The 52921-nt window shown below is 32.1% G+C and overlaps 6 protein-coding genes and 1 long non-coding RNA gene across 8 annotated transcripts; 3 read left to right on the forward strand and 4 right to left on the reverse strand.

Annotated features, from left to right (window-relative positions):
- Window positions 1-4076: 4076 nt before the first annotated feature.
- Window positions 4077-6829, reverse strand: LOC123218349. 2 transcript variants are annotated; one of them, XR_006502677.1, is made up of 4 exons: window positions 6615-6829; window positions 5461-5658; window positions 5236-5334; window positions 4077-5102 (listed from the first exon to the last, which is right to left on the reverse strand). It is a non-coding gene; the product is annotated as an uncharacterized LOC123218349 (long non-coding RNA). The 2 variants fall into 2 exon arrangements; XR_006502676.1 differs by lacking the exon at window positions 6615-6829 and having other exon boundaries at window positions 5461-6587.
- Window positions 6830-9093: 2264 nt separating this feature from the next.
- LOC123219620 (IQ domain-containing protein IQM1-like) lies at window positions 9094-10849 on the reverse strand. The gene is made up of 7 exons (XM_044641625.1): window positions 10662-10849; window positions 10426-10543; window positions 10242-10307; window positions 10027-10115; window positions 9850-9937; window positions 9375-9707; window positions 9094-9288 (listed from the first exon to the last, which is right to left on the reverse strand). The coding sequence occupies exons 1-7, from the start codon at window positions 10847-10849 to the stop codon at window positions 9094-9096; spliced, it is 1077 nt and encodes a 358-aa protein (XP_044497560.1).
- Window positions 10850-21813: 10964 nt separating this feature from the next.
- LOC123217870 (EPIDERMAL PATTERNING FACTOR-like protein 5) lies at window positions 21814-22720 on the forward strand. Its single transcript, XM_044638948.1, has 3 exons — window positions 21814-22112; window positions 22249-22292; window positions 22396-22720. Exons 1-3 carry the CDS (start codon window positions 21992-21994, stop codon window positions 22603-22605), a joined length of 375 nt encoding a protein of 124 aa, XP_044494883.1. The 5' UTR covers window positions 21814-21991; the 3' UTR covers window positions 22606-22720.
- Window positions 22721-31630: 8910 nt separating this feature from the next.
- On the forward strand, window positions 31631-37787 carry LOC123219120 (probable phospholipid-transporting ATPase 4). The gene is made up of 11 exons (XM_044640872.1): window positions 31631-31882; window positions 32300-34231; window positions 34342-34452; window positions 34629-34905; window positions 34988-35076; window positions 35200-35287; window positions 35386-35595; window positions 35745-35870; window positions 36282-36380; window positions 36530-36721; window positions 36799-37787. The coding sequence occupies exons 2-11, from the start codon at window positions 32445-32447 to the stop codon at window positions 37480-37482; spliced, it is 3663 nt and encodes a 1220-aa protein (XP_044496807.1). The 5' UTR covers window positions 31631-31882; window positions 32300-32444; the 3' UTR covers window positions 37483-37787.
- A 1120-nt stretch (window positions 37788-38907) lies between these two features.
- Window positions 38908-43486, forward strand: LOC123219128 (casein kinase 1-like protein 2). The gene is made up of 14 exons (XM_044640879.1): window positions 38908-39277; window positions 39359-39399; window positions 40070-40139; window positions 40258-40406; window positions 40496-40591; window positions 40674-40744; window positions 41237-41298; window positions 41381-41444; window positions 41529-41613; window positions 41706-41832; window positions 41920-42002; window positions 42101-42164; window positions 42521-42663; window positions 42830-43486. The coding sequence occupies exons 1-14, from the start codon at window positions 39202-39204 to the stop codon at window positions 43112-43114; spliced, it is 1416 nt and encodes a 471-aa protein (XP_044496814.1). The 5' UTR covers window positions 38908-39201; the 3' UTR covers window positions 43115-43486.
- Window positions 43487-44491: 1005 nt separating this feature from the next.
- On the reverse strand, window positions 44492-44975 carry LOC123219621. Its single transcript, XM_044641626.1, has 2 exons — window positions 44649-44975; window positions 44492-44548 (listed from the first exon to the last, which is right to left on the reverse strand). The coding sequence occupies exons 1-2, from the start codon at window positions 44973-44975 to the stop codon at window positions 44492-44494; spliced, it is 384 nt and encodes a 127-aa protein (XP_044497561.1).
- A 2906-nt stretch (window positions 44976-47881) lies between these two features.
- LOC123217874 (eukaryotic initiation factor 4A-2) lies at window positions 47882-51232 on the reverse strand. Its single transcript, XM_044638952.1, has 5 exons — window positions 51054-51232; window positions 49647-49716; window positions 49394-49500; window positions 48784-49214; window positions 47882-48679 (listed from the first exon to the last, which is right to left on the reverse strand). Exons 2-5 carry the CDS (start codon window positions 49712-49714, stop codon window positions 48044-48046), a joined length of 1242 nt encoding a protein of 413 aa, XP_044494887.1. The 5' UTR covers window positions 49715-49716; window positions 51054-51232; the 3' UTR covers window positions 47882-48043.
- Window positions 51233-52921: the final 1689 nt, after the last annotated feature.

The raw sequence follows: 52921 nt of genomic DNA on the forward strand, positions 1-52921 counted from the left end.
TTTGAAAAGATGTGGATAAAAAGGGCGGGGCGGTGGGAATTTGGGTGGTGGGGGGGTGTTGTGGGGTTGGTGGTCCAATTTGCAGTTCGGGGTACAAATTAAAAAAAATATATATTTCCAATCCAATGGAGAAAGTGATGTTCAATTATACTGGGAAACACCAAGACACATTATCATCACCATCTTTTAGCCTTGACAATTGCAAAGGAATCTTAATAATTCTGACTAAACACATAAAAGTTAGAGATTCCCATGATTTTCATATCAATGCACAATTTCACATAAAGAAGATGTGGAAAAAGAATGAGTTGATGATACCAACTTTTACAATATATATATATATACAAAATAAGGCTATTACACCCTTTTTTTCAGAGAATAAAAAACGTGAAGAACAGTTTACAATTAATCAAGAGAAAAGAGGATGTTAAGGACGCCGTTGTTAAGAATATGATTCTTTATAGTCTAATTTTTTTACTTTTCTCTCGACAGTATTTGTCCATGAGTACATACCTTACCTTTTACTTTTTCCCAGCGATGTTTTGAGCTACAACAAAACGTCGGTAACCCTACAAAGTCCCCACAATGGCTTTAACTTCTCGTCATGGCAACCCCTCAAAGAAAGAAATTTAAGCCCACTTGCTCCAAGTTGAAGAACCCTTATCATACTTTTTACTTTTCCTTTCCTCTCACCTCAAAATCACATCAAACTTTGACATACCCAAGAAAATTTTACAGCTTTTGATGGGAAATTTTTTGTTTGTTTTGTTTTTTTGGCTAGCTTCTCCACGTGGGAAGTTGATGAAATTTGATCATCTTGTTCTGTCGTGTACATGTAATCCATGCAATGTATAGAAGTCAAAACTTTAAAGACATGAAGATACTGTCTAAAGCTTCTCCATATATCAAACTTTAATAGTGAAATCGACCTGTTAACCATTTCACGTACTGTTTTTATGGTTAAAGATGTTCTCTTTTCCATTTCTTTCTATTGCTTTTTTATTTAGAAAGATAAATCATTTACAGTATACGTCCGGTGGGGATGATTTTGATGCCCCGTGGTCCTCGTTGTGACCGTGAATATCGGGACCATAATATATATACATGTTACTTCAACCACCATGATTTTTAATTCTTGGCCAAGGACTTATTTCCACCCAAAGTTTACTCTTTTCTCAAGTTTTCACTTATTATTTTTCAAAAACCCAAATACCCACTCATGAACTATTAAAATTAACCAAATCCGTTAATTTTAAAATTTGATCTTATTTTTCTCCCTAAACCCTAAAATCTAATAACTTTTTTTAAGTTTAAGTTTTGAAAAGTTACATATTCCCTCTTAGGATTTCAATTTTTTAGTGAATTTTTTGACAAATGGCGGCTTCTCCGACGCTCTCTAGACAATGTCTCTCCCTCTTTGGCACTGTCTCTCCTTCTTGGTCATTTCTCCCAATGTAGCTCATTCATTTGGATAACGAACTAGACTAATCATTTGTTCGAACAATGAATGATTCATCCAAATGAATTGTCTTCATATGGATGATTTGTCATTATCTAGATGAAGATAAAGTCAATTACGACTTTATCTTCGTCTGGACGACAACAAATTTTTCAAATGAGGACAATTCATCTCGTCTAATTTGTCATCTAAACAAATAAGCAACACCAAGAGAGATGGTCAGGATGGAAAGACAATGCCAGAGAGGAAGAGACATCATTGAGAGAGCATCGAAGAAGCCGTTATTTGCCAAAAAATTCACTGAAAAATTGAAACCCTAGGGGAGAATATATTACTTTTCAAAACTTAAGTTTGAGGAGAAATTGTTAGTTTATAGGATTTAGGGAATAAAATAAGATAAAGCTTTATTTTTTTTAATATCATTGGCTAAATAACAATTTTACTCCTAAAACCAATGGATTTAATTAACTTTAATAACTCATAGATGGATATTTAGGTTTTTAAAAGATAATGGGTGAAAACTTAGGAAAAGAGTAAACTTAGGGTGGGAATATGTCCTTTGGCCTTTATTTTTCTATTCATTTCATCCTCTAGGTACTATTCCAAGAAAGGAACGTTAACCCAAGTTTCATAGTTCCAAATTTTATAACAATACATCATATTTAGGATGCGTTTAATTTGGGTAACATTTTATATATTATAAAGATAAATTACCAAAAAGATTACTTAGTATAAGTTATTATTGTATTTGGTTTTTTATAATAAAAGAATAATAAGATATTATTTTACTTAAATGTTCTAAAAATCATTAGGCATAATTATTTTAAAATGTAATTTTCATGCTATTTATTATATTAATTGAAAATAAAGATATTTTTGTCATAAAAATAAGTAAAGATAAAATAGCAACAAAATTAAAATTACCTTATGATATTTTAATATGTAAGTTTTATATGATAATCAGATTATATTTTATATTATTCGTCATCTCATCATTGATAATAGAAAATTATCAAATTCTTTTATTTATAAAAAATACAGTAATATTAGTAATAAAAAATAAATTCTCATATTAATCTTTTAATACTGTGAAGTAAACACCCCATATAAAATGAAAGGTTATTTCTCTAACTTTCTTAAATGGTGCTTATGTTGCCCTCGAAGAAATCCCATTATCATATCAATTTCAAATCTTTTGTAAATATTATAAGTAGGTGTTTTATGTTACAAGATTGGCAATAATCAACCTCAATTTGTAGTCTCATATCCCTTGACTAATGAAGAAATCCACTAGTCTATACAAAGATAGTGTTATCCTAATAATTAATGCTACGTGCATACACTTCTAATATATAATTTGAATATATAGATGATGTGTTATCATATGATTAGATTTTATTTTATTTTTTATTTAAAATCATCTAATCACATGATAACACATCATTTACGTACCTAAATTATAAATTAAAAATATATAAGTATAGTTTTATTGTATTCTAATAATATCATATCGCTTTCCTTTGTATATATTAAGAGAATGATGACTATCAAAGAAATGCAATGCTTGGCAACAACATGGCATTATTCCAACATCATATTAGTTTCTTTCCTATACACTATAATTACATTGTTTTATGTACAAGAATTGCATATTGAACTTCAGTTTTCTGACACCTTATCCTAGATGGTAACAAATTCCCAGTTGGATTTTTCTCTCTGTTAATTAAATGTACAAGTGCAAGAATCTTGGCAATGATTTAGGTTGACCAAAGTCTAATAAAGCTTAATTATTGCTAATCACACGATTAGAATTTGAAACTCTTCATGTAAATAATGATTCAGAAGTTAGCTTGATGGATTTCCTTTGAAAATGGGAATTCAATTCAATTCTTTTAGCAGAAGCCTGTTCTTCACGCTGTTTCTGAGATGTGTTAGCCATTCCATTTCTGTGTATGATTGAGCTGCAACAGCTATTATTAGTGGTAGATGGCCAGCTCCAGTCAGTCTGGGACCAGACCAAAAAGTGTTGAAAACTAAATCAAATTCTTAATGTTTTCTTTTCTTTTTGGGTAATCAAACTATCAAGAAACAAAATATCATGGCTATTAACCCCACAATTTTGTTTGTGCTTGATTCTTCCTAAAATTATTAGTGTTTTTTGTATGTGGGAAACAGCTGATGAGATCCCATGGATCTCAGTGTCTGCTAAAAAGGCTTTGACAAATTTTATCGTAACGTGTTGTGCCATCCTGATTGCAAACTCTCAATAGGAACAAGAGAGTCCTTGCGTTAAAAGTCAAACTTCACTATAAAAACGGGCAGGTCAAGACACTCAGGTCATTTCCATATCCGAGCAACTGGTTGTGTTTTATGTGCATCGTCAGAGTGTTGAGGTTCTACATAAAATCAAACATGACTATAACTAACTGAAGCGGGCGATGCTTTCTTATTATGTAAGCATCTGTTTCAGACAGACTATGATAGGTTCTATCTTTAATGTTGGGCACCACTATGCCAAATCAAGAATTTGCAATGAAAAAGATGCCAGAAGTCTATTTTTCACTGCATATACAACCAAGGTGGATAGCATTCTTGAACAAATTATTATGAACTATCGTTAATCACAAAACAACAATTTCAACCTTTCATTTAATGAAGAAGATCCTACATGGATTAGTCAAAAGTTTCATCTCTCTTGAACAAAGCAAACCCAGAAGGTTGACTTTAATGCCTTCCACAACTTACCTGAAACCTTTTCAGATGAAGTCCTAGACTAAAAGAAAAGACTGGTATTATGGAAGCAACAGATTTCAAAATAATATGAACACAAGCAGTCCAAAATTCTATATAATACATGTATATGTATCTCAACCAGGATTCTAGTACTAGTTTCCACGCCTCAACATCAAGCCTTTGATGCAAAAGTAAAGACTGGTATCACAATTTGCAATGGGCAACAAGCTGTTGTGCTAAGCAAATTTTATCTCCCATGGCATCATTGATTCTTGAACCAGTCAAATTGACCCAAAGGCATTGGTGGGTACAAATTCTTGGACCAATTGGATGAAGGATCACAATTAGCACAGATTCTGTTATTATCTCCTTCAGAAAATGCCAATGGATTCCTATAAGAAGAGAACCTTGTAGTCTTTCTGCTTCGCTTTAGTTGATTCTGTGAGACTCATGTAGCTTGGTTTATGGTAATATCTATCTTCTGCTCCTTCCACCGTAAGAATATTGTCTGACACTGGAGTTAAAGATGCAGATGAAGATGAAGTTGAGGGTGAGGCCTCACCATATGGAGATTCAGAACTTGAGGAGAAGGATGAGTGAGTAATTTGACGTTCGGCACAGGTTTTAGCAGTGGCATTAACCCTTTCTCCTTTTACAGGGTAACGTTCAGAAGAACTGGAATATATATAACCCTGCAATATTATCTTCACTTTTTCGAGAAAAAAGAGTTGTCATCATCTCTGACAGGTCCATATGAATCTCTTCCAACAGCCGCTTTTTACCAAGGCTTGGTTGCCGTCCAACTGTCTAGCCAACTCCACTCCTGGTTGTTCTTGTCTAGCCTATGATGCTTGAGGGGCATTGCTGGCTTGTTTGCTCTTGAATTAGGACTAGCACATGATCTTGATCGCTGACAGCATCAAAATTATACAAATTCAAACTAAACATATCATAGTTATAAATAAGAATCTCTCTTTCTTCATCATGCAGAATTAACTAGAAATTCAGTTGACTAACTAGCTAATAATATAAAGAAAAAGAACCTGAGCATTTGCTCTCTCCCTCTTGATTGCTCCTTATTGCCTCAGTTTTAGTTTCACTCTAACTTCAGCTGCCATTCCAAGAATATTACACCATCCTTGCTGCGAAAAAATCAATAAGTCCATTCATGAGAACTGAGAATATCATCAAAATTTGTTACTTAGCATATATAACACACAAAGCAGAATCGTATAAAACCAAATCAACTGTTCCTTGTGTGACATTACCTCAGCCAGCTTAGTTGGCTTAACCTGATCAGCAGCTCTTCAGAAGATACTTTCACAGTCCTTGCCTGTACATGACACTGAACTCAAAGAAGAGATTGCATGCACCTCTGTGCCACAGCAGCTTGCTTCCGCACCTGCCTCCCATGAAAATAGCTTGAAGCCTCACCACTGCTTTCAAGACCTCAAAGCTTGTCTTCCCTGCAATTATTTCATAATAACTTAAAATTCTACACGCAAAAGAATAAAATCATTATGCCAGTTCAATTAGATTGGAAATTTTGAACCCAACATCAGATGGTACAAAGTGGCATATCACAAATGAATGAAATACTCTCCAATCCATAATCAAACAATGCTAAGATTATTTGAAGATCACAGTCAAATATAATTGGTAAAGCGACTTGCACATCCTTCTTCTTAAGACCAGAAAAGCTACTTTTTAGGCCAAACGTTCGAATGGTTGGTACTTGAAGGTAAAACTGTTTAGGTCAGGCGTTGGCTGGTCGCTTAGAAATAGAGGAAATATATATACAAAACAAAACATAAGCGCAAACCAACATTTCCTTTTGGTTTTCCTTCCAGATGTACCCCAAAGACAATTAAGCGAAATAAACTATCAAATACCTAAGGATAGAGTTTCTTTTTACCATTTCTAAACTATTATTTGGCAACAAAACAATCTCACACTATGAAACCTTCTGCAAGAGATACCAAGCACATAAAAATAACAATGAAGCAACTCAATGGTAGACAAAAGTTCCCCCTCACCGAGGCAGAAGCCAACATTAGGAAATCTCTGTCTTCTCAGTTAAACTCTCATCTAGAATTTACAATCAAAGCTCTAACCACTATGAAAACAGACAGCTCGAATGATATGTTAATTGATGCTAACATCACTCATCAAGCACTAAAAATTTTTGGTATTGTTACCCAATCAACAGGCTTTTAGTAATACCACACAATATCATTTTACTTATGCACAATATCACATTACTTACATTCAACATAAAAATTAAAAAATCTAAATTTTACACATTGTGATATTAATAGAATACAACGCGTGAATCATAAGTATTATCATTCTCATTTTTTTTAATTAATTTAGTTAACTGCAAAAATAATAATAATAATAATAAAAAAAAAAATTTAACAACAAGCCTCGAAATGCTGTGTGGATGCGAATTGAAACCCCTTTTGCCTAGCCATCTTGAAATTTTTGGGGGCAGCTCTAACCACAGCCGCAAATGCATAATCAAAATCAGACCGCTCTGAGGCTGCCACATGGCCTCTCTTTGATGAAGGTCCAAACCCTTCTGATGGACTACTCCATGGCCTCCACTTCTTCCTGGTGTTGCTGTCATACACTTTATCCTGGAAAAAAAAAGGATGATCAAAATAAAAACAGCGAAAACATAGAAAAGCAGAAACAAAAATACTTCTTTTTGCCTTGCCTGGTCTGAAGTTTGAACCTTTTTGTAAGTGATTAGTGATCTCAGCCACTTTCCAGAAACACCCTGAAAAGTTCGATTCTTTAAGAGAAGAAGAAACAGAAGGGTTTCAAAAAACAGTTTTTTGGCAAAAGAAAACTACTTGTACGAGTGGGAAAAAAAAAACGAAGATTTGGCAAGCAACCTGTGTTTTTAGAAAAGGGGATTTGTTCTTTAGTAACGGAAAAATTACAGTATAAGTTAAGAGAGGACGTGTTTCAAAAACTATTTTTGAAAACAGAACTTGATATAAAAAGCTCCAGTAGAGTAGAGTACTTGCACTGAAAGATCAGAGTAAGAGTTAAATTGAGATTGTTTGAGATAGCTGTATTTAGGAATGAGAAGTTAACAACAGAAGCTGGAGGAGATTGGCTGATTGACAGGGGAAGTACTACAGAATTTGACAACAAAAGCTGGAGACTGCAGTGTTTGTGATAAAGTATCAGAGTAGTTTTAGAAATGAGAAGTGTTTTGAAAAACTGTTTTCTGAAAACAGAATTTGACTGTAGAAGCTGGAGAGTGGCAAATTGTAGTAGTGGAGAGGGGAAGTGTTTCGAAAAATCAGAGTGCACAAACGAAGAGAAGTGTTAAAAAAAAAAAAAAATTAACAGAAACTGGAGAGTGTGTTGTTTGAGAAGGGGAGTGGAAAGAAGAAAGTTTTTGGGTAAAACAGAAGTGTTTTCTGGCAGTAAAAAGGGGCAGCAAAAGCTGAAGAGACCCTTGGATACAGAAGTGTAAATTTTGAAATTCGAATTTAATAATAATAATAATAATAATGATATATTTTTTTAAGTATATGATTTGACGTAATAATAGATAATTTGACCACCAAAGCTAAAGAAAACAACAAATGGAAGAAGAAACTGAAGCAATAATAATAAGCACAAGCCAAGCAGGGCCACACGGAAAGAAGCCCCAGCTCTGCCACAAAAAGATGAAGACTAAAAACAAGGAGCCAAAAGCTATGGAGAGAGACAAAAATATTGATCCAATCTTTTACTTCATCTAAAATAGACCTAAAAATTCATCATTTCAAGAGATAAAAATTATTATGTCTGAGAAATGGAAAACTATACAAGCGAAAGAATTATGGAAATCCCTAGTAATAAAAAAATCCTTAAAGAGATAGAAAATAATAAATAAATTTGATTTAAACAAGATTCCGTATTTAACAATGGTCAGTTGTCTCCCCCACAGTCTCAAATTCCATAACCATTTCAAAAACTCAAAAATCTCTTTTCCACAAGAAACTTCACCCACCTTGAGTTACATTCATTTTGTCGACCAGCCAACATTGCAAATTTCTCCTGAACTCTATCATGATGGGAACCATGATAGACCTTCAAGAAGAGATATTGTTGTTTTGTTGGTTTTCTTGTTGTATTGGCCTTTTTAACTTTATATAGATTATGTGATATCTTTCTTGCCAGAAGGGGGGAGCAATGATTGTTTCTGGGTTATTTTTCATAGGCCATTTCGTTCTTCTTGTTTATATATACACTAAAAAAAAAAATCAACATTGCAAATTTCTTCTTAAAATATTTATATATATAATTAACAAACATATACTGATTTCAGCTGGTTTGGGGGAGGTTTCGACTCTTGAAATTGCTCTCAATATGAGCTACAACCAGCTTTCTTTATGGCTATGCTGATTTGGGCAATAACGGGAGAAAGAAGTTCAAAAGGCAAAAGAGATGTGAGATTAGGCTTTGCGGGAAGAAAGGAGAAAGAAAGAGAGAGCAAGATCGGAATTAGTGAAGGAGAAGAGAGCAGTAGTACGTGCCGATTAAATTACCTTGTTGTCTTTGTACATTTAAGCCTAACAAACGAAATTGATTGATAGATGAGAAAATAAAATTTTCAAATTCCAATCATTTCATACAAGATAGGATGAGAAATATCCATTTAAATGGATCTTTCTTGATGTGTATACTAAAAAATGTAAAAAAAAAAAAAAAGACATTTTCACTGACAATTCTCAAAAGCACAACAACCTGTGTTGATTTGGCTCTTTTATTTTGTATTTGTTCGACACACATTAACATAATCTTATTAATCAGAGCCTAATTCCTTAGAATTAGAAAGATGAATTGGTTTAGTTAGTCCTAAGCATGCAAGTGTAGTAGGAGAGGAATTTAGTTTTTTAACAATGGCAATCCTCTGAGCCTGCTGCTGATTCTTCCAGGACTTTCATGGATTCTTCATCTTTGTTCATCTCATTTGCATGAGCTTTTGCCTCATCGATGGATTCATGAGTTAATACTACAGACTCTTCTGATTTGCTAGGCTCCTTGATTTCTATAACTTTAGGGGCGATATCTTCGTCAATATCAAATTTCTGCATATACCAACAAAAACCAGAACCATTAATATTAAAATTATCCTATTCGATTAGAAAGGAAATATCAAGTGCAATTTAATTACCTTGACATTCGTCAAGTCTATGTGATGATCCTCTAAGAAGCTGCAAAATTCCTTGAAATGTTCTTCTGTTGGACGATAATGACCACTTAATGGCCATATAGCCTGGAGGATGCCATTGTGCGCAACCAATCTCCCAGATGCCATTGTGGCAGCCCCAGCAAGAAAACTTGAGTGCTGAAAGAAGCCTTTCTTCTTCTCCCCAACATAAAAGTCCTTTGAGGTACCCAGCACAAAAATCCACTGAGAACTTTTGGGCGTATCCACCAAAACCCTAGATTGTTTGTAAACAAGCTTTCCCTTCTCCATAATCACTTCATATGCCTCCCTCTCTTTCTGCATTATCCCCATCATCAACAAAAACAGTTTAACTGAATTTTACCCTTTTAATGGTAATTAAACTAAGAGGTTGCCAATATATATAAAGTTTATAAGAGAGTATGTATGTATGTATGTATGGATGCATGGATGTGCTTACAGGTCCAAGATATTTGATGCATTGAAGCTGTAAATTAGCTCTTGAACACTTCTCAAGGCTGACGTCTTTGCCATCTCCAATGTCCAACCTTATTTTCACAACGTAAATAATGATATCTAAAAGAACTAAACGGTGAAATACTTAAAATTATAGGAAGTAATTTTCTTGTTTGATTACCAGTAGAAGAAAGGCTGATTGCTCTCACTTTGTCGCCAGACATCATAATAAGGGTAGAGATTGCCGCCATAACGATGCAGTGGATCAATCTGTAATGTTAACATATATAAATTAACGTTAATTAATAATGTAAGGTGAATGAAGATCATCAAAATATTATGTTAATCAATTGGAATTATATAATAAAATAGGGAATGTTTTGTTTGTGAACTCACAGCTTCAAGCCAGTGCAATAAAACTAATTTCTGAGCCTTCTCATCCTTGGATGAACCTTTTCCAATCTGCAAAATATTCAGCAGACAATATAATTTAACTGTAATTTTCTCAATAAGATATCTGTTCTATTCAAGACTTCTTTTGTGAATTCAAATTTGTAATCTATAATTAATTAATTTCTACCTTGGCTGCCCTAATGCTAGCCCTTTCCCATTTGGAAACAGCAGTTTCTGATGTATGCTCAGCTGTAAAGAATGACAGAGAACTTCGTCTGAGAGCTACACACTCCATTTGTTTCCACCTGCAACAACAAAAAATCCAAAACCAAACTCATAATAGTCAGCAATTTATCATTAGAATTAATCAGCATTAATTTTTCTATGAGATTATTAAAGAGAGAAACTAAATTAATTACAGACCATAGCGCCCCATTAATAACCACAGCAATATCAGTTTTAGCTTTGTCATCCCTAATGAGGGTGTCATTCTTGAAGGCTGAAACCTCAGTTGTTTGTAGCTTTAGTTTTGCGAGATTAATGGTTATGTTTTCTAGCGCAGGTAATTCATTAGCCAACTCTCTTTTCTTAAAGCTTATGATAGCTCTCATCTCTGTCTCCCTTTGATGATGCCGATCGCTTGGCTCCAAGTTGACAGGTTTCACACTATTTATCTGTTAAAGAAAAAGCATATATATTTTGCCACTTGGAATTTCGTTGGATGATGAGAAATAGAGAGAAGAAAACATGTATAATGATCAATACTAAGATCAATATTTTTATTAATCTTTGCTCTTAGAATGCACATAGAATAAGAGTATTCTCACTTTTTTTTTTATTATATTGATAAGATCAATGTATATCCTCGTTTTTTAGTATACAATCGGATACTTAAATGATTTGTTATTATATAATTGAATATTATTTTATTCTTATTTTAAAATCATCAATGACACATTATTTATCATTTAAATATCAGACTGGATTATCAAAACTGAGCTCACATAATTATATATATATATATATATATATATATATATATATATATATATATATTACACAAATGAATTATATAAATTTTCTAACCTGCTATATGCGGAATCAATCGATTCAATGAAAATTATTATACCTCGAAGCTCTTCTGTAGTATGCTTGAGAAATGAAGTTAGCTAGCTAGTTTTCAACACCCTTTCTGCACCAATATCTTTATCTATATATACTACAAACCACATAACCTCGAAGAGACTTTTATCTAGGAAGGTTTAATTTTCTGTGTAATTTTCACCGTCAAATACGCAAGACGGCAAGTTCTTACTAATTTTGTAGAAAACCCTAAACCCATTGTGACTTTGCCCCTTGAATTCAGCTGTTTGAACGGAGAAAAGAAATCAGACTGACCCTGAAAATACCTCGAAGCCGCATGCATGTAAGCATGAGAGTTTGAGAACTTTTAACGGTTCAAAGTTTCACACATTTTATTATTAATTATATGAGGAAAAAAGGAAAAGGGGTTTGATTAAAAGGTTTGATTTAATTAATTAATCAATAACATATTAATATATTGATTTGGAAGAGAAAAAGGAGGAAAGTTTGACACAAACTTCACGAATACGAGAAAACAAAAGTAAAATGTCTTGACCTCAAGAGGTATTGACACAAACTTGACCCCAATCTAGTATAAAAATAAATAAATAAATAACCAACAAGGACTAGGTCAGCTTTTCTGAAACCTACGAAAGATTATTGCAAATACACTGGAGTTAAAAAGAAAAGCTTATTATACTCTTTGTATTACAGATCCACCAAATTATTGACTGTAGTGTACTTCAGATTACAAAGGCAACTGTGTCACAATCAATCTCGTTTCAAAACTTTGACATGGGCGACGTGAATTAGGTATTATTAGTAGTATGAAGAGTTCAATGAAAATTTAGGTCAACAAAAGGATTCAATCTTGATCCCTTACCAAAGACTTCAAATGCCAAAATCAAGGGTACATGTGTGGCAGATTAATTCTCTTTGATAGATTGCGAAAAAGGTGATGCCCATTTTTCACCTTTTTTTTTTTTTGCCGGATTGACAAGTTTTCACCCATGAATTTTAAAAATAATATTTCTCAATTTTTTTTGGAGTTTATCCAAAATTTTCTATTATATTATGTAATAACACATATAAATATATATTTATTTATATAATCAAAATAAGTCTATATAGTATTATTTTTAGCTATACAATAAAACTATACATATTTACTTTAAGTATATAAATAAATACATATTTATATGTGTTATCTTTTGATTAGGTGATTTTAAATTAAAGATAAAGTAATTTTCAATCATGTGATGACATATATAAATATGTATCTATTTGTATACTCAAAATGAGTACAAATAATATTACTCTTAACTATAAGGAAACATTTGGTTTAATTAATGTTTTATTACTAAAAATTACAAAAATTGTCTTAAAGATAGATTATTTAAAAGAGTATTGGGTATAAGTTATTACTATATTTGATAAAATTTAATAGATATAAATAATTATTATATTTGATTAGAGATAATTAAAAAATATTAAGATATTATTTTACTTAAATACCCTTAATATAATTATTCTAAAATATTTTTCATGTTATTTATTATATTAAATAAATATAAAATTATTTTGTCTTAAAAAATTAATAAATTATAATAAAATCAAAATTATCTGGATAATTTTTTATATCTAAGATAAAGATAGTAATCAAATTATCGCTTATATTATATATTATATCATTATTAGTAATAAAATATTATCAAAATTTTTTATTACTTGTCTACCTATTATTTCATAATTAATAATAAAAAATTATTAAAAAAATTTATTAATATAAATAATAAAAAATATAATTTTAGAGTGATATTTTCACCACTATAAACAAACGCCTCTAAAGGGTTTTAAGATAATTTTAAAAAGATAAAACTAAAAAAAAAATTATTTAATCTCATTCATCATTTTTCCTTCCTTTCTTCCTTTGTTTCCTCTTCTTCTTTCTTTTCGGTGAGTTTTCTTCTTCTTCTTCTTTTTTCTTTCTTTCTTCCATTTTTCTTTCTTTCTTCTTCCGATTTTTCTTTCTCTCCCCCTCTCCTTCCTCGGAACCACCCTATTAACCCCCTCCTATACTTGACGTCGCCTCCTGGACATCTTGTTCAATTTTGACTAGTCCTTAACGTGAATGTCATCATTTTCCAACTCTCTCTATCTCTCCCTCTATTTCTCGTAATCAGTTCAACTCTCCCTTGATCAACGCAATTAGTAAAAAACATGGGCATAGACAAAATGATTCCGTTCAAAATATTCCATCTCGAATCAGCTAGCTGTCACCTCAATCTAATTTAACATTCCCCAAACTCGATGTCTCTCATTCTCCTTCGACCGAACCTCCATTTCCATTATTTTCTTTGTCCCTTTTTTTCGACTTGAATCAATTGATTTGTGTTAGTTGATTATGACTTAGATATTTTTTCTGTATTCAAATTTTATAATCCCTTTTTTCACAAATATATTTTTTACTATTTATAATCTTATAACCATATAATTCTTGTACTAGTTTTTTTCATTTCCATGTTTACTAACTTAAGGGATCAGGGGTTGAAGGTGTTAGAGAATTTTTTGTTTCTTTCATTTTGGGAAAATCAAAAATTCAAAGTTCTCTGTTTTTTCTTTCATTTTCTACTTATTATACAAATTCAGGATTTGTTTCTTACGGGGCGTGAATTATAAGTATTACATGACAAAAAATAATCAAATTCTTATAATGAAAATTATAAATTTATGTACTTTTACTATATGAATTGGCACCATTTATAAGAAAGAGAATGTTAATTAAACATCGAAAACAACTAGAAAAACTCATAGAAGAGACGATGTTATTGGAAGGAAAACAAAGCTAACAATAAATGTGAAATTATTTTTCATAATAACAATCAATTTTATAATCATCATGTAAATTTTTATACCATTTTTTTAATAAGATAAAATGTTATGTTGTATATTTTATTAATAATAGGTTGAGGTAATTTGATAAAGAAATTAAAATGATGAAAACACATTAAAAAGTGAAAATAATAGATAATTTTGAGTCAAATTGGATCCGATCGGGTTAACTCGAATATTAAATAGTTGAGTTAAAGTTAAAAAATTTCAATATGATTTTAATTCAGATTTAGTTAGAATTGAAGGCTTTTGACACAAAATTCAAACTAACATGACCTAATAACACAAATTGTCAGTTCCAATCATCTACTAATTTTCTTTCAATATTTTTAAATTTTACCAAAATAACAAAGACCAAATGACTATTTCCCACCAATGTTTGATGAAACAACAAATTTTAATTCTTTAAATTTCAAAAAGTTAAATTTTCACTCGTTCTCTACTTATATTAGTGAATCTGTTAAATATTTTTTTGAAATAACCATATTTCCCTTCTATTGAAATTATAAAATCGTCATTGCCACCTAATATGACTATCAAGTTACCAAAATATCCTTACTAATTTAAAATTTTATCACTTAAACTCCTAAAAAAAATTAAAACTCTGAGCAATTTTAATTAAAATATTATATTTTGATTTATTTTTTGTAGAGGCATGCAAAAAAACCAAACCAAAGCCGAAACCTCATACACTTGGCTTTTGGTTCCGATTCTAACCTAGAACCAATCTACTATAAGAAAGTTCTGATTCCAATTTTATGAACCCAGTCAGTTCTAGTTCCACCTTAGGAAAAATCCAAAACCAATCACAAAGTAGAATCTCTATGAATTGCGAATCTTAAATCATAATAGATCAAATGAAAAATCTAATTCATGTATTTGGATTCAGAAAAAAATACAAATACAAAAGCAGTGTGTAATGAAAATCAAGATATAAGAAGCATATCTACTCTGCTTTTTTTTAATCTACTTAAATTTCTTGGCTGGCTCAGCCAGTTCATCCATCCAATTCCATTTCTCTTCAAACTATAGATAGCTACCATCTCATTCCTAACTTAACTCTCTCATCAACCAATCTCATATTTTCTGTGTTTTTAATTATAAGAACCCAATAGATAAGGGAGAAGTACCTTCCATGAGTTAGATCAAGCTAATTTTATTTTTGAGATATTGAATTTTTTGCCCTAAAATGGACTCATTTATACATTTATACTATATTTTTTATCGTTTAAACATTTTTACCATTTTATGTATTAGAATACCTAAACTGTTCTTGTCTTTAACTTTATAAAAATTTATCTTTATAATTTCATGTAAAATATAATTTATTATTGTTTAATATTATAATTTCATATTGTTATATTGTTTCAGATGAAAAAAGGAGGTCGTCGATATGGGAGATGGTGGCCGGAAGGATGAAGAAAAAATTTGGAGAGGGAATATGACTTTTTAAAGTTAAAAAACTTTAGATAAAGATGAAATTATTAGTTTTTAAAATTTGAAAAGAAAAATATAATAAATTTTATATTTTTGTAATATTATTAATAAAATAATGATATTTTCTCTATTTTTAATAAAAATTTTAATAATAATTACTCATAAATAAAACTTTAAATTTTTTAAACTCGGTGAATATGATTTTAAGAATATCTGCCCAACTTATGAGACAGATAAATTTGTGAGATAGAGGAAGCCAAATCATGGAGCTAGCATGGTACCACATTTGTTCACAGGAAAGTGATAAATTACGCCAAAATTTAAGGAGGAATCTACCATCAAGTACTAAAATTCTTCTTGGCTGGAGCCGGACATAAACACAGTCTAGCTGACTTTTGTAAACATATTCCTTTCTGTAATTTTTCCTACATTTGTTCTGTTGTTGCCCAGCACAGAATTTACTTGCAGAAGAAATCAATGCTCTGGATTTATTGTTCCGGTCACGTTATTTAAATTTAAAGAGGTAAAAAAATTTTAGTATTTTAAATTATAGAATTTGAAATATAATACAGGTTCTGGGTAGGTTTCATTTTCTGTGGGGTCAATTTTAGGTAAAAACTAATTTTATAGGTTCTAGATTTCGGTTCTTATTTTTAAGAGCCAATCAATTCTGGTTTTGGTTACATAAATTTTCATAGGATACTCAAACTTATTCATCCTTAATTTTTTGTTATTGTAACTTTTAATTTTTGAAACTATTAATGGTATATTAAAAAATTTTAAATTTTTAAAATACCCCTACACATTTTTGAATTTCCAAAACCCCCTAATATATTTTAAAAACTGTATTTTTTCCTTAAAGTTTTGAAAAGAAAATTTTTCTTAAAAACAGGAAAAGGAGAAAATTGAGAGAAAAAAAGAAAAATCTTTAGCATAATTCACTAATATAAATAAATGACCAATGAAAATTTGGTTTTTTAAAACTTAGTGGGTAAGAATTATTATCACAACAAACCTTGGCAGGGGAAAGTCTTTGGGCCAATAAGAAATGTAAATTGCCTGCATTGAATGCCTAAGTTGGAAGACCAACAAAATACGTTTGGTCAGCATCTCAATATTTCAACTAAGAATTTGCTTACTCAATAAAAATGAAGACAAAATTCCATAATTCCCATTAAAAAAACATGCATCATTTTGAAAAAGAAGAAAATTTACAAAACAATATGGCTTTTTTTTCTAACCCAAAAAGAAGAATTGAAGTCAAGAATTAGACTTGTACTCACTCGAAATTCTATGATCTCATTACTCCAAAAAAAGCATGAAACGTGTAGGTATATCTTTTCTTGCTCATTTGGGGCTAGGCATGAATAATTTAGATTAATTCAAAGCATAGATTGGCCAATTTGGAAATCTTTATTTTAAAGTAGTATGTTATTTTGGAACCAGACCAAAGATAGTACACATCTTTGTAAATGGGACATATGATCAAAGATTGTTACTCACTCTATTATTCCTTAAATCTTTTTGATTAAAATAGTGACATATTTTATCTATTTTCTAAAGAATAGTATTATGTTTATAATTTTATATATAAATAATAATGTGTTATTACGTGATTAAATAGATAAAATAGTATTTAATCATGTAATAACGTATTATTGTTTTTATATATAATTTTATTGTTTATTGATTGATCAAGTTTTGACGAGTCTCCGCACATATTTTATTGGGTTCAAAATTTTCGGCCTTCTCAGAAGCCCCACTGTGCTTCCTCCTCCTTCATGAAACAAAATTTTCTTGAAGAAACTTCAGCGGCAGAACAAAAACCAGCCTATCATTCGTACACTTCAGGTCCACGTATACTTCCTTTGTGTTTCATTTTAAGCTCTAAAGTTAGCTCCTTCTGAGATATTGATCATTTTAACTCCGAACAAGACTGTTTTTTTTCCCCCTAGTTGTTTCTTGCACCATGATCCCCATTCAAAAAATCTTTTTAGTGGGTATTTTTCATATTATTCTGATTCGTTTGCTCTGAATTTTGTTGAGGTATTGAAAATGCAATCTTAGTGAAGACAAAAGTCAAAATTCCCATCTTCTGATCGATGAAAATGTGAAAGAAAAATTGCAAAATCACCAAACATATTAGAAAGAGCCAAGGAAGAGACTAAAGCTATATAAGTCAACATGATAAATAACCACGCCACACCAAGGAAACTCATGGGATAAGTGATGTGTGATGACATTGATGAGAAGTCCAGGGGTGTCTCAAAGCGTCAGAGAGAGATTGAGGCCCTCTTTGAAGTGGTTCATCCTAAGAAATGATCTAGTAGTCATGAGTCTTCTTCAATGTAAGTCACAGATTATGTGGCTTCTGTATTCTTGATGATGCTTCATTTATCCGATGTGCATCTTTGATGAAAATGTAATCTAGATTATGTTTCAATTGTTCCCTTTAAGAATTTACTGTATAATGCTCTTTGTTTATATGTGCTACTTTCCTTACTGCATCGAATCCTGAATTTAAAATTTATCGATAATATATCAAATTCATAACTTTTATTTATTTAATGTAGTAACTTGTACTATTAATTACTGAAACCAAATTTTCACTTATTTAAGTTGATAGTTGAAGAGTTTCTCAAATAATAATAATAAAAAAATTATTAATATCTTGAATGGAATCAATCTAGTAGTTTGCCAGACGTTGGCTTTGTTATTTACTTGCGTAAGCGTGACTAGCTTGCCAAGTCAACTATTCTATTCGAGCTGCCTTCCATTTCCAATTTCTAATGTCCTTGATTGATGCAAATAACTATTTTGTCATGAGATAGCTTGCAATCTTGCTTAGAGCCACTACATAAGCTTAGATTCCTTTTAAACTACCTCCATTCTTATCATTCCCTTTTTCCCATTCAAGTTTTAATCTAATTTCAAAAATATATATATGACAATTCAAAAACTCAAACATCCGTCCATCCTTAAATTTATGTTAAAATTGTCATTAAATATAAGGATAAACTTATCATTTTAATAATAATATTAAAAAATATATAATTTTATCTCATTTTCTCTCCCTTTTCCCTTCTCCCTTCAAAATCCATTGGTTTTCTTGTCTCCGCTGATGGCCACCATCTTCGTCCTCCCTTTTCCCTCTGTCACCGTCGACGCTTCTAATGACAGGTGAAGAAGCTTTAGCTGATGATGAATCGAAGAAGCTCCAGATCCATCTTATTTCTATAGAATCAACCGCAGTCCATCGTGTTTTTGTCATCTTCTATCATTGGCTTGCCCATTGTTTCAATCTTCTAGATGTGGTCGTCAATTTCAACCGATGAAGTTGAATCAACAGCCTTGTCAATTCTATGGACGAAGACGATTCTTCGTTGTCCAGATGAAGATGAGTCTAAAAGAAGAGAAAGAGATAGTCGGATGATGTTGATTGTCAGAGAGGGAGCGGTTTCATTGAAAAATCAAAACCCTAGGGGGAAAAGTGAATTTTTTAAACCTTAATTCTAGAAAAATTTTGTTAGTTTTTCAAACCAAAAGGGGGAATAAAATATAATTTTAATTATTTTAAAAATACTAATAAAATAACAATTTTACCCTTAATCTTAATAGAATAATAGACTAAACTTTGGATGAATATTTAAGCTTTTAAATCATCACAGATATATATTTGTCTTTTCATCAAAACTTAAGCCTTTGGCCTTACAAAATAGCTAAAGGGGAACTACACCAATCATTCTGAATCCATATCTGTCAAATTTCATTCAAGCATGTTGGCGTTTTTCAAAGGAGTTTATTGGTGTGGAATTCTTTCATAAATTCCTAAAGCAAGTGATGTTTATTAAACTTTTATGACTTGCTTTAGCATTCACTGACATGGAAAAAAGAATATATATAATAGCAGATCTGCCTCAAGTGCCCTTGGTTTATCCAATCCAACTGTTATTGTAAATCTGCATGCACAAAGTGGTGCTTGGATGAAGAATGTCTTTCAATAAGCCAAAATGCTCAAAGTGCATATTCTGTTTTGTCCTACACTTCTGTAATAACTAAGTAATGAAGCACTGATCACTCTCTTTCTCTTTTCAGTTTCAAGAAATGACTGACTGAGATGTCATATCACAGTGCAGAAACAGTACATTGAATGATCAAATCATTCTACCTGGCACAATTATCAATGAAAAATTTGCAGAACAAAAACCAGTATATTTTCAAACTTGTCATCCCCATCTTCCAAAAACTCCTAAATTTGCCAGTCAGAGACAGACTAACTGAATGGCGCCATCAAATTTCCTGATTTCATCCTTTGCTTCCATGCTTCACTTTCTTGGCTCACACCTAAAAATGTGTAAGTAATAGAATGATTCTCTTAGCTTCTTCATTTTTTAAACCTGCAGCCAGTTTATGATGCAACCTGATAATCAAAAGGAGTGACTAGTTATTAAGGATGCACAATCTGGACCACATTTTTAATGGTTATCTTGTTTGATTTCCAAACGAGTGGATGAGATTTGATAACCAAGCTTAGAGTGTTCCTCACTTAGCAACCTGCAGAAGCTGCTTATGGATGTTATTCCCTTCTTGAATAAAACAAAGGCCAAAGGACTAATTCGAATTCGCACCCAAGGTATAATGAAATTCCGAAATCTCATTTTGTAATTTTTTAAAATTTAAATATCCACTTATAAACTAAAATTTGTTAAAATTTTTAGTTAAATAAAAAATAATGTCGTTATTTAATAATATTATTTAAAAAATAAAGGTTTATATCATTTTATTCTCTTAATTTAGAAAACTAACAATTTTTCTCTAAAATTAAGTTTTGAAAAGTCACATTCTCTCCCCTGTCTAGTAGGGATGGCAACGGGAAGGGGCGGGGAAGGGATCTCAATCCCCGTCCCCATAAAGGATATCAATCATCGTCTCCTCTACGAGGATGAAAATGATTTTCCGTCCCCTCTCCACAAAGAAAAAAACCCCTCCTCATCCCCTCCCCATCCCTGCGGGGAAAAATCCCCTTCCCGTAGCCAAAAAAAAAATCATTTTTTTTACCTTCTAAACACAATATAAATATATTAAATAATATAATTAAATAAAATTAACATTAATCCATTATTTCAAATATCACAAATATAAAAGGATGGAAATGGGGGCGGGGAGGGGACACATGTATCCCCATCCCCGGCCCGTCCCCGATTATAGGGATTTTTTTCATCCCCCTCCCCGTCCCCTTCCCCGTTTCTATCGGAGAATCCTCTTCCCGCTAGGGTCGGGAAGAGTCAGAGCCCCTAACGTCAGACCCAAATTGTCATCCCTACTACCTAAAGTTTCAAATTTCGCTAGTGAATTTTCAATGAAAGACTACCAATCTCTCTCTCTCCCAATGACTTCTCTCTCTCCGACATTTTCCCTCTAACTAACGACATCTGAATTATGTCATAGATTGGACAAAAAAGTGCTAGAGGGAGAGAAGTCACAAAAAAGGAGAGAGATCAATCATCGTTCACTGAAAATTTGTCAATGAAGTTTGAAACCCTAGATAAAAAGAAAATATTACTTTTTAAAATTTAATTTTTTTTTAGAGAAATTATTGACTTTCTAAATTAAATGGGTAAAATAATATAAACTTTTATTAATATTATTATTAAATAATAATTTTATTTTGATTTTAATTAAAAATTTTAATAAATTTTATCTGGTGGATAAATATTTTGAGTTTTAAAAATTAAAAAGAGGGGGAAGGGCCAAAAAGTCTTTTGGCCTAGAATAAATGGAAAGCCTGCTATGGAGTTTTTCTTCCTTTTAAGCAATGAAACTAACAGAGGAAAAAAAAAAGATGCACTGCAGTCTAGGCAAGATTTCTTCATATATTAGTGGTGTTGCAGGTTTTGCAAACCCCAAAAAGGATGCTGTCATTAAGCCTAAAGGACCACCACATTCAGTAGGATAATACATTGACTTGAGATAGAGAGAAAGCTGAGAAGAGAAAGAAGACTCGTGTTTAGGGGAGAAAACAGATATGCATGAGGTGATCTCTTAGGGATTTTATCTATTTGACAAGATAACTTGAATGTCTTGTCTTGAAATCCAAGAAACATTTAGAGGTTCTGGGCTAGTTTTTGGGAAAAGAGACTCCGGTTGTGTTTTTTTTTTTTTTTTCAATTTTTACTTCTTAGATTTGATCTAACAATCATGCATGGCGGTATATAACTCACCAAGAGAGTGTGTTTGTGTGTGCTTCAACTTTCAAGTTCTCTCAATCTCCTCTCTCTCTCTGCCATCATCAGTAGAAAAATTACCATCATCATCATATCATATCTTGAAGTTTTGAGGAAATGAAGGGAAGATTATTTTTTAGTTTTATATTACTAACTTCTCAAATGGTGATCTGGGTTTCTGCTAGCAGCAGGCCTCTTGCACCTAGTGATGCTCTTGCTGCAGCTGCTCATCAACCAGGTTAGCTTCTTATACCCCAAAACTTCAACACTTTGTCCTCTCCTCCAAAAGGGTTATTTGTTTGGCTTTAACTTGAAAACTTCTCCATGAAAAGAAAATTTTCGTTTTCTTACTTTGAATGCTTGATCAATCACAGGCCAGAGTCCACTCAACTCTGATACAAAGATGAACTCAGAAGAGGTTTATTAGTTTACATATCCCTTCTCTTCATCTCTCCATTTGTGCCATTAATTACACCTTGCTAACAGCAAAAGTACTCACTCATTCAATCTTTAATTGAAAGGGCACCAAGACCACAAATGAAGAAGCATATTCTGGAATCGGGTCTAGTCCTCCAAGCTGTGAACACAAGTGTTACGGTTGCATTCCGTGTGAGGCTGTTCAAGTTCCCACCACCACTCACCACAAGAAATCCCATTTGGGGATTCTGTATGCAAATTATGAACCTGAGGGCTGGAAATGCAAGTGTGGTCCTTCCTTCTACGGCCCTTAGGTTTTGCCATCACATGTAATATTTTCCTCAAAATGCATCTTCCTCTTATTGTCATCTCATTGTACAATGCATCAACTTTGGAATAAATTAGCTCTCTGAAGTTTTCTTTTCTAAAGATCATAATGTCACTTAATTGAATATAAGATTTTGTTTGCAAGGCCCAAAAATATCATAAAGACAAGCTTATAAATTACACAGACAGTAGTTTCTCGTTTCCGGGGAAGGTCTGGCTGAGCGGGATTCCTTCTGTTGTATAAATTAATGTCTTTAAAGAGAAATACTATGTTAATACACTTTTACTACATAATTTACCTACACAAATGATACATCATTATATGGGTGAATGTTATTTTATTATTAATTCAAAATTATTCAATCACATGATAGTATATCATATATGTACTTAAATTGTATACCAAAAGTGTGTACACATAGTTTTATTAATATTTAAAATATATGTTTTAGTAGCAATAAAACTATCTGCATAATTTTTATGCACAAACAATGACGTGTCATAATATAAGTGGGTGTTATTTTATCTTTAATTTTCAACTGTCTAATCATATGATGATATATTATTATTTGTGTACATAGGACTACTCTCTTAGTAACTTATGCATATCAATGAGTATATTTTTTATTTAAATAAAACTATACATACAAATAAATAGTGTAAACTTTTATGTATAACCCAATGAGATAATTTATGATTAAATGATATAATTGTTTATTCTTTTTTTCTCATTTTAAAATTATTCATTCAGATTTTATTATATCAAATTATACATAAAACTTTATATAATTTATTTGTACACGAAATATTACTATTTAGTAGCCGCAAAAATATAAGTTGATTGATGTATGTAAATATATATTCATGACAAAAGTGATTGATAGATAGCCTATAGACATGGATCAATTGACTTGACTTTCATCCCATAATTTTGGTGAGTGTGATGGTCACCTGTGGAGAGTGTAATGGTCTGAGAAGAAGACTCAAAAGGAATTATGATTAGTGGTGAACCATGTCAGGATATGATGTTTTTACTATCCCAGTTTTCTAAACAATCAACAAAAACATTGGCGGTTGCTTCCATCCTTTTAACTGAGGCTTTTGTTTTGTGTTCACTGACAATAAACCAGAGTTTCATTCCTCTGAGAAAACAAGGCATGGAAGGGAGTTTGAACCATAAAAAGGGCCAAAAGACTTATTCCCACCCATGGGTTGATGAAAACCCCATCTTTTAACTATTAACTTTTAAAATCATAAATATTTGTTCTACTATTAAAATTTATTATTAAAATTAAGATAAAAATATTATTTAACTAAAAATATTAAAAAAATAAAAAATTTACCATATTTTCTTTATCCTTAATTTAAAAATTTTACAATTTTTTTCTATCCAAAGTTTGAAAAATAATGATAAATTTCACTAGAAATGATAACAGTTTTAAAACACTTTATGAAAATGGTTATTTTTCAAACTTTGAGTAGATAAAAATTGTTAGATTATCAAACTAAAGAGGGAAATGTGTAAATTTTTTTATGTTTTTAATATTTTTAGTTAAATAATATTTTTACCTTTAATTTTAACAAAATAATAGATATTAGAGCTTTTAAAAGTCAAGGAACAAGTGACAAGATTTTCATCAAATAAGTCTTTTGGCCCATAAAAAATGATTGAGGTGGGCTTCTCATTTTGAGTGCCTAACATGTCAGAACTTACATAATATGACCTTTGAACTAGGGGTGGATTTGAAGCGAGTTTGTTCAAGCATGAAACAAGCTTTGCTCGAATGAGCCTGAGCCTGAGCTTGCCTTGAACAAGCCCGAGCCTGAATTTTAAAACCAAAATGAATACGACCCTGAATAAGAACACCGGTTAAGCGAGCTGAACACTCAAATAAAAAAACATTTAACTTAGAACAAACGACACCGTTTGCTCTTTGAAATACGAGCCCAAAGCGAACCCGAGCCCGAACACATGAACCCAAGCTAAGTGCGAGTTGAGCCTGAACACAAAAATTATGAAACGAGCCAAACACGAACATGTGTTTAGCGAGCTCGGCAAGCTCGAGCCCGAGCTTGGGCTCACTGAAAACGAGCCGAAAACGAGTTGGGCCCTGTTTGGGCTCGACTCGGCTTGTATCCAGCCTTACTTTTAACACTTACAGATGACAATTAACAACTAAAACAGAAACAAACCAATTCCCTGAGACTTCAGTCTTTTGTAAATTTCGCTAGCCTGGAAATCGAAATGTTTAGATATATTATCATATGCAGCTGTGATTGCTATGTTTCAGAACAATGTTGTTGTCTTTAAGTTTGTCCAAGACCTGCACTTGGTGGTGGTGGTGGTGGTGGTGGCGGAGGAGGAGCACTCCTGGTAATGCAATTGTCTGCCTATTTGCAGCTTAATTGTAAGTTAATTTTTGTCATCATTTGGCCAAATCAAATCCTTGAAATTAATCATTGGTGGAAGCCACTAATAGGTTGGAGTCGGCCAATTAAATACTGGTTGTTGGTATCTTTCATTTTCTAACTCGAATTAAACCGTTTTCATTTGAATCAAACTCAAACCACTTTTAATGTTAGCTCGACAAATTTGAATCTCGTTATTTTTATTCGAGTCAAATTCAAACAAAAGAGTATTTGACCTTAGCTCACTCTGTATCCACCCTTATATGTCCCCCTTTCCAAGCTAGCTATTGTGATCTCATTCACAAAAATAAATTGTATTGATATTATTTAATAATGCAAAAAATAAATGAGAATTATAATATTGCAAGCATTTCTTTAAAAGGTGAAATTTTTATTGAACATGAATTGGATGGATGAAAGTAAACGCAATAATAATATAACTACTAATTTAGCTATAAATAAGAATCTTAATTAATTACAAATTCTAAAAAATTAAGACTTTATAAAATAATTTTAATATATTTTAATTTTAACTAAAATTGAGTTACCCTATAACAAAATAATCTTTAAAATTCTTAATTATATTTATCAATACAAAATAGTTTCTTAACAATTTTAATTAAATATTAAATTCTAAACATAATATAAAACCAATTTAAAATTAAAAACTCACACACACACACACACACACACACACACACACACGTATACTATCTTAACATGTCTGGTGACAAGGTATTCCACCATGGCACTTGCCACATCATCATGCTCCCACATCTCGGTTGCTTTCTTGTGTATTGGGTTTATTTCACAATTTTTGTCCAACCACTACCTTGCCCCCCTTTTCAAGTTTTTATGCATTTTGTATCTTTTTCTATCCAATGTCTCTCTTGCATTATATCTTTCTTTGATATCTTTTTTGTTCATGTCTTAGTCTTTGTTTTCCCATAATGGATTGAAAATCTTGATCTCCCTCCAAGGAAAATAATTATAAAGAAAATCCAACACTTGTAGCTAGAGTTGAATTCGAATCGAGCTGAGTTCAACTTGGTTTATATATAGTTGTGCTCAAGCTTGTCAAGCTCATGAAAACCAAGCTTGAATTCGGTTCGACTCATTTTTCATTATTAAAACAACGTCATTTTAATATATATTAGTCAAAACGACGTCGTTTTATATCAAAATTTTTAATTGAAAATTTTGACGAGTAACTCAAACTCGACCAAACTCGTATAGGACTAACTCGTTTTGGACTCGTTCGAATCGAATTCAAATGAACTTAGTTCGAATCTAGCCCTACTTGTAGCAAGTCCGTAGTGAGAGTGAGTTTACTAATCTCATAACATCAAACAAGAAGCAGAAAAAACAGTAGATGAATAAAAAAAAATATTCTAGCGAAAATAATCAACTAAAATTCAAAATCATCCAAAAAAAACAGTTTATGATTTGGAACCGTTTTAAAACCACTTAAATTATAAACATTTTATAGTTTTTTTTAACCCAATCGAAACAATTAATCGTACACGGTTTAATCCAACTTAATAGGTCAAATCATTTTTTGCACACCCAAAAAAATCTCATTAATGAGCTAGGGCTTTCATTGTTAAAGGCATATAGTTGGAGAGAATAAAGATCAAATTGAAGATAGATGATAGATGATGATGACATTGGTAACCATCGAGCAAAATGATTTTTATGTTTTTTATGTAACAATTTTTATTAAAGAAAATAAATTAGAGATGAGCAAATAAACTTGGAAGATGATACATGTTCTTTTATCCAAGTTTGTGTAAGACATAGTCATTTGGCCTAAAGGAAAATACCCATTTTAGGTCTCCGATATGTACTTTATTGATCATATTATTATTACTCAGTGTATCGATAAAATAGATGAAAATAATGATAATTAAATTTTATATTATATCATATATTAAAAATTTATTTTTATGTATTGTGCATTAAATATCATATTGTATTATATAATATAACTTTTAAAAAATAAATAATTAATAAAATAATAAAAAACATAATAATATATAATTATTTTAAAAAATATTATAAACATTTTTAAAATTTTAAAATTATATATATCTCTCTATTATATTATCATTTTCTCTCATATTAATAATAAGTATTATATATATATTTTTAATATGATATATTTTATAATAAGTATATTTTTTATTTATATTATATTATATACAGTAAAATAATGATAAATAAAAATAATAGCAATATGTGTCGGTCATACAGAATCAGAATGTCTCTGCGTGTACATATGGTTGGTGTAAAACCAACATGGGGCTGTGGACAAATTCAAAAGACTGAAAATAAAAAGTCAACAAATCAGACGGTGCTAGAGACGCGTTGTTTTGATCTAAAGATTCCTAGTCAATTCAAAGTGGGCCACCGCTACTCGCTGTTATCCATTTCTGATTGACTGGCCTGTCCCACAAGATTGGAATATACAAAAATAATATTATAATAAAAAATATATATAAAATTTTAAATTTTTATAAATATTTATGATATTTTTAAAATAATAATATATTAATTAGATTTTTATATTATTTTATTTTTTAAAAATTTTATCATATGATATAATATAATATATGATATATAATATAAAAAATTAAATTTTTTATATATGATACAATATAAAATTTAATTATTATGATGATTATAGGTTATTATTATAAAAAAATAAAAAATATATTAAAATTATCGTTGAAAAAGGTTTTTTAAAATAAATTATTTGGATGATTTATTTACTTAATATTTCTCCTTTTTGGTAAAAGGCACTAAATTAAAGCCTCAAATCGTGGCGGCACATTTGCATGAAATTTCCAAAATGAAGTACAGCGCACGTGCAAGTCGGCAAAGACACTCCTATGGAGTTTGCACATAAAAGCAGATATAATTACGTGCATAAATAATATTTATAATTTTATATATAAATAATAATATAAAATTATATAATTAAATAATATCTTATTTTTTATTTTTAATTATTTAATTATATAATAATATATTATTATATATATTATTTATGTATATAATACTGTTGAAAAAAAATTAAAATTTGTGACAGCCAATCCAATCCATTGTGTAGTATAAAGATAATTAATAAGTGAATTTAGAACATGGTAGACCAGGCCACAGTTCGTGAACCGTCAGTTTCGATTCGAAACTATCGGTTCACGGTTCGAAAACATAAGGACCCTGAACTGAAACCGTAATAGGACTGTTCATCCACGGTTCGGAACCGACAGTTCCAGTTCATAGCCCTGGTTCGGAACCGATGATTTCGATTCGAAACCGATATTGAACCGTCAATTTTAATACATGATCTTGATTTAATTTTTAAATTATTAATTACAATAATTAAAAATTAAAAAAAAAAAACTTAGACTTAATTTTTCAATTCAGCTTCCTACGTATCTTCTTAGGGTCTATAACTTGATTTTCATTCACATTTGATATATATAAATATTGACCAAATATCTTATTACTAGAAGAATTTTCACTACTTATCATTTTTTGATAATAAATAAAATTAATTATATAAATAAATTATTTGATTAATTATAAAAGATAATAAAAAAGTAAATAAAATTAATTATATAATTAATTATGAAAGATAATACAAAAATAATAAATAAAATTAATTATAGAAATAAATTCTATAATTAATTATGAATTGTATAATAAAAATAGAAATTAGAATTAATAAAAAATTAAGAAAGAATTTAATTAAATTTAAGAGAATTTGATTGAATTGAAAGATTGAGAGAGTATTAAGAGTTGAAAGAATGAGAATGAGAGTTTGAAGGATTGAGAATGAGAGTAGTAGTGCGATTGAAATTTAAGAGAATAAAATTTGAATTGGTAAATATATAGAAAAAAAAAATTGAAAAAATTAAAAAATAGGGGGGTAAAATAATTTAAGAAATTGCAGGGGACCTATGAAAAATTTGCAGGGGACTTGGTCCCTGCAATTTCGCTGAAAATTGCAGGGGACCGGTCCCCTGCAAGTTTTCTTCAAACTTCAGCAAGCCAACGGTCCAAGGGGACCGTTGGCTGGTTAAATAAAATTAAAAAAAATTCAAAAAATTTAAAAAAAATTCAAATTTTTTTCGTCTCAGTACAGTAAACTACCGGTTTATAAACCGGTGTGAATCAATGGTTTCACGGTTCTAATTTATGTAAACCGAAACTGAACCACAGAACCTCGGTTTCAATTTTGGTTCAATCTGGTTCCGAGTTTATCGGTTCTAATTTTGGTTTTATCCAGGCTAATTTATATCCGGTTCACAGGCCAAACCGCCCGTGGCCAGTTCTAGAACGTGGAGTAAATTTTATAAGCACGTGGAGTTGTAGATCTAATTTGCCACCAGTCTAATTATGAATACTTGAAGACAAACAAAGATGCAGTTGAGTTGGATTGCATGAATCCTTCATTTTTAATGGAGGGTAGTGGGACACCTCACCCACTTTTATTTATTTCCCTGTTTTCTCAAAGAGGGCCAAAAGGCTTACTCCCACTAAAGGCAGTACGTTTTAAAAATTTAAATATTAATCTTTTTAATTTTAAAAATTAATAAAATTTATTAAATTTAAGATTGTAATTATTATTTAATTAATAGTATTAAAATATATATTATCTTATTTTTAAAAATTCATAATTTCCTCTTATTTTTAATTTTGAAATTTTTTTTTAAGGTTTCAATTTTTTTTGATAAACAGAATTTGACTGACAACTCATCTTTTTCGTTGATGATCTCTCTCTTTAAATCTGACCAAATTATAAAGATGATTGGATGTCATTTTGTTATTGATTTAACAAATTCAACCATCATTTTATCCAATATTATGGTTTTATATATCTTTTAAAAATGTCTAGTTAGTTCAAGAGGGCTAGTTTATTTATTTATTTATTTGTTTATTATTATTTTTTAAACAAGAAATCCTACTCGAATTAAACCACTTTTTTGAAGTTAAACCAACCACAACGAATAAATAAAACTCAGAATCTAGTAAGTAAATAAAATTTTATATTTAGTGACGATCTCATAATTACTAAATTAGATCAGTCAAAAATATAATTTTGATATACCATCATAAAAACTTAAACCCAAACTCTTATCTTCGATGTCGTAAAAACTTAAATACAAGCTTTTATATTTAATATTACACTTTTTTGCCACTTTAACTACTTTTAGAGTTAACTCAGACTTATTTATATGTAGTGTTATTGTCTCTTTTGTTATGTGATGTATTGTTGTACGAATAAAAACATGTTATATTTTGTAATTTAATGTTAAACATGGTGGACAATATAAGATTTGGGATCAAATTTATAAATTATAAAATCTCTTAAGACATCAACTAAAATTTTTGTTATGAATCCAATCCACTTGTCCAAACCTAACAAAAAAGAAACAGTTCTTATAAGTAAATATGAGTTACTTGCCAACTAGGATCGGTAGGTCCCACTCTATTATTTCCTAATTCTGTTATTTTAATTAAAATTACTATTTTACCCTTATTTTAGGGTTTTATATTATTCAAAATTTTATCTTTAGTCACCCCCAAAGTTTAGAAACATTATATTTGCACCCTTGTTGCCACCATTTTCATAAACAACACTAGTGATATCTCCGCTCCTCTCCGATCAATTAAGGAATCCAAAGAACTTCGATGACTACTTCATTCATGAACAATCGATGAACAAACCCTAATTGACAAGAAAATTGATAGTGCTGTAAGCAAATTAGATTGATGGGGAAAACCTAAGAACCATGACGTTCCTCTGTACGAAAGCAAGCGTTGAGGAACCAACCTAAATCTCACAAGCACAGATGGTCGTTGTCAGTCGAAAATGAGCGTCGAGCATGATAACGAGTGTTTGACCTAGATCTCTCACTCTTTTTTTGATTGAAAATCCATGATTAAAGCATTAAAAATACCATCGGGGAGAAAGAGACTCTCGTCTCCAAAGGGAGAAAACATTAGAAGAATTTCGTAGGAGAAATGGAACCCTAGCAAGGGGAAAATGTAATTTTTTTTAAAATTTAATATTAGGAAAAATTATAAGTTTTTTAAACTAAGAGAGAAAATGAGATAAAGTTTTATGATTTTTAATATATTATTAATTATATAAAACTTTACCCTTAAAATTAATTGATTCTGTTATAAATAAGAATTTGAATTTTTCAAAAATTAATGAATACTAGTTTAGAGATCCAACCGTCCTTAGATGGAAATAAGTCCATTCACCTCGAGGTTTATAATAACAATTTTTATATTAATTACGTAAATCTTTTTATCACTACTTTTTTGTGGTAAAATAAAAATAACACACTGTTATAAATTTTAATGACATTTATATTATTATTTAATTTAAAAAAAATTGCCTTCGGAATAAACTCCATTAAATATGAGCTAAGATAGTTACGCTTAAACTCATGCCATGTAGGATTTTATTCCTTTTTATTTTATTTTATTTTTTAAGATCTTTAATTTTCTTTTTCAGAAATTCAAACTAATAAAGTAATTAAATGTAAAAATAAGAAATATAAATATAGAAAGAGAAGGCTCCCCGAAAATTCCTGGTTTGGTTTGGTTTGGTTTGGTTTTGTTTTCCAGAGGGAGAGAGAAATGGTGTAAACCAGTGTCCTCTTTCTCTCTCTCCCTTTTCAAAACAAAAATTAAGAAACAAACTATTTTTTTATTGAAATTTCACAACTTGTCTTGATCTACAATTCGCTCGTTTCAATTCTGGCACTTTTCGCCAAGTGGGTATTTTTCATTTTGCATTTTGGCGATAGAACCACCCCACTCCAGAATTTTCAGGTACCACTTTTTGGCCTTTCTTTTTCAATGTTTTCGTGTTGAGTGTTGAGTTGGGTATTTGAGTTTTCTGAATTTGATGCTTGTAGGATGAAGAATCTAGAGCTGTAATGATGCTTTGTTATTTATGTTTTAGCTGCACATTGTTTCATTTTGTTTTTTTTTTTTTATGGTTGCGGAGAATGGGCAATTGGGTTTGCGATTTCAGCTATCAAGTTTTTGTTTTGATGGCTCGTTGGATGATATTATCAATGTGGGTTTGTTAAATTAAGCTTTGTTATAAAATTTTGTAATTTTGTTCTTTGGATAGAGGGCGATTTATTTGAGGTTGTCATTTGATTATGTTTTTATGCAATGTTATATTAATGTGGGCTGCAATTTTTCGAAGGCATTGATTTTTGTGATACGGTTATTGTTCAGGCCTGAGAATAAGGAATTATGCTCCTGGGCACCTTCAGAATTGATAAAGAACACAAGATTGGAGTGGTTTTTTTTTTTTTGTTTTGATGGCTGTCTGGCTGTTGTAAAATTTTCTTTCCTTTACTGAGCTTAAATATTCTGAGACATGGCACGAGGTAGGATAAGGGTAAAGGCAAAGCTCCGGCTGAGCCAGCTCTATACATTTGCATGCATCAGGCCAGAACTAGGGGGAGTTCAGGGGTCAGCTTCTGAGCACACTCGACTTGTATATTGCAATCAACCTCGTATGCACCATAAAAAACCTTTGAAATATCGGGACAATTCTATATCAACCACAAAGTATAATTTTTTCTCATTCTTGCCCAAAGCACTCTTTGAGCAATTTAATCGAGTTGCCAATATTTACTTCCTTATTGCTGCACTTCTCTCTGTAACACCACTCTCCCCATTCTCCCCTGTAAGTATGCTTCTTCCATTGGCAATTGTTGTCGGGGTCAGTATGGCAAAAGAAGCTTTAGAAGATTGGAGGAGGTTTATGCAAGACAAAGAGGTTAATGCTCGGAAGGTATGTATTCATAAAGGGGATGGTGTTTTTGACTATAGGCCCTGGGAAAAGATTCGAGTTGGGGATGTGGTGAAAGTGGAGAAGAATGATTTTTTTCCAGCTGATTTGCTTTTCTTGTCTTCAAGTTATGAGGATGGGATTTGCTATGTGGAGACAATGAACTTAGATGGTGAGACAAACTTGAAGGTCAAAAGATCTTTGGAGGCTACTTCATCTTTGGATGATGATGAGTGTTTCAAGAATTTCAACGGAATTATAAGATGTGAAGACCCAAACCCCAGTCTTTACACCTTTGTCGGTAATATTGAATATGATCGTCAGGTTTTTGCTATTGATCCTAGTCAGATCCTCCTTAGAGACTCAAAACTCCGGAATACAACTTTTGTTTATGGGGTGGTGATATTCACGGGTCATGATAGTAAAGTCATGCAGAATTCAACAACCTCTCCTTCAAAAAGGAGTAGAATAGAGAAAAAGATGGACAAGATAATATTTTTCCTTTTTGCTATTCTTCTGACAATATCAGTGATGAGTTCAATAGGCTTTGCTGTGAAGATAAAGTTCCAAGTACCAGACTGGTGGTACTTAAAACCTGATGACACCGATGCATACTTTAATCCTAGCAAGCCCCTCCTGCCTGGGCTCGCTCATCTGGTCACTGCTCTCATTCTTTATGGGTATTTAATACCAATTTCTCTCTATCTTTCAATTGAGGTTGTGAAGTTTCTGCAAGCAGTTTTCATTAACCAAGACATGCACATGTATGATGAAGAAAGTGGGATTCCTGCTCAAGCACGGACATCAAATCTTAATGAGGAATTGGGTCAGGTAGATACTATCCTCTCTGATAAAACTGGGACTTTGACCTGCAACCAGATGGATTTTCTTAAGTGTTCCATTGCTGGTACGGCATATGGTGTGCGTTCTAGTGAAGTTGAACTTGCTTGCGCTAAACAGATGGCTATGGACCTTGAGGATGAAAATGAAGACATCTTAAGTTGCCCAAAGCATATTAATATTACATCAGAATTTGAACTGGAGACTGTCATCACTTCTAATGATGAAAAGGACAGTAAACGTGTCATAAAGGGCTTTAGCTTTGAGGACAGCCGCCTAATGGAAGGAAACTGGTTACAAGAACCTAATGTAGATGTCATTGCATTGTTTTTCCGAATATTAGCGGTTTGTCACACTGCTATTCCTGAGCTGAATGAAGAGACTGGCGATGTCACATATGAAGCAGAATCACCTGACGAAGGGGCTTTTCTTGTTGCTGCTAGGGAGTTTGGTTTTGAGTTTTGTAGAAGAACTCAATCCAGTGTGTTTATCCGTGAAATATATCATTCTTCAGGACAGCCAACTGAAAGGTGAGGATTTAAATGACTAATTTTCCCTGTGTAGCTTTTTTTGTTCAATACCTGATTTCCTTTAATATTCAGTGTTGTAGCATCTTCATTGTATTTTCTGAATTTTGCAGAGAGTACAAAATTCTCAATTTGTTGGATTTCACTAGCAAAAGAAAGCGAATGAGTGTAATTGTTCAGGATGAGGATGGGGAGATTATTCTCTTCTGCAAAGGCGCTGACAGGTTATCATCACAACTTTTTTTTATATTGATATGACTTCATCTACTGTTTGGGTTGTTACTGGTTTCATTTGAGTTTTGCTAATGGGCAAATGGTCAATATTAGCTATACTTTTTAAACTTTTGCAATCATCTCATTGTATGCCACTATGCATAAGTTCTTTGCTTGGAATATGCAGCATTATTTTTGATCGGCTATCAAATAATGGAAGACTGTATTTGGAAGCCACTACTAGGCACTTGAATGAATATGGAGAAGCTGGATTGCGTACATTGGCACTTGCTTACAGAAAACTTGATGAGTCTGAGTATACTTCTTGGAACAATGAGTTTCTAAAAGCCAAAACTTCTATTGCGGCTGATAGAGAGGTTACACTCGAGCGGATTTCAGATATGATGGAAAAGGATCTGATCCTTGTTGGTGCTACTGCTGTGGAGGACAGATTGCAAAAAGGGGTAAACATAATCATTGCCGTATAGCTATTTATATAATTTTCTCTTGATTTACTTAAGGGTGATTTGTTTATTTTTTCTTTAGGTGCCCCAATGCATAGATAAACTTGCACAAGCTGGTCTCAAGATCTGGGTGTTGACAGGAGACAAGATGGAAACTGCAATCAACATAGGGTTTGTATCTTAATTAAATTAGAAGGCTCTTCTTAACACTTATTACTTAAATGTTGTAATCCAAAACAAGAATTATTTTTGCTTGTCAAGCCAACATACTGGAAATTTTCTTGCATGATGCAGGTTTGCCTGTAGTTTGCTTCGACAAGGTATGAAGCAGATCTTTATAGCAGCACTGAACTCTGATGCAATAGCCCAAGATGCCAAACAGGTATATATATGTATAACTTTGAAATGAGTATGGGTTTTATTATCCAGAAAGTTCATTCCATTTCATGTTAGACTCTCTTGTCCTTTGCTACCAACCAGGCTATTAAAGAGGACATTTTGAGCCAAATCACTAATGCCTCACAAATGATCAAGCTCGAAAAAGACCCACATGCTGCGTTTGCATTAATTATTGATGGAAAATCACTAACCTATGCTTTGGAGGATGACTTGAAGCTTCATTTTTTGGGACTAGCAGTTGATTGTGCATCTGTTATATGCTGTCGTGTCTCTCCCAAGCAGAAAGCGCTGGTACAATTTTCTCAGCAGTTGCTTCAGTCTTGCAACATTATCTGTTCTGCATTTTAATCATCAATCAGTGGCATTCCTGCAAGTGACCAATCCCAATACGCCTTCCTTTGTTAGGTCATGTACTCAACTTTTTTTTTTTTTGGAACCAGGTAACTAGGTTAGTGAAAGAAGGAACTGGGAAAACCACCTTGGCAATTGGTGATGGTGCAAATGATGTTGGAATGATTCAAGAAGCTGACATTGGTGTTGGTATCAGTGGGGTGGAGGGTATGCAGGTAGGCAACACATCCATCTTGCTCCTAAAGTATGACATATTCATAGAACAGTGTAAATTTTCTCTTTTAACTTTTGAAATCTGCCTTTCATAGTGTAAATATCATCTGTTTCTAGTGTGGAATATCTTTCCAAGTATATGTTTACTATCAGTTATGCCCCAAAATTTTAGGACCCATGGAAATTTAATCTTTGGTGGATGGAGTATATCGTGCTTCTGTTGCTTTTTTCTAGCTATTTTTGTGGCTCGATGTGTTACTTTTTGGAAAGGGATATCAAACCTGATTGTTTCTTTCTATTTGGATGATGTACTTGATTTTGTCTATTTTATATTATGATGAATCTAGGGCTCTTTTGATATATGTTATTTCTAAATTTCGATATGAAGTTTTCCAACTTGTAACTATTTGCAGGCTGTGATGGCTAGTGACTTCTCTATCGCCCAATTTCGATTTTTGGAAAGACTTCTGGTTGTGCATGGACACTGGTGCTACAAAAGGATTGCTCAGATGGTAACAATCAACCTTTCCCACCTTAGTTTCTTCTTTTCACACCTATTTTTTTAGTAAGCTAGCTGCATGCACGACAAGTTGCTTGTATATGTATGGAAGTTATTTATTTGTAATTCATAGTCATTTTAACTATTTTGTTTCGCATACAGATTTGCTATTTCTTCTACAAAAATATAGCATTTGGTCTCACGCTCTTCTACTTCGAGGCATTTGCGGGCTTTTCTGGACAGTCAATGTACGATGACTGGTATATGCTATCCTTCAATGTCGTTCTTACTGCACTGCCAGTCATTTCATTGGGAGTTTTTGAACAAGATGTTTCTTCTGAGATCTGTTTACAGGTTTGTGCCACTTACAAGATTTTGCTAGCGAATCCTTTTCTGTATTAGCTTTGTCATAATATTTACTTATTTTGCAGTTCCCTGCACTGTATCAGCAAGGACCCAAAAATTTGTTTTTCGATTGGTTTAGGATATTTGGTTGGATTGGAAATGGTGTCTATGCCTCGATCATCATTTTTATCCTCAATATTATCATTTTCTACGACCAAGCTTTCCGTCCCGAAGGCCAGACTGCTGACATGGCTGTTGTTGGTGCTACAATGTTCACTTGTATTATCTGGGTTGTCAATGTTCAGATTGCTCTTACTATCTGCCACTTCACATGGATCCAACACTTGTTTATCTGGGGCAGCATAGCTACTTGGTATTTGTTTCTCTTACTTTATGGCATGGCACCTCCCACAATTTCTGGGAATTCTTATCAAATTCTAGTTGAAGCTCTTGCTCCCGCACCAATCTTCTGGACAACCACCTTACTGGTAACTGTTTCATGTAATATTGTTTACTTCACCCACATATCTTACCAAAGATGTATCACACCCATGGATCATCATGTTATCCAAGAAATCAAGTACTATAAGAAGGACGTGGAGGATCAACACATGTGGACCAGAGAACGGTCCAAGGCAAGACAAAAAACCAAGATCGGTTTCACAGCAAGAGTAGAGGCTAAGATGAGGCAGTTAAAAGGGAAGTTGAATAAGAAGGCCTCAATTTTGGCTGAAAAACCTGTAGCAACTGCATTAGGTCGAAGTCCATGATTTTTCTTTGTTTTCTTTTCGAAATTCTTTAGGCTTTCGGCTGTCTATGGTTTTGCTCCCTTGGCCCTTCTCTGATTCATTTCTAGATTAATTTTTTTCCCTTCTTTTATGTGCTTAGATGGGATTGATTGCTTGAAGATCATTCATTCTTTGCACAAAGGAGCCATGGGGCACTCCTGTATTTGTATGTATAGTATTGCTAAGGACTGATGAGACAGTTTACAGATTGTGAAGATGTTAAAAATCTACATTCTATTAAATATCTAGTGAAAGGTCAAAACAACCCGTATACAATTTTGCTTCAATCATCATCTCTGGCCTTTTTTTATCTACATTTTGAATTGACAGTTCTGAGTCTTCCAAAATGTTAAGCTGCAGAAGACCCTGTCAACCACAAATTTCAAATAAATTTAAGTCACTTTCAATCCAAGCTTGAATGTTTTAATATGGTTCTTCTCTTTGCATCAAAGTATATTCTTCCTCTTCTTTCATGTAAACGGACAATTCGGTTAGGTGAAACCAACCACTTAGCTGAATTCTATGCTCCTCATGCCCACCGGCTAACAAATCAAACCATTTGCGTCTCTATTTGACTAGAATAAAATTATGCGTAGTTTGTGGTTGGATAATGTCTCACTTCAAAATTACTTAATTAAATACTACCACCTTAATTTGTAAATGTAACTTTGAATAATTTATTTATACATATAATATTACTCATATGATGATTGAAAACAGGTGCACATATAACAAGATTAGTGACATATATAAATAACTTTATCTTTTCCATGAATTCATCTTGTCCTTGCCCTAGTGGAGAACGAGTGGACAAAGGATAAAATTTAGGAAACAAGTAGAATTTTTTTCTTACTTCTTACATGTATGATTATTGTCATTAACTTATGTTTCCATTTGAAGCTCTTTCATACACACTCAAAGTTTGCCTTTTTTTTTTTTTATGGGAAACATGCTTTGAAGTTACCTTTATCCTTGTAGAGCTAAGATTAGTGAAATTGTGAAGAAAACTTGGAAAAAACCAACCTTGTTCCTTAAGGCTTCAATAAGTACAAATCAAACAATCCAAAGTTTGGGTTGTACATAAAATGCCTTAGAAACCAAAGTATGCATTATGAGTGACCCCATGACAACCAAACTTAGTATCACCACCATCAAAGTGGCACAAAGACATCATCTTAATTGTAAGATTATTACAAAAATGGAATTAAAACAAAAACTAAAAAACAAATCAAACAGAGAAGAGCCAATCTCTTAGCCAACCCAACACAAACCAAACTGTGTCGTTTTATTAACTCTCGTTTTGATTTTTGAATCAAAGACAAAGACAAACCCAAACCCGCGGCTTTCGATTGGATCAAAGCCGAAGCCCATCATTCAAATGTCTATAAACGCTATCATTCTCAATCAACAACCGTGCTTACCGTTTCTCTGCCTCTCTCTCTCTCTCTCTCTAAGACTCTAGAGAGAGAAAGTTTCGACTTTAATTCCACCCATGTTCCCAAACTTTGTTAACTTCCGATCGTAACTGGAGGGCTTTCAATGTTGTGCGACCAAGATTGATCGCAACCAAGTCTTGTTTTCGACGGTTTGATTTTACTGGGGGACTTTTTGTGATATTTTTGTATCTGGGTATCTTTAAATTTTCAAGGTTTAGCGCTCTTTGTTGTGGTGGTTTAAAAACTAGGGTTTTGAATTCTGATTATGGAGCCACGGGTTGGAAAAAAGTTTCGGTTGGGGAGAAAGATCGGTAGCGGTTCTTTTGGGGAGATCTATCTGGGTTTGTTTTTTTATCAACGGCACTCTGTTTTAAGCTATTAATTGATTTTCTCTTTTTCTGATTTGGCTTTTTTTTTGTCAGGTACTAATATTCAGACTAATGAAGAAGTTGCAATTAAGCTTGTGAGTGTATTTAAATTGTGGGTTTCTTAAATTCTATTTTTTATTGATTGGTTGGCTTTATTTATTATTATTTTTTTAAGTCTTTTTTGTGTTTATGATGTTTGCGATTTTTACTTTTATAGGTATGAGTTTCTTGTGTGAAATATTCATTGTTACTGATTTTTGGACTTGGCATGTGTGAGTGAGAGAGGACGAGAGAAAGAGAGAGCTGATGAATAATTACATGGGGAAAATTCCAGCGTTTCTGGAAATTGTGGATGAAATGTTCATTGAAAGGAAACAATTTAAGTTTTTTTTTTTTTAACCTGCTTTGACAGTGTGTAAATGAAAGTACCTTGGCTGTCTCCGTTTGATTCTCATTTCTTTTGCTTTAGCGTGGATATTCCTAATGTTTCTAGAATTTCTGAATGTCATGTTGGCTCGATTAGTTTATTATCTTTTATCTTTGGGTTTAAATGTTGTAGAATTGGCTCATCAAAGGAATTGATTGATGCTATTTGCATATTACAAATATTTAGTGCCAGAAAATTCTGTGAATAAGTCAGTAGTTCCCCCCATTGTATCTTGTTGCCTTTCAAAATTAATTTATTATTGTGATATGTATTGTTTCTTTCGTTGATGGTACTATCAGTAGCTAATACAAATATTCTGATGATGTTTCCATTACTAGGAAAATATCAAGACGAAGCATCCTCAGCTACAGTATGAATCAAAGTTGTATAAAATATTACAAGGAGGAAGTAATGGCCTTAACTTTTTTCTTGATTATATTTCCTATAATGTATGTTAAAGTTGCATCCTTTGCTGATAATTTAGTTGAATTTGTTGTTGATTGCCTGCTCTTTCCATAATTGGTAGCTGGTATTCCCAATGTGAAATGGTTCGGTGTTGAAGGAGACTATAACGTCCTCGTGATGGATTTATTGGGGCCAAGCCTTGAAGATTTATTTAACTTCTGCAGTAGGAAGCTGTCTCTCAAAACTGTTCTTATGCTTGCAGATCAAATGGTAAGATGTGTTTTTACTGTATATAATATTATTCTGGTAAATTTACCTTCCAATTACGTACAGCCTGACAGTAATTATGTTTGTATCAGATTAATCGAGTTGAATTTGTTCATTCCAAATCATTTCTGCATCGAGATATTAAGCCTGATAATTTCCTTATGGGTTTGGGGAGACGTGCTAATCAGGTCTTGCTATAAAACTTCTTTCATAATTATGCACACTTTCATGTCCTATTTCAATCCCTTATTTGATTTTACTTACCAATAGGTTTATATCATTGACTTTGGTCTGGCTAAGAGGTATAGAGACACTGCAACACATCAGCATATCCCTTACAGGTTAGTCTTAAAACTAAAAATTATTTTTAGGATAGCTCTGTTAATTTTTTTGATTGAGTGGTTTCCTCTTTACTGGTTTCAATCAGAGTTAAACATTTAGATTTATGCACCTATTTTATAATTTAATTTTACATGTCCAATCTCTGATTTATTTTTCTTTTACTTTGATGTTATGGCTTCTGTGGCTGTTTTCTGTAAGCAATGGTCATAGTTCCTGTTTAGGCTTCTTAATTTGATGTAATATTTGTAAATGTTGTTGGTGCAATATAAGTTATTCTGGACTTTTGATTTAAACTGAGTCTAACCTTGTTGAAAGGATGCCAAAGGGGACACTTGGAATTTTTATGAACTGAGAGTATTTAGAAAAAGATATTGGATGTAACCTGGTGGTTAAGCCCCAAATTACTATTATTTAATTTTCTGTGGTTATTATTTAGTCTGCCATCAAATTGTGTTCCTTTTTTAAACCTGACATGCTTGTGTGAATTACAGAGAAAATAAGAATTTGACTGGAACTGCAAGATATGCAAGCATGAACACTCACCTTGGCATCGGTATGCCTACTGCATCTTGTTGTCCTTTCCACCTTTGTTTTGTATGTCAAATCAATTAATTAGCAGGTATGTGTGTTCACAGAGCAAAGTCGCAGGGATGACTTAGAATCACTTGGATATGTTCTAATTTATTTTTTAAGAGGAAGGTGATATTCTTCTCATTCAAGTCATCTCAAAGTTTTCATATATCGCATAGTAGTTTGATTGGATTTGAACCCATATCCTTGTAGTCTTCCATGGCAAGGATTGAAAGCTGGCACTAAGAAGCAGAAGTATGAGAAGATCAGTGAGAAGAAAGTGTCAACTTCTATTGAGGTAATTTTTTTAGTCTCAGTATCCCATTATGATTCCAAGTTTATATATTTAGCTTTCAAAGTTGATTAGGGAGCTCACTGCTTCCTCCTCAGGCCTTATGCCGGGGTTATCCTACAGAATTCGCTTCCTACTTCCACTACTGCCGGTCACTTCGATTTGATGATAAACCAGATTATCCTTATTTGAAGAGAATCTTTCGTGACCTTTTCATCCGTGAAGGTTTGAATTTCACTATTTGATTTGTTGTTTGAATATCTTAGATAAATAAATGGTTTTACCTTTCCACTGTGTATGGTTTTTCTTCAGGTTTCCAGTTTGACTATGTATTTGATTGGACGATTTTGAAGTATCAACAATCACAGAGTGCCAATCCTCCTGCTCGTGCTCTCGTAAGTTAGCATAGGGCAAGTTTTATATTTTTTTTCTTGGACTTCTAGCCCCTTGATTGATAATCAATTAACTTATTATTTTTATTACTTTCCTTAAGGGACCTGGTGCTGGACCGAGTTCTGGCATGCCTCTTGGTGCTGACAACATTGCTAGGCAAGCAGGTAGTTCTGTTTCTCCCTTCTTCCTTTTAATTTTGGCCAACTGCATTGATCGGAGGTATATTTTTAGTTAATGGTTTTTTTTTTTCTTATGCACTTCATAGTTAGAAAACACATGATACCTTGGATAATGCTGTGCAAATTACCTGTCTACCTGCAACTTGCTTTTTATTTTCTTTTTTCAAGATATCATGTATTTTCTTATTGGATTATGGAGTAACTTGTTGCATACATGCCTGTCACTTTCCCTTTGGATCTGTGTTTTCTAAGTATTATGATATTGAGGAGGTGATATGACATTGTGTATGGAAGTGTTTAACACAATTGAATCTCCTTGAACCAATAAATTTATATTACAGCTGGGGAAGAAAGTAGACATACTGGTTGGTCTGCATCAGATCCCACTTGCAGGAGGAACTCTGGACTGCTTGTGAGTTCTGCAAACTTAACAAAACAAAAAAGTCCAGCTTTAAATGATCCTTCTCATTCTAGAGAAGCTATGGTAAGTAATTCTGATTCTAAAATTTGTTTTCCCATGTTTCTATCTCTTGTTGGTTTGTTTCAGTTCAAGAATTATGAATAGCATATGTTGCCTGTGCTTAAACAATGGTTTTTCATTCTTCTACTATTTTAATTGCTTGACTATTGTCATGCTTGGACTGGTACAGGCTTCCAGTTATAGTTTCTTGAGGTCAGGTGGTTCATCAAGGAGGGCTGCAATCTATAGTCGTGATGCAGCTGCATTTGGAAGTGAAGCTGACCATCGTATCACAGATGCCAACCATGGAACGTTTCAAAAGATTTCTGGTGGGCAAAGAAGCTCACCTGCTGTATCATCAGAAAACCGCCGCACAAGTTCTGGCAAAAACACTTCAAACATTCGGAACTTTGATTCCACTCTAAGAGGCATTGAAAGCCTGAGTTTCGGTAATGATGAGAGGGTACACTATTAGTGGACGAACTACCAGAATCTATACCTTGTAAATGTTAAAACGGTATACTTTGTCACAAAATATGGAGTGGCATGTGTTATTTGTGGAAATTGTTTAAGTTTAAAGTTGAAATGTGAGGATGAGAATCGGCACTGTAAGTACTAAATAAAGAAGAGATAATCCAAGTGGAATCCTTGTGAAAAACAAACTGGGTGAAATGGTTTTCTGAATACCCAGTTTAAAGGCTTCCGTCAGATTACAGTTTTACTTGTGTGACAAGTTCTCACTGCCTTATTGTCTGTTAAATTTCATTATACGTATATGTCAAATCACAGACAATACTTGTGGGGAAATTAAGTATAAGCAATGTAAATGTTAGCATCTTTCTGTGCATATTTTTGCTCATGTAATTGCTTTCTAAAATTTTCATAAACTGCCAGCTAAGTAAATTAGGTGTCTTGCTCGGATTCGACGTTTTAAAAGTTCAAGCCTTTAAAGACAACGGTTTGGGAGATTGGGTTGAGCCAGACTACTTTAGTAGTCTATTATCGAGCTGAATGAAGTACTGAGGACTGAAAAAATTCGAGAGCAAGGCAACACATGAGGCATTGTAAAGGTGATTGAGAAATTGTGTCCAATTGAGGACAGATTTTACAAATGAGAGATGTCCCATGTCCCATCTGGTTAAGCTTATAATCAATATTCTTGGGATTTCATTAAGAGACTACTATATACTCACAAGTACTTAAGCCTCACTTTGGTGCCCAATGTTTGTATCTCTCTCTCTCTCTTTACTTTTTTTTTTTGTTTTACAATGACGAGCTCTTCTCAAGCTGGATCATCTCTTCTTGATTGAATTAACTACATCAAACAGGTAAAACTCTAAGTCCAATGATTGATCATACAACAATGTACTAAATAAACCGTCACCAAGTTTCGAACCTAAACCCCTCCACTTAAGATTTCACATGCTTAACCACTTAACCTATCACTTGGAGCAGCATAAATCCATTTTGGTTTCCATGTTTCAAACTGGCTGGAAAAAGGAGATGAGATTCGCCATTTTTCTGGCAACTGTTAATTTATCAAACAAACCAGTCTTATTTTAAGTCCAGAAACTAATAGAATAGTTTTAGTTTGTGAAGCTGATTCTTTTGATTACAACTGGCTACAATCTCAATAAAAATAACTCAATAATCAATAAATCATATATCATATAGTTAGAAAGTCAGAAAACAACTCTGAAACCTTTAAGATACTCAAACAGTCAAATCAAATCAAACCAAATCATCTTCTCCTTCCTTCAGAGATATTCTTAATATTTTTAGGGATCAGTATAGCCACGTAGTTAAAAACAGGCCAAAACAATAATAAATCTTCAAGCACAACATATATTAATTATGCAAATACCTCTTCAGATCCCAAAAGAACAAACACAGTCTCACAACTATGAACCTAAACATTGAGATTGAACATAATTCACACAACAAAACATTAAAATGAAAAAAAAAAAAAAATACCCTTTGGACTTTGGTTATTGCCAGCCATGGACAACTTGGCTATAAGTATTCTTGATCCACTTCAAGCTCTTCCTGAAAGAGCCTTTTAATTTGCCTTCAACAGTATACACCTTATAGCTGGCAACCCTTTTCTTCCTTTGAAGCTCAGGGTCACTAAAGCTCCAGCTTCTTGAAGAAGAAGACCCAAAAGTGCTTTTGCTTTTCTTCATCTTAATCTCCTTATTGCTGTTATTATAATTATAATTACTGTTAGAAGTATAATTGGCACTGTAACTTCTGAAGTCTTGTATGCTTGTTGGTGCTGTTTTGCCTCCTCCATAGAACCCCCCCATCCTGCATGACTTGGATCTAAAATCCCCCATTTATTTCCACAAAAAAGATGATGGAAAAGCTTCAAGAATGAGAGATAGAGTCTAGAAGAAGGAAGATGAAATTTTGATGAGGAAATGGTATTGCTTTTGCTTTGTAATGTGGAGTTGTGTTATTTATTATTGTAAAATGTACCACTTTTTTTGTTTGTTTGTTTTCTAAATAAATTTAATTTGGTACAAGGTGATGTAAAGGCCATCCTAAGCTACTTTTTCTTCTTCTTTGATGAGATTTTGACATTTTCTACTTCACTCTGTGTGGTGAGTTGCATGAGGTTGCTGCAATCTTTGAACAGTGTCATGTGGGCTTTTGCCACGTGGCATTAATAGTTGGAACAGAATAAGCAAACAAATAGGTTAAGGGTGCGGTAAGACTACTCTAGTGTGTTTTTATTTATTTTTTTTTTTTTTTTTTAGAACCAACCACATCTCATACGTCTACTGAATCAAAAAATACTTAAATTTATATTTTTTTACATATAGAATTTTCTCTTTCGTTATTCAAACTACTCTTCGAAAACAATTATTTTAAAGTATTTTTCGAAGTAATTAAAGTTTAAAAAATACACGGTGGTGATGAATTTAAAGTTCTTTTGGTGGGTGAAATTATGATAACTTTTCGCTTAAGATTGATAGTACTGTCTTGTTCAAAAAGATTATCAAGATCAACCCTTCCTTCCACTATAATTAAAGGTTAACACATGATTGACATTTTTACCATTTCAAACGAAAAGCAACAAAATAAAAAATGAAGTTCACATTGTAAAACACTTTTCATGTTTTTTTCTCAATGAGAAAAATTAATTAGATAAATAAAAAAATGTAACTATTAAAGTCTTAAGTATTCATGTGAATACAAAGAAATACATATTTATGTACACATTATATTTTCTCTTTGTCTGTTGTAGCTTTACGACTTCCCAATGAAGATGCTTTGATCTTGCCCAAGGTTCCATTCATTCACAGGTGGAAACATGGAGACATGGGCTGGATCACATCCATCAGTGACAACAATTAGGTTGGTTTTTATTAAGATCATTTAAAACACAATTCCCAATTGGAATACGAAAAACACGTATAATACACGAATTTATTAATTAAACCCTAATTATAAAATATGAAAAAGTGATAAGTTTTTTATCTTGATTAGGGTATCAATGTGAACTATCGTTCCCAAATATTAATAAATTGAAGGATAAAATAATGAATTAATGGTAAGAAAAAAAATAAAAATCAAATATATAAGATTGTAAGATATTTTTTTATTTTAAAAGAAAAATAACACAATTTGTTATTGTTCAAATTGGGTTTTATATACTTAATATAAAACAATGTCGTTTATTACTTGTTAAAGAAAAAATTTAAGAATACGACAATATATAATATGGATTTAATACGGCAAACATAAAATATATTTATTTTATACATTTTAAGTTTAAAGATATGATTAAACATGTTTAAAATGATAAAATATGATAAACACGTATAATACACGAATTTACTAATTAGAATCTAGAGTTCTAGTCAGTATCCGACTAAATTTGCTTAAACCTAATAGACCTCACATCCTCGCGGCATGTTTCACAAAGTTTACTAGCATCAGCCAGCACAACAATACTGCCCCACCCCATTTGGGAAAAAATTTACAGGCTAGTCATTGTTCTATGGATTGACCAAAAATGCATAAAATACACAAGGTCCCACATAGGGTTTCCATATAGGCCGAAAGACTTATTCTCCCCCGAGGTTTGGTGTATATCCAAATTCTCATTCGTAAAATTTTAAAAACCTAAATATTCACTCGTCATCCAATTTTTATTAGAAATTTATATTTAAGTTAAAATTAAAATCATCATTTTATTAATGATATTAAATAATATATATTATTTTATTTTATTTTCTTTTTCAGGTTTTAAAACTAACAATTTCATCTTAACCTCAACTTTTTCAGTTTTAAGAAGTGGCTTTTTTCCTCCGCATCCCTAAAGTTTTATTCTTCCCTCTTCTATCACCATCTCTACCCTTTCTCTCCCTTTGGCCATCTCTCTCTTCAACAGACAAATCACGTCTTTGTTTCCGTTGTTGAAAACGTATATCTTCATCTTCTCGTCTTTGTTTGCGAAGAGGGAGACAATCAAGAAAGGAAAAAGATAAAGATGGTGATCATCCTCATCGCTGAAGAAGAAAAAAAAATACCCAAAGATGCATAAGAGGCACTTTTCAAAACTATAAAAGTTGAAAATAAGACGAAATTATCAATTTTCAAAACTTAGAAAAAAAATTAAAAAAACCATATTTTTTTAATATTATTAATAAAGTGACAGTTTTATCCTTAACCTTAATAAAAAATTAGATATCGAATGAATATTTGAGTTTTTAAAATCTTACAAATAAAAGCTTGAGAATACACCAAACCTTGGGTGGGAATAAGTCTTTTGGCCTTGAATATGACTTAATCATTTGTACATGAATGGCTCATTTCCAGATTTGTAAACACTCCAGCATCTGCAATACCCATGACATCCCAGAAAAAAGAACACACGATAGACTTCTCAAACCACACAGCTCAAACAAACTCTGCAGCCTCTCATTCCAGGGTTTGTTTTTCACTTTGCAAAATGAAATGTTTATCTTATTGTCAAATTTCCCACCATATGTCATGTTTCCCACCCCAAATAATGTAATATCGATTCAGTCATTCGCATAACACATACATAATTACATAATCCACATAATAATTTTCAGATAAGAAACATGGCATTGTGGGAAATTTGTAATGGACAACAAAAAATGAGCTCTATGACTAAAATAGAAATAGAATTAATGGCATAAAATACAAAGACCTACATCAACAAAACTTGCAATAAGATAAACCGACCAATGCAACTCGACAATCTTCATCTTGCAAATGTGCATGAACCCATATGATTAAATGGTCAGATATGTTTGAGAACATTGATTTAAGACACTAGAAGGCAAAAGAAAAACAAGTTAAAATAGCACTTGCAAAATCAGAGAAACTCCTCCGCCTCAACAAACTTACAAAAAGAAAAAGAACCTCATCAAAGGAGATCAGCAACATTTGATGGCAGCTCCTCAATCACCACATTATAGAATTTCTGGATATCAAAAAGCATTCGGTCATCATCCTTTGTCACAAAGTTAATGGCAACACCTTTTCTTCCAAAACGGCCACTTCGTCCAATACGATGAAGGTAGTTTTCCGGTTGAGTTGGCAGATCATAGTTTATGACAAGAGAGACTTGCTGCACATCAATACCACGAGCCAATAGATCAGTAGTGATGAGAACACGAGAAGAGCCCGAACGGAATTCCCGCATAATGATATCACGAGTGTTCTGGTCCATGTCTCCATGGGTAGCAGAAACAGTGTGGTCACGGCTTCTCATCTTGTCAGTAAGCCAATCGACCTTGCGCCGAGTATTCACAAAGATGACACTCTGGGTGATGGCCAAAGTCTCATACAGATCACAGAGTGTTTCCAGTTTCCACTCTTCCTTCTCAACATTAACATGAAACTGCTTGATACCCTCAAGGGTGAGCTCATCACGTTTAACCAATATTCTTACAGGCTTGTTCATGAACTTCCTTGTAATTTCAAGAGCTTCTGGTGGCATTGTGGCAGAAAAAACCCCAACCTGAACTTTTGGGGGTAGCAGCTGGAAGATATCATAGATCTGAAAAGCAAACCGCCATGAATAGAAAACATATGATCAAACCACTTCAAGGTTTTGAATAATAAATAATCAGTAAAACAAAAGAAAAATATAAATGTAAAAACCTGATCTTTAAAACCACGGGAAAGCATCTCATCAGCCTCATCCAGTACAAACATCCTAATATAATCTGGGCGAAGAGACTGCCTCCGCAGCATATCAAACACACGACCAGGAGTACCAACAACAACATGGACACCAGCTTGAAGAATGCGTTGATCCTCACGGACGCTTGTCCCACCAACACAAGCATGAACCTTAACACCAAGATAATCACCCAGAGCCCGCATGACCTTCTCAATCTGTTGAGCAAGTTCCCTAGTGGGCGCCAAAACCAGAGCCTGACATTGGATAAGACCATAATCAAGTTGCTGCAAAATGCCAGAGCAAAAAGTAGCTGTCTTTCCCGTTCCAGACTGAGCCTGTTGAATCACATCAAGCCCCTTGCAGAATGGAACAATTCCCCTCTGTTGAATTGCAGAAGGCTTCTCAAACCCTTCAAATAAAAATAGGATCTTAATTTAGGTTTCTGATTCATCATAACTTCTAAAATAAATCATTTTTTACCACCCAATTATAATACATAACAATGTACAATTACATAAGGGAACAGAAGTAATAAAAGAATAAGAGAATGAGAGAGTTAAGAAAATAATTAAGCCCCTTTATACCTACCATAAGCATAGATACCCCTCAAAAGGTTTTCCTGCAACCCCATTGCATCAAAACTGTCATATGACTCATCATATGAGGTGAAAAAGTCTTGTCCATCAGACTGGAGCCTAAATTAACAAAATCAATGAAATACATGTTACTCCTAACTACAAATTACAATGGATAAGTGTTTTGTGAATGTCCAGTGCCACTCTTCATTAGTATACAATGAAAAACAACCATATAGCCAAATGATAAAAAATAAGAATCTTACAACTCAGACATCTTGGCGTCATATTGACGAGCATCAAATTGAGATCCTTCTGGTGCCGAAGCTGCCATAACTGTACATAGAAAACAATAGCAAATATGAGAATAAGAAAAATAAAATGTCTCTGCAAATTAAATTACATGAAAATACATACATACATATATTAAGATACAAGAAAAATATCAAGCAAATATTATCAAGAGTAATGCCAAAGAATTCAAATATTATTATAAGTCAGTGAAAAATGAGTTAAGCGTCTAGTTTTAAGGATTTAGTTATAGCACTCCCTCACTAAGTCCCAACAGACCCTAATTCGAAAGTCAAATGCAATCAACACACTTTGTTGCGGAAAACAATGTAACAGAAAAGCCAAACTTGCAAGCCAAACAAACAGCAGTACAAGCATTAAACTTCTGTTTTAGTATATGGAGAAGATGTGCTAAGAGGCACACAGCCATCTGATATCATCACCAGACACTGCTTCACCCACTCCTCCAAAGTCTCAATCTCTTATATCCAGCGTATACAAAATTTCAGAAACAAAGCGAGCAAATACATCACCTAAACTTACCTGATCACAAAAATCCAAGGAAACTAGAAACTAATATTCACCTATGGAACTACATAAAAACATCCTGAGTACATAAAACACATGAAAAACAACAAAGCTCAAACAGTCATATATTTTTAGGGAAACAAGCAAACAACACAGCAATAGAGACATGCCAGTCATCAAACTATGTTAAATGTCAATAAACTTACTGAGGGTAACTGAAGTAGCTAATTTGATTTTAAAATATAAACTGAACTTAAAGAAATGAAAATCGTTGAAGATTTAGACTAGACATTTGTTACCCAAAAAAGACTAATGAAAACAGAAACCTTTATGCTAGTGGCCAAAACCTAATATAGAAAGAGAACTTTATAAGAAATGGAGTATACTTAACAATACGAGTACTTAGAGAACAAAACAAGATCATGAAACAGAGAGTTCGTTAGGATCCCGAATTCAGTAAGGAAAAGAAATTTATTTAATTCTTGTGACATCAGCTTATATATCACCTCCTACCGTAAAAAAAAAGAAACATGAATAAGAACACTTGTATAATCTTATGTCATATCTCCCAAGATAAATATAAAAAATATGTCATAATAAAAACAATAATACAAGCTCTGATTAGACTCAAACAATACAAGCAACGATCCAACCCAACCCAATCAATCTCAAAAACCAAAATAGATACAAACCCAGAAAATATAGATCAAACCCAGATCCGAGAGACAAAAAAACAACTAATATAAAATCAATCCACAAACAAAATCCATCAAACCACAAAAATAATAATGTTTTACAGATTAACACACATGAAATATATTAGCTTTAAGAGATATATAGAAAGAAATAGTGACCTGCTAGAATTGATGATCAAAAAAGAGAGAAACTTAGAGAGTTTTAGGTGCGTTTGGTGAGCAAAAAGGAGAGCTTTTTATTAGGGTTTCTTCCAAACTCCTCGGATCTGCGCCGTGGAGTTGAAGGGAAAGAGGCGCTGAGAGCAGCGTGTAAGATTTATATATACCAAAGTTCTGAAGTGTTATGTTCTTTTAGGTTAATGCTTGAGTTTAACTTCGCTTTGTTTTTCCCTACTTGTCCTTGCTTTTCTTCATTTTTACCTTTTAGGCCTTGCATTTGGGACTAAATGAAAATATTCATATTTTAAAGGATTTTTAGACATATAGCCTAAGTTTATCGCTAGAGATGACATCGAAGGAAGGTAGGATCGAACACTATATTCTCCATCTTTGTCTCTATAGGGGGTTTCAATCCCTCTCTTTGGCCCATACCTATTCTCGGGATGACAATAATTTTTTGTCCTCTCTTAACCTCCCCGTGAGAAAAAATTCACTCTTATCCTAGTTATGAGAAAAGATTTCTTCTGTGAGAAAAAAATTTCTCTTAATACTTTTTAAACATAACATAAACGTATTAAATAACTAAATTAATTAAAATTAAAATCATCATATTTCAAATATTACAAGTAATATATAATAACCACTTTAATATATATAACAAAAAGATAAATAATTTAAAATTATAAAGATATTAATATAAAAAGGTGGGAGAAGAGACAAATGTATATTCATCCTTGGTCTATCCTCAGTTGTAGAGATATTTTTTTTTTGCTTTTATTTTTATAAAAAAATCTCTTTCTTATTAGGGTTAAAGTTAAAGATCTTAAATTTAATTCGAAATTGTCATCTCTATTTATTCCCTTATTAGAGTCAAAAATCTCATCACAAAACAATATCATATTTATATATTTTTTTAATACATAAATCAAAACATATATAATATATTATTTTATAATTAATTATTTTTTATTTTTATTTAAAATAATTTAATTATATAATAATATATCATTTATTTATATATTAAAAAATATTTACCAACCCTTTTATTGTTGTTGGGCATAATAGCCCAATTAGGTTTTAGAAAACATAATATCATATAATTATAGTGCGTCATGGCAGTAATTTTATTAACTCTTACAAAAATCGGTTTCATGATATATAAAAATGATAAACAAAACTGTGATGAGTTTGTTTATAAATTGATTAATTACACATTAAAATATTAAAATAAAATCATGTATATTTGTCAAATTTTGAAAGCCTATGACACGACTCAACGATCTTTGGGTTGTGTCATGTCAAGGCCTTAACGAACTAGTCGACTTAATTATATATTTTTATATTTTTTATTTTTTTTTGGATTTCTCATATTAATCTTTTAATTTTATTAAATACTATAAAACTATATATATTTATTTTAAATATACAAATAAATATATATTTGGTATTTGTTATTATATAATTAGATAATTTTAAATTAAAAATAAAATAATAATCAATCACATAATAATATATATTTAAAATAAATACAAATAATATTATTCTATTAAATCATTAATAACTTTGTATTTCTCATATTAATCTGTTGATTTTTCCCTAATAGGATTAGATTGTCCGTGTTAATATTCTGGATTTGTCATATAACAACCAATATATATTTGATATTTGTTATTATATAATTAGATAATTTTAAATTAAAAATAAAATAATAATCAATCATATAACAGTAAGACGTATCTTTTTAATTTGTGCCATTTTAAAGGGATTTGACTTATCCAACCTTTTTGTCATGTCTAAATATATCTTCGGGATAAAATATATTTATAAAAAAATGACCTTAATTAATAGAATATTATTTAAAAATAATA

The sequence above is a fragment of the Mangifera indica genome, chromosome 6, assembly GCF_011075055.1.
Source record: "Mangifera indica cultivar Alphonso chromosome 6, CATAS_Mindica_2.1, whole genome shotgun sequence".
Lineage (NCBI taxonomy): Eukaryota > Viridiplantae > Streptophyta > Magnoliopsida > Sapindales > Anacardiaceae > Mangifera > Mangifera indica.

Coding starts and splice junctions, on each gene's coding strand:
- LOC123217870 (XM_044638948.1), top strand. CDS start 21,992: ATGAAGGGAAGATTATTTTTTAGTTTTATATTACTAACTTCTCAAATG. Junction 22,113..22,248: donor TGCAGCTGCTCATCAACCAG/GTTAGCTTCTTA, acceptor GATCAATCACAG/GCCAGAGTCCACTCAACTCT. Junction 22,293..22,395: donor CAAAGATGAACTCAGAAGAG/GTTTATTAGTTT, acceptor TTTAATTGAAAG/GGCACCAAGACCACAAATGA.
- LOC123219128 (XM_044640879.1), top strand. CDS start 39,202: ATGGAGCCACGGGTTGGAAAAAAGTTTCGGTTGGGGAGAAAGATCGGT. Junction 41,445..41,528: donor ATTTATTTTTTAAGAGGAAG/GTGATATTCTTC, acceptor ATATCCTTGTAG/TCTTCCATGGCAAGGATTGA. Junction 42,003..42,100: donor ATCCTCCTGCTCGTGCTCTC/GTAAGTTAGCAT, acceptor ACTTTCCTTAAG/GGACCTGGTGCTGGACCGAG.
- LOC123219621 (XM_044641626.1), bottom strand. CDS start 44,975: ATGGGGGATTTTAGATCCAAGTCATGCAGGATGGGGGGGTTCTATGGA. Junction 44,549..44,648: donor TCAAGAATACTTATAGCCAA/GTTGTCCATGGC, acceptor CTCAATGTTTAG/GTTCATAGTTGTGAGACTGT.
- LOC123219120 (XM_044640872.1), top strand. CDS start 32,445: ATGGCACGAGGTAGGATAAGGGTAAAGGCAAAGCTCCGGCTGAGCCAG. Junction 35,288..35,385: donor TAGCCCAAGATGCCAAACAG/GTATATATATGT, acceptor GCTACCAACCAG/GCTATTAAAGAGGACATTTT. Junction 35,871..36,281: donor GTGGGGTGGAGGGTATGCAG/GTAGGCAACACA, acceptor AACTATTTGCAG/GCTGTGATGGCTAGTGACTT.
- LOC123217874 (XM_044638952.1), bottom strand. CDS start 49,714: ATGGCAGCTTCGGCACCAGAAGGATCTCAATTTGATGCTCGTCAATAT. Junction 49,501..49,646: donor GACGCCAAGATGTCTGAGTT/GTAAGATTCTTA, acceptor TTGTTAATTTAG/GCTCCAGTCTGATGGACAAG. Junction 49,215..49,393: donor GAGGGGTATCTATGCTTATG/GTAGGTATAAAG, acceptor TTTTATTTGAAG/GGTTTGAGAAGCCTTCTGCA.
- LOC123219620 (XM_044641625.1), bottom strand. CDS start 10,849: ATGAGAGCTATCATAAGCTTTAAGAAAAGAGAGTTGGCTAATGAATTA. Junction 9,938..10,026: donor AATCAGCCTTTCTTCTACTG/GTAATCAAACAA, acceptor TGTGAAAATAAG/GTTGGACATTGGAGATGGCA. Junction 9,289..9,374: donor TAGACTTGACGAATGTCAAG/GTAATTAAATTG, acceptor TGGTATATGCAG/AAATTTGATATTGACGAAGA.